General features: G+C 47.9%; 2 protein-coding genes across 8 annotated transcripts in view; both read right to left on the bottom strand.

Annotated features, from left to right (window-relative positions):
- Positions 1 to 5,014, bottom strand: part of CDCA4 (cell division cycle associated 4) — an 11,058-nt gene extending 6,044 nt beyond the window's left edge. Inside the window, exons 1-2 of one of the 5 annotated variants that reach the window (XM_082219692.1) lie at positions 4,869 to 4,960; positions 3,002 to 3,045 (exon numbers count right to left, since the gene is read on the bottom strand). The gene's annotated coding sequence lies outside the window, so the exon portion shown is untranslated. Of the gene's footprint in view, positions 1 to 2,932; positions 2,958 to 3,001; positions 3,771 to 3,886; positions 3,911 to 4,868 lie in introns of those variants that run through there. The other 4 variants (XM_082219691.1, XM_082219695.1, XM_082219693.1 and 1 more) reach the window with 4 other exon arrangements.
- A 16,729-nt stretch (positions 5,015 to 21,743) lies between these two features.
- On the bottom strand, positions 21,744 to 53,679 carry GPR132 (G protein-coupled receptor 132). Of its 3 annotated transcripts, XM_082219202.1 has the most exons (3): positions 53,189 to 53,679; positions 24,377 to 24,616; positions 21,744 to 23,276 (listed from the first exon to the last, which is right to left on the bottom strand). In XM_082219202.1, exon 3 carries the CDS (start codon positions 23,257 to 23,259, stop codon positions 22,258 to 22,260), a length of 1,002 nt encoding a protein of 333 aa, XP_082075328.1. In that variant the 5' UTR covers positions 23,260 to 23,276; positions 24,377 to 24,616; positions 53,189 to 53,679; the 3' UTR covers positions 21,744 to 22,257. The 3 variants fall into 3 exon arrangements, with proteins under 3 accessions (XP_082075328.1, XP_082075327.1, XP_082075326.1); XM_082219201.1 differs by lacking the exon at positions 24,377 to 24,616 and having other exon boundaries at positions 53,189 to 53,674; XM_082219200.1 differs by lacking the exons at positions 24,377 to 24,616; positions 53,189 to 53,679 and adding an exon at positions 48,195 to 48,277.
- Between the last annotated feature and the right edge of the window lie 17,205 nt (positions 53,680 to 70,884).

Here is a 70,884-nt window from a genome sequence, read left to right as displayed (position 1 = left end):
TCCAAGCATTCCACATATATTACAGTGTTGCAATCTTTGCAAACACCCAGCAGGATAGATCAGTATTATTCCCACATTGTAGATGGGTGGTGGTGAAGGAAAAAGCATTGGTGGCGGCCCACGCTTGTCTAGGGGCACCTATTGTTATTAATTAGGGATGTGATTTCAAAATACTTGATTTGAATACAGACATGGACTTCAATGGTAGGTGACCTTATAATTAGAAACTGTCAATTCCACTCATGTTTGTCTCACATAGCAACAGTAGGAGCTAGCAGCTAGTATCATTGTCAACAAGGCTGGTACTTATTGTCCAATACCCTCAACTCCAGCTGTGGTATCCCAGGGTAAAGGAATTCACTTCTACTGCTAATTTTAGTAATATTTTCAATTTTTTAATGTTCTTGTTAGAACATATGAATGTGAAGCATTAATAGATTACATGTTAAAAATACAGTCTTTAATACAGTACTTTCAGTCCTGAATCTACTGTCATCAATTTCATTGGGTGACCCCCCTGCCCACTCACCAATATTGCTGAGACTGGAAATATGTTGTAAAAAGGTAAAGGACCCCTGACAGTTAAGTCCAGTCATGAATGACTCTGGGGTTGCGGCGCTTATCTCACTTTACTGGCCGAGGGAGCCGATGTTTGTCCGCAGAGAGTTTTTCCGGGTCATGTGGCCAGCATGAATAAGCCGCTTCTGGCGAAACCAGAGCAGCGCACGGAAACGCCATTGACCTTCCCGCCGGAGCAGTACCTATTTATCTACTTGCACTTTTTTGGCGTGCTTTCAAACTGCTAGGTTGGCAGGAGCTGGGACCGAACAATGGGAGCTCACTCTGTCAGAGATTTGAACCGCAGACCTTCTGATCTGTAAGTCCTAGGCTCTGTGGTTTAGACCACAGTGCCACCTGCGTCCCTTGGAAAAATGTTGGATATTCGACAATTGCTAATTACCGTACTTTCTCCCTTAATGGGGAATGAAAATCTACCAGCTAGATGTAGCCAGCTAATCCCTTTAGCTACTGCTCATGTATAGTTCATGGATCTCTGAAACATGGGGTATGTTTTATTGTGCTTCAAAGCTTATTATTTGCTTCTTTACATGCCAAGATACCTGTCCCTTTACTCAACTGCATTTCTCTACCTTATTAATATTTATTGATGCTATTCTACAATTTCCCTTTTCCTCCAAAAAATATATAGTTGCTGTGCATTGAATCCAAGTCACCCACATAATACGAGCAGACAACATGATTACCAAAGTAGAAAAATCCACAGTACTGTACTTTGAGATTGCATTAACATTCCAAATGTGCCCTGCATAGGATACCAAGTGCTTCATTCAAGAGCTAACTATAGGAGAGGTTTTAATTTAAAATGGCTCAGGTGATGTCACCATATTTAAATGTAGCTGTGAAAGATATTTGAGAGGACTTATCTGTGATCTGCTGAATGATATTTGATAAAATGCAATATGGGCTGTGGGGGCCTGGACAGCTAAGTTCTCTAGGACTTAATCACCATATACCTGTAAAAGCTAGAGACTAGTTTCTTTCAAGTTACTGCAGTAAGGAAAAATAGGTGGTCCTTTACGGACTGCAGTAAGTTGGATGGACAGGGTGGGATGCTGGTGTGAGACAGAGATAAAAATCAGGAAACAATGTTTCTGTGTACAGGATGGTAATGAAAACTCTGTCCAATGTATGAGATGAGAAGGATTGGAGGATGACACAAGAGGCTAAGAAATTACTCGATTATGTAGGATGTGAGGATAACACAGTTACCAAAGTGACGTGGCAAGGGCTGGTCCAGCTGGAAAACTATTTTAAGGTTTTTTAAAATGAAGTTAAGCACAAGCCATGCCCAGGGCTGCCAAGATCAAGTTTCTGGGTGCTAGGGCAACTGAATGCCTAGAACTTTTTCTAGCCCTGAGTGAACTTCTAATACAATGTGATAAGCAAGACACAAAAAAGGGAGGCTTGTTGAAGCGTCTTGCAAAATTAAGTACAGGGACAATGTTTGGAAAGGCTAACGTGTGGAGCTTTTTAGTTTAGAAAAAGACAACTAAGAGCAACAGATGAAATCATGCACTGTGTGGTGAAACCAAATAGAATCCTTCCCTTAATAAACCAAGGTTTTACTTAATAAAAGTTGATGTGCAGTAGATGTAGGAGAGACAAAAAGTACTTCATGCAACATGGTTTTATTAAACATGGGTGATGCTCATTGGTTTAGGATGGCTATAGAAGGGGCTTAGACAAACTCATGGTGAATACTTATCAATAGTTGGTTAGGTTAGGACACAATATTAACCAATAGTTTACAGATAAGAGAACAAACCTAGCCTCCTCCAGGCTCGCATATACCTCCTCATTCTGATTTGGAGTTTAGAAACTTTACATTTAATTTTGGATTAACCACAGCTTGCTATTTTATTTGATCTCTGACAAACTGTGGCCAATCTTAACTATGGTTAGTGGAAACGTGCCGACTTCAGGCCACAGCTTATTCAGCTAACTTGTTTTAATTAAACATAGTTAAAGTTAACCATTGTCAGGGTTCAGACTATACACTACTGTGGTTAATATAGAATAGAAGCAGAACAACCCAATTCTCTCCTCACTGGTGCCCCAGAGGAGAGGTGCAGCTAGGTTTGTGCTTTTGATGTTAAAAACCATGTTTTGGCAATGTATCCAAAAGTAGCCAGCATGCCACTGAATACCACTAACTTGGAATGGAAACAGTGTATTTTTGCCTTTGTTCTGTGCTTGTGGGATTAATGGAAGCATCCAACTGCCCACAGTACTAAGATGGACTGATCTGATCCGGTAGGTATCTCCCTATAAACTGGGTTCTTTTGGCTAATCAAAGTCTGTGACTTCTAGCAGGCTTAAAAACTGAGAAGTCCCACATATCAAATCTTACCTCAGTCGCCTTAGGTCTGAACCTTCTAGCAGGCTTAAAAACTGAGAAGTCCCATATATCAAATCTTACCTCAGTCGCTTTAAGCAACCAACAATTCAGCTTCAGGCTCTTATCTGCATTATTGAAATAATAATGTCCTATGTTATAAGGCTATAAAAACAACTGAAAGAGATCTATGCAAATAGAACAGAATTATTAACTGAAGTTAGATAATTGAAAACTTCTGCCTTGGACAATTGTAATAAACTAAAGTTGTACTCCTAAACACAATTACTAATAAGCAAATCCCCTTGGACTGACTTCAGAATAAGCATTCTTACAATTGTGTTGTAAACTGTTTCTGTAAAAGGGATAGTACAGTGCATTATATTCAAGATAGTTCAGAATATCAGGTAGACCAGAGAATCAAATATATGGTGTCACAGAAAGGACAAAAAGAACAGGATAACTGAAGAATTCATGGGGAAGGGAGAAACTGCTCCAAAAGATGGAAAGCCTCAGATGAAAACTATATATGGATAAATATGATGACGTAATTATGGGAAAAATTTTTTGGCAATTGGGAAGACAGCATGCAATGGCTATGAGGAAAAAGCCCAAGAGGATATAAGAATTTCAAGTCAATGGTAAGGATAAAAAGGCAGGAACACAGATAATATTACACTTTGCTTTGAGAGGCAATATTCAAGAAAGGGTGCAGGGCAAAAGTGGAGATGAAGGACAGCAGTCAAGGTATATAAAGGAGTCAGGCAGGTAGGTGATGTTAAATGCTGACACATCTTTATTCTAAATCATCAGACACACATCCTACATACAAGACCACCTAACCCTTCTCTTACCCAAAAAGAGAACCCACCCTGCCTGCCCCTCCCCTGTGCTGTCTTAAGAGACAGGAGAACCCAACTTTCCAAGGACTCCTGTTTGTACCCATACACCTCCGAAGCTTCGACCCACCTATTACTGATGGGCGGGCGAAGACGGCATGCCACAGGTACACATGTACGTGTGCACATGTCAAAGGAAAGGAACACGCTATAACGCTTGCGGGGTGCGGGGAAGTGGGGCTTGATGGGACCAGGAGACCAGGTTTTTCTCTCTTCCTTTTTTCCTAGTAGGGGAGGGGGAGAGCAAGAGAAACATTGTGTTGCGAGCTGCCCTGAGATCTATGGATGAAAGGGGGGAGATATATCTATATCTATATATGTGTGTGTGTGTGTGTACATGTATGTATGTATATGATGTTTCTCTTGCTCCCCCCTCCCCCACTAGAAAAAAAGGAAGAGAGAAAAAGAGGAGCAGCAGAGGTTTTCCAGCGGGGGCGGGCAGAAAAGAGAAAACGTGGGCAAGATGTAAGAAACATAAAGGGACCCGCGTGGGTGTGGAAACACCCGTGCATGTGCCTGGAAGCGAGGGATGAGCGCGTTTCAAAGGGGCTCGGGGCGCGAGTGGGGAAGTGGAACCGGAGCTGCAGCCGCCGCCACCCCCCCTCCCGACCCCACTCCTGATGCTCAGACGGGGATGATGTGGCGGCGGCGGGGGGGGGGCGAAGAAAAGGAGGCGAAGTAGGTAGAACCAGGTTCCGGCCGGGGAGCGAGGCTGCTGCTGGAGCGGGGCCAAAGCGGGTGGAAGAAGAGGATAGCAAAAGCTGCTGCTTCTTCGCGAGGAGAGAAGCCGGACGGGGCAGTAGCGCATGTGGGGCAAGACCCGACGGGGTTGCTGCTTCTGCGGGGCGCCAGGGAAAGCGGGCGGGATGATTCATCCTGTCCTCCTCCTCCTCCTCGGCCGCCATTTTGGAGCCGCGGCTCCGTGACCCTCCGCGGGTTCTTCCTCCTCGGCCGGCCCGGTCCCGCCGCTTCCTCCCCCCACCTCCTGTGAATCACCGACCCGGGGCCAGAGGCCCCCTCCGCGGCCCAGCCCGCCGCCCGGCTCTTCTTACCCGCCGGCCCGCGCCGCCTGCCCCTGACGAGCTCCCGCTCCCGCCTCGACGAGCTCCGCGCCTGAGAGGAAAGGGGCGGGGCCAACGGTCCCGGGAGCTCCTCCCCCTTCCCCCCTGCGCCATCTTATTGTCAAACCCCACAAAGAAACCGTCGCCTACGCCCCCTTCTTCCCTCTCCCGCCTTGCTATTGGCGCGGAGGAGGCACGTGGGAGGCCTTCGGCACCGCCCGTCGCAGGCTTCGGCCTTCCCATTGGGTCGTGAGGGAAGCGGGGGAGACGCTCTCCGCTGAGATCATTCGCGCTGGTGTGTGTGTGTGGGGGGGAGTGGAGATCGCTACGGGGATTAGTCCCGCCCACCCGCCAGCCGCCTTTCCTTCTCATTCTTGGGCCCTCGGCCGGGCATTGGTGCAGGGCGTTGCCATGGAACCCAGTCCCGCCCCTCGGCTGTAACTGGCTGGCCGGGAGGCAGGCGAAGTTTCAAACGCCTGCCAAAGGCTGGGCAGGATTCGGAGGGGAATCCCACGCGCGTTTACATGGGAGTAAGCCTCGCCGAACTTCGGGCTGCAACCCAACGCATTACTTCCGTGGACTCCCTCTTCGATTCCTTTTAAATGTTGACCCTGGTTTACTATGATATCCGGAACCTGCAAACTGTGGTTTAATTCAGATACCATGGGCTACCGTTTTTGGTCCACGTGCTAACCATAGTTGCTGTTAATGCAGAACGGTAACTCCGGGGAGGGGCCATGGGCGTAGCCAAGGGGCAGCTGCCCCCCCTCAAGTAAAAATACTTAACTGAGGTTCTGCCCCCCCCAACATGAAGCCAGCCCCCCCCCCCCACAAAAATCCTGGCTGCACCCATGGGGTTGGCTAGACAGGTTTTTGTTGCCCCAGGGGAATCTTCCAGAAGGGCACCATTGAGGCTCTCAGCTTTGTGTGTGTGTGTGTGTGTGCGCGCGCGCAAATGCACATAGGGGGTGCCAAAATTTATTTGACCAGGGTGAAATAAAGCCCCCCACCCCTGTTAACGCCATAGCAAGCTATGGTTAGCACTCAGTAGGAAACAGAGGAAGGCCTGGTATGCAGTGCTTCCCCCCCAAAAAAAAAATGTTTAGGGGTACTCTCATTTTGACTCATGAAAATCACCATTTTATAGTTCAAATCATGGAAAATAAATACAGTAAATGGACAAAAGTACAAAGATTCACAAAATGTTTAGGGGTATGTGTACCCCTGCGTGCCCCCTGAAGAAAAGCACTGCTTGTATGCCATGAGTTTTCTGCTACAAATCGTGTACAAATTATAATCATCTTCATCTTGCTCTCTTTTGGTTTTGACCATGCAACCTTTCAGCTTTAATTGCCCTGGTACAGAAAGAAGCAGTGGGGTTAAGTAATTGGGGCAGAATGAAGGGGTTTGTGTTCAGCGTTGTTGGTGACCTGTTAAAATGTCACTAAGTCATTTTGCCCGTCTGACTTTCTTTGTGCCACTCATCTGCCTATTTTCTGTTTCCTCTTCTCAGAGGTTGCTTTCAGAATCAGCTATCCATTACCTTGTGCTCTTGTCTGTGGGTGTTTACAAGAATCAAGGGTTAATCCTAGTGGTGCAGCAATAAAACTGCTAGTGTATTTGCAAAGCTAAGCAGGGTAGCAAAACCTGCATGTGAGGTTCTCAGATCTGCACATTGGTTTCATGCTAATTCCCCTGTGGAGTACCTGTATCTTCAATATAAAGGGATTCTGCAAAGTGTGAAAGCAAAAGAGAAGAAAATGGCTGCAATGTTTTAGGTCACCTCCAGACTGCCAGTATTTTGCTGGAGGTATTCAAGCGCATACCAGAACTTTAAAGGTAAAGGTACCCCTGACCGTTAGGTCCAGTCGCAGACGACTTGGGGTTGTGGCGCTCATCTCGAGCTGGCGTTTGTCTGCAGACATTTTCCGGGTCATGTGGCCAGCATGACTAAGCCACTTCTGGCAAAACCAGAGGAGCTCACGGAAACGCCGTTTACCTTCCCGCCGGAGTGGTACCTATTTATCTACTTGCACTTTGACGTGCTTTTGAACTGCTAGGTTGGCAGGAGCAGGGACCGAGCAACGGGAGCTCACCCTGTCACAGGGATTCGGACCACCGACCGATTGGCAAGCCCAAGAGGCATAGAATCATAGAATCATAGAATCATAGAATCATAGAATCATAGAATCATAGAGTTGGAAGAGACCACAAGGGCCATCGAGTCCAACCCCCTGCCAAGCAGGAAACACCATCAGAGCACTCCTGACATATGGTTGTCAAGCCTCTGCTTAAAGACCTCCAAAGTAGGAGACTCCACCACACTCCTTGGCAGCAAATTCCACTGTCGAACAGCTCTTACTGTCAGGAAGTTCTTCCTAATGTTTAGGTGGAATCTTCTTTCTTGTAGTTTGGATCCATTGCTCCGTGTCCGCTTCTCCGGAGCAGCAGAAAACAACCTTTCTCCCTCCTCTATGTGACATCCTTTTATATATTTGAACATGGCTATCATATCACCCCTTAACCTCCTCTTCTCCAGGCTAAACATGCCCAGCTCCCTTAGCCGTTCCTCATAAGGCATCGTTTCCAGGCCTTTGACCATTTTGGTTGCCCTCCTCTGGACACGTTCCAGTTTGTCAGTGTCCTTCTTGAATTGTGGTGCCCAGAACTGGACACAGTACTCCAGGTGTGGTCTGACCAGAGCAGAATACAGTGGCACTATTACTTCCCTTGATCTAGATGCTATACTCCTATTGATGCAGCCCAGAATTGCATTGGCTTTTTTAGCTGCCGCGTCACACTGTTGGCTCATGTCAAGTTTGTGGTCAACCAAGACTCCTAGATCCTTTTCACATGTACTGCTCTCAAGCCAGGTGTCACCCATCTTGTATTTGTGCCTCTCATTTTTTTTGCCCAAGTGCAATACTTTACATTTCTCCCTGTTAAAATTCATCTTGTTTGTTTTTGCCAGTTCTCTAATCTGTCAAGGTCGTTTTGAAGTGTGATCCTGTCCTCTGGGGTGTTAGCCACCCCTCCCAGTTTGGTGTCATCTGCAAATTTGATCAGGATGCCCTTGAGTCCATCATCCAAGTCGTTGATAAAGATGTTGAATAAGACCGGGCCCAAGACAGAACCCTGTGGCACCCCACTAGTCACTCTTCTCCAGGATGAAGAGGAACCATTGATGAGCACCCTTTGGGTTCGGTCAGTCAGCCAGTTACAAATCCACTGAGTGGTAGCATAGTCAAGACCGCATTTTACCAGCTTCTTTACAAGAATATAATGGGGCACCTTGTTTAGACCACAGCACCAGCCGCGTTCCCTCACCAGAAATTTAGGTTCATGCAATTAAACTGGGTTACTAGAATAAAGGCACCCTAGTGCCACAAGACACCCTAGTGCCATCCATTCTTAAGGAAATCAGCCCTGAGTGCTCACTGGAAGGACAGATCGTGAAGCTGAGGCTCCAATACTTTGGCCACCTCATGAGAAGAGAAGACTCCCTGGAAAAGACCCTGATGTTGGGAAAGATGGAGGGCACAAGGAGAAGGGGACGACAGAGGACAAGATGGTTGGACAGTGTTCTCGAAGCTACCAGCATGAGTTTGACCAAACTGTGGGACAGGAGTGCCTGGCGTGCTCTGGTCCATGGGGTCATGAAGAGTCGGACACGACTAAACGACTAAACAACAACATCAGTGCTACAAGTCCACTTTCAAAAGAAGCAAGACTTTTCGTGGTTAGGAAAGTGAGGGGGGAACGCAGTGAAAAGTGTGGGATGAATGAATCATTTAATGGGGAGAGTGGTAACATCCTGGAAGCAAATCAGGATATTATTGGCATCCATCTGTTTTGAGATACAGTGGTACCTTAGGTTAAGAACTTAATTCGTTCTGGAGGTCCGTTCTTAACCTGAAACTGTTCTTAACCTGAGGTACCACTTTAGCTAATGGGGCCTCCCGCTGCCGCCGCCACCCGATTTCTGTTCTCGTCCTGAAGCAAAGTTCTTAACCTGAGGTACTATTTCTGCGTTAGCGGAGTCTGTAACCTGAAGCGTCTGTAACCTGAGGTACCACTGTACTGCACTCTTGCCCTACTTGTGACTCCCAACAGCTGATATTCAAAGGCCTGCTACCTCTGATAGTCAGGAATACAAGAGAATGCTTCCCCCCCAAGCCCAGTTTCAGAGGTAGAAAGGCCGTCCAAGGTGCCAGAGAAGGCATTTCCAGGCACATGGGTGCCTATGACTGATGTGCTGCTTTCAAACCTCTGATTCAAAACTACTATTGAAGCTCTGGAAATGAGGCAGCAAATTATTGAGAGGTGAGCTCCATTCACAGACACTGGCGAGAACCAGTGGGGGTGTAGCGACTAGGGCAGAGCTTTCCAAACGCTTCATGTCACTGACACACTTTTTAGACACGTGTCATTTCACGACACAGTAATTCAGTCTTACTAGCAAACCAAAGGTTAAACTAACCCCTTTCCAGCCCCGGGAAGAGCGCGGGGAGCGTTTGCACGACACATCTACACGCTGCAGCCGACACACTTAACGTGTCACGACACACAGTTTGGAAAGCTCTGGATTAGGGTGTTGGACGAAGACCTAGGAGACTGGGTGGCCTTGGGCCAGTCACTGTCTCTCAGTCTAACCTACCTCAGAGGGGTGTTGTGAGGATAACATAGGGAGAGGGAGAGACATGTTCACCACCCTGAGCTGCGTGGAGGGAAAGGTGGGATGTAAATGTAATTAAAAACAACACCAATCCTGGCGAGCAGTGGGGCTGGCTACTCTTGCAAGGTTTTGCCATTTTGCTCAAGCTGTACAGCTTGGCAGCACCGCAAAACTGACCCCTGGGGTGGGGAGGGAGAGGGCAGCCCTACCTATTTGGGCCCAGGACGGTTCTGCAAATGTAACAGGCAACCTTTTGAGTAAGGCGCTTCTGGCAAACATCATATCCAGCTATTCCTGACGCCTTCCCTCTCTGCCGTTTTTTTTGTTTCCTCTCTCTTGCTCTCTAGCTCGCCTAGCCTGTTTTTGCACCTTTGCCAATCCGCTGTGTTGAGCTCTGCTAAAAGCCTCGGGTGCTCCTCACTGGTGCTGGCTGCCTGCCTGCCTTTCAGTGATCAGGAGAGGGGGAAGGGGAAGAAGGCAGGTTTGCTCCAGGCGACAAAGGAGAAAGGAGTGAAATGCAGCCAGAGAAGCAGTAGCAAAGCTGCAGTTTCCTGCAGAACAAGGATCTTTATAGGCAAGGGAAGCAAGGAGCTGGGGGGGGGGGGAGGCAGGGCTGGAGCCTGGAAAGAGAAAAGGAAGAAAGGAGAATTGTTGTAGAAGCAAAACACACACACACACAGAGGGATTTCTGAACAGCAGGGTTAGACAAAGGGCCCAACTACTAGGAGAGACACAACAGAGAGGACCTTGAGCTGCCTAAGTGCAAATAAAAAGTTTTTGGGCAAGCCAAGAATGGTGGGGGCTGCAAGTCTTATTTGCTCGGAGGCTCTGTGTCATTATCACTCGACCTAAGCCAAAAGGGTTGGAGACAAAACAAAGACAAACCAGACAAGAAATGCCTTCGTGCAAAATGGATAAATGATATTTGAAATATACTCAGAGTCGCAAAGAGATTTCATGCTCTTTATTCAGCTCATAGTGGTGAGGAGGAATGAATGAAAGTCCCCTCACAGTATCTGCTTTATATACATTATTTACACAATGGGCTGCACATGGTTGGCTAATTCTGGAATTCTACTGTAAGCCAATCAGGTTGTGGATTCACTTATATCTGGAGCATGATTGGGTGGTTCCTGCCAACCAATCATACTGCTGCATTGTTCTAGGACCAATCAGACTGCTGCATTCTGAATCCTATTGTTCTAGGACCAATCAGACTGCTGCAATTTGGATCCTATTGTTCTAGGACCAATCAGACTGCTGCAGTTTGGATCCTATTCAACTCGGTACATAACAATATTCATTGGTAATCATGACTTTTAGATCACATCCACACACCATGCATGCAAAACGCACGACTCTCCAACAGAATCCTGGGAACTGTGGTTTTAAGAGCATAAGGCAAGCCTGCTGGATGGGGGCAGTGGAGCATCTATCCCAGCATCCTCTCCTTCCAGTAACCAACCAGGTGCCTGTGGGAAGCCTGAATGGTTACCCCTCATACAGGTGACGCTTCCCAGTGCCTTTAACAAACTGCAGTTCCAAGGTTTCTTTGCATGAGTGTGGATTGCGGGGTGGGGTGGGGGTGGGGGGAGTCAGGTAAGCCGTGCACTCTAAAGGTCTGGTGAGGATGTAACCTTATTCACACAGACAATCAATTGCCTTGTGCGGTTTCCCCATTAAGGTGCAGGCTAGGGCACAGCCCTGCCAGTTATAATCCCTACACACAGTTTCAAACACCAGCGACGAGAGCACAGTGGTAATGTGAACATAGCCTGAATCAGAAAAATGGTCCCCTCTAGCTCAGTATTCCAGTAGTGATGTATGGAAGTGAGAGCTGGACCATCAAGAAGGCTGATCGCTGAAGAATTGATGCTTTTGAATTATGGTGTTGGAGGAGACTCTTGAGAGTCCCATGGACTGCATGAAGATCAAACCTCTCCATTCTGAAGGAAATCAGCCCTGAGTGCTCACTGGAAGGACAGATCCTGAAGCTGAGGCTCCAATACTTTGGCCACCTCATGAGAAGAAAGATGGAGGGCACAAGGAGAAGGGGACGATAGAGGACGAGATGGTTGGATAGTGTTCTCGAAGCTACCAGCATGAGTTTGAGCAAACTGCGGGAGGCAGTGGAAGACAGGAGTGCCTGGCGTGCTCTGGTCCATGGGGTCATGAAAAGTCGGACACGACTAAACGACTAAACAACAGTACTCAGTGCTGTTTAATAACAGCAGCTCTCAAGGGTTTCTGAAAGCCCTTCCACAAAGGGCTAGTGAACAATTTAAAGGAAGGTGGCGTGCTGTGAATCTTCCACACCCTCTAATTGCTTTCCCCCATCCATTTCTCTCTCTTCTGGAATAAAATATGTGTACACAGCCTTTTAGAACCAGCGCCTGAATTTGCTTGACTTCCTCTTCCCTCCTCAACCCTTTTTCCTTCTGTGTCCTGACTTCAAGATGGCAGGGACACTTCCTTGAGATTTGCCCATAGCTCTAGCGGGAGCTACAACCTTCTTTTCCTCTTGCACGTTTGCTAACGGAAACACGTAATGCTTCCGGCCTCCTCCTCCAGGCCACCAGATCTGTAGGAAACTTTTTGCAGATTTTGCAAGTGAGTCACCAGCTTGGAGCAGCTGCCTTTCAGCCCTGCTGAGGATTCTCTGCTCCCTGCTGCCACCACTGGTCAGAGGATGGAGCTGCAGGAGTTTCATGCTCTGACCAACCTTTCTGAGCTCCAGGAGTCAGGTGACTGATAAAAGAGCCAATCACAGCCCACTTCCTGCCATATGTACTGCCTAACAAGGAGACCTTCCTGGCTGGCTTTTCAGCATAGCCAGTCTAGCCCTGCATTCTTTGGTCTTTGCTTCCTCCCTCCAGCTGACATGTGTCTTCTCTCTTCCTCTCCTTTGGTCCCAAGAAACATTGTTTTTAGTTCTTTGTCTGGACCATGAACCTCACCCTTGCCTGCCTCCTTTGCTTGTGATAATAATAATAATAATAATAATAATAATAATAATAATAATAATAATAATAATAATAGTTGTGTATTGAGTCAAAGGATTTTATATCTGTATTATTATTGTCTGTATTTGCATTAGGGTAAAGTAACTGCCTTTTGGTTTCAGAGGGTACAGCTACTATTGGTTCATTTAAGCAGCTGTATTTGGATCCTCTGTCTTATTGGTTTCCTCCAAAAGGCAGGACTGTGATTGCCTGATATTGTTCCCTCCAAAATGTATCCTTTCTAGCTAGTCCCCTGTCCCTATAAATGTAGCTTTCCCCTCCTCAGGTCTCAGTCTTGTTGCTTTAATAAAGAAGTGCTACTAGAGAACTGTCTCCAGCATATTATGTCAAGAGAGCTGAAATCACAAACCCCACGTCACAACAACTGGCGACGAAGGTGGGATCCGGAATGCTGAGGAGCGGTTAACCGCAGCCCTGTCTCAGAGTCTGGATTGCATCTAAGAACAAGACTCACTGGCCAGCTGAGAAGACGACCCTGCCACAGGACAATGGAGAGTCCAAGGGTATTGGAGCCCTTTCAGCCATCAGAGCCCCACACGTGGGAAGACTATGTCGAACGCTTCGAGTTCTTCGCAGTGGCTCAAGGGATCACTGATGCCAGCAAAAGCAGGGCCACATTCCTGAGCTACTGTGGGCCTGAGACCTTCAAGCTGGCCAAGGCATTGCTTGCTCCAGCGAAGCTAAGTGAGACATCTCTCAAAGATATTCTTGCCTGCCTAACAAGCCACTTGGCGCCTACTGAGACCAAGATGGCCCGGCGGATGGAGTTTCATAAGAGGCAGCAGCGTGCTGGGGAGTCTGTATCTGCATTTCTAGCTGAACTGCGGAAGCTCGCTCAGCACTGCGACTTCCAAAATCTGGAAGAGACTCTCCTGGATCAGTTTATCGGTGGTCTGAGCAGCAAGAAAGCCAGAAGACGCATCGTGGCTAAAGAAGAGGTTACCCTTGCTTCAGCCTTGAAGGAGGCCACCGCCACGGAGAATTATGAAAGAGAGGAGCTTGATGCCAGTCGCAAGGCCCCTAAGCCACAGATAGAAGTTGCGCATGCCATGGACGAGCTGGAGGCTACTCTGAGCCAGAGCCCAGTCCGTGGGGTTGAGTCAGTACGTCAGGCCTGCACAGTGCACAAAGATCATCGAGGCAGGTGCCCAGGTTGTGGCGGAAACCATGAGCAGAAGAGTTGTCGTTTCCGGGGTGCTATGTGCCGGACGTGCGGGAAGACAGGTCACATCGCCAGGGTCTGTAGATCGGCGGCGTTGGGAGCGACAGGAGCACCTAGACTGGAGCATCGCAGACCGCCCACAGCAACCCATTTTCTAAAGGACTGCCACTACGTAACGGAGATCAACGGGAGGGTCGTGCAGTTCCCAGCGCAAGGCAAGGCACACGTCAAGGTGAAGATTGAGGGTCAGCAGTGCGACATGGAGGTGGACTCCGGATCTGGATTCACTATCGTGTCGGACCAGACCGCGAGGACATTCTTTCCCAGGGGTAAGTTGCCCCCTCTGGAGCCCTTCCCGGCAACCTTGCAGTCATACTCAGCGGGCCGCATCCACGTTATGGGAATGTGTGCCACGAGAGTTCAGTTCCGGGACAAACAGGCTGTACTCAAATTGGTGATTGCAAAGGGCAGTCGCCCCAGTCTCCTGGGCACTGACTGGTTCCCCGCCCTGGGACTGAGTATCTCAGGGCTTAATTCAATCCAAACCTGCCCTGAGATGAGCGAGGCATTATGCAAAGAATTTGCTGGTCTCTTTAATGGAAAACTGGGTTGTTATAAAGGGCCCCCAGTTGACTTCGAGTTGGACCCTGGGGTGGCCCCAATCCGACTCAAACCAAGGCGAGTGCCATTTGCATTGCAACCCAAGATCGAAGCAGAGCTGGATAAATTGGTCAAGCAGGGAGTTCTCTCACCCGTGGACTCTGCTAAGTGGGAGACTCCAATCGTCATGCCCCTTAAAGCAAATGGGGAAGTCAGGATCTGTGCAGATTACAAATGTACTATCAATAAGGCACTCAGGGGAAACTCATACCCCATTCCAGTCGTATCACATCTGTTGGCTAAACTGGCTGGGGGCAAGGTGTTCGCCAAAATTGACCTGGCACAAGCTTACCAACAGCTGCCAGTAACCCCACAATCAGCGGAAACACAGACTATTGTCACACATAAAGGGGCGTTCAGAGTTAACAGATTACAATTTGGAGTTTGTGTGGCCCCAGGGATTTTTCAAGGGCTCATGGAACGCCTGTTAAGAGGCCTGCCGGGGGTCTTGCCATTTTTTGATGACATTTTGATTGCTGGAAAAGACCCACAGGAACTGGTTGCGCGTGTCCGTGCAGTGTTGCTCAAGTTCAAGGAGGTGGGGTTGCAACTGAAAAAGGAAAAATGCAGTTTTGGGGTGCCAACGGTGGATTTCTTGGGGTTTAAAATTGATGCATCCGGCATCCACCCCACAGATGCTAAGATTAAGGCCATCATCGAGGCACCACAACCACAGAACAAGATGGAGTTGCAGTCATTCCTGGGACTTATTAACTTTTATCATTCGTTCTTACCCCAGAAAGCTTCGGTAGCTGAACCATTACATAGACTGTTGCAGAAAAAGAATGTGTGGCGATGGGGGCAGGGGCAGCAGAAGGCTTTTGACTCCTTGCGAGGAATGCTGAGTAGCAGGAGCGTCCTTGCTCATTATGATGAGTCAAAGCCGCTGGTCCTGGCATGTGATGCCTCTCAATACGGCCTGGGGGCGGTGCTGAGTCATAGGGAACCGGATGGGTCGGAAAAGCCCATCTCTTTCTATTCCCGTACGTTGTCGCCCACGGAGCGCAACTATGCTCAAATTGACAAAGAGGCGCTTGCAATTGTGGCAGGAATAAAAAAGTTCCATGATTATGTGTACAGTCGCCATTTCACCATTGAAACGGACCACAAACCACTGTTAGGGTTGTTCAACCCAAACAAACAAACGCCACAAATTCTCTCCCCCAGAATGTTGCGTTGGTCTATATTCCTGAACGGGTTCCAGTACACCTTGACCCATGTGCTGGGGAAACGGTTGTGCCACGCTGAGTCGATTGCCCCTTCCTGGCAGGAGCAATGAGGATCCTGCTCCAGCGGAGCACATAATGATGCTGGAAACACTTCCGGGGGCTCCTGTAACGGCTACTGATATAGCTGAGAAAACGAGGAAAGATGCTGTTCTCTCCCGTGTGCTCACTTGGGTGGGGAGGGGGTGGCCAGGTGGTCTGCATGAAGACAAATTCAGGCCTTATGCGACAAGGCAGCACGAGTTGTCCAAGCATAAGGGTTGTCTCCTGTGGGGAGATAGGGTGATCATCCCAGCACCACTGAGAAACAGGGTTCTTGAGACGCTTCACATGGGACACCCGGGAATGGTCAGGATGAAGTCGCTAGCCCGATGTTATGTGTGGTGGCCTGGAATGGACCAGAACATAGAACAATGGGTACGAACATGCAAGGCATGCCAAGAGGTGCGGCCTGAAGTGGCCAGAGCACCAGTCCACTGGTGGGAGCAGTCCAGATCTCCCTGGAGCCGGCTGCACTTAGATTTTGCTGGGCCATTCCAGGGGAAGGTCTTTTTGGTTATCGTCGATGCATATTCCAAATGGTTAGAAGTGGCGATGGTCCCTAGCATGGCATCAGCTGCCGTAATCAAGGTGTTGAGGCAGCTGTTTGCAACCCACGGGTTACCTGAGACCATTGTATCAGATAATGGGGCAGCTTTCATATCCCAAGAATTCAGGGCATTCTTGGCTGGTAACTTCGTAAGAGGGGTCACATCCGCGCCCTTTCCCCCATCCTCCAAAGGGCAGGCTGAGCGCATGGTAAGAACAGCCAAAGAATCCATTGCGCGCTTAATGGAGTGTAACTGGTCAGCTCGCATCGCACGAATGTTATTTTTGCAGCATGCGACGCCGTGTACTGTGACGGGAAAGTCGCCAGCTGAGCTGCTCTTGGGTAGAAGACTGGTAACGGTGCTGGATTATGTCCACCTGGATAAAATGCCAAACCGTAATTCAAGAGCAACCCCCCAGGCTGAGACTGACACAACAAGGTATCTCGCCCCTGAAGATCTGGTCTGGGTGAGGAACTATTCACGAGGTTTGCGGTGGGTGGCTGGTGTGGTCACCCGGGCTAGTGGACCTGTGTCCTATTATGTGACCTTGGAAAATGGGCAAGTTTGGAAGAGACATATAGATCAGCTGAGGCGCCGGGCGCTCAGCAGGGAGGAGTCAGATAATTCATCCCTGGCTAACGACGCAGAGCTGCAAGACCAGAGTGAAAATGCCCCAGAGGTGCAGTGACCAGGGGCTTCAGCAAATGAACCAGGGTCTGCTAGTCCTCATGATGACGAGGTACAGGTAGGGGACCCTGAGATGTCTGGGACTCCATCTGTTCCTGACGAAACCCCTATAGCAGCCCCTCTACCACAGGTAACACCCAATCCAGAACCGGCAACACCTGTTGTCAGGAGATCAAGTAGAAGTTGTAGGACCCCACAGTACCTGAGAGATTACGTCTGCTGTGCTCACTAGGGGGGGAGGGGTGTTCTGTATTGAGTCAAAGGATTTTATATCTGTATTATTATTGTCTGTATTTGCATTAGGGTAAAGTAACTGCCTTTTGGTTTCAGAGGGTACAGCTACTATTGGTTCATTTAAGCTGCTGTATTTGGATCCTCTGTCTTATTGGTTTCCTCCAAAAGGCAAGACTGTGATTGCCTGATATTGTTCCCTCCAAAATGTATCCTTTCTAGCTAGTCCCCTGTCCCTATGAATGTAGCTTTCTCCTCCTCAGTCTTCAGTCTTGTTTGCTTTAATAAAGAAGTGTTACTAGAGAACTGTCTCCAGCATATTATGTCAAGAGAGCTGAAATCACAAACCCCACGTCACAACAATAATAATAATATTTTATTATTTATACCCCGCCCATCTGGCTGGGCTTCCCCAGCCACTCTGGGCAGCTTCCAACAAAATATTAAAATACAGTAATGCATCAAACATTAAAAGCTTCCCTAAGCAGGGCTGCCTTCAGAGGTCTTCTAAAAGTCTGGTAGTTGTTGTTCTCTTTGATATCTGGTGGGAGGGAGTTCCACAGGGCGGGTGCCACTACCGATAAGGCCCTCTGCCTGGTTCCCTGTAACTTCGCTTCTCGCAGTGAGGAAACTGCCAGAAGGCCCTCAGCGCTGGACCTCAGTGTCCGGGCAGAGCGATGGGGGTGGAGACGCTCCCTCAGGTATACTGGGCCGAGGCTGTTTAGGGCTTTAAAGGTCAGCACCAACACTTTGAATTGTGCTTGGAAACGTACTGGGAGCCAATGTAGGTCTTTCAAGACCGGTGTTATGTGGTCTCGGTGGCCGCTCCCAGTCACCAGTCTAGCTGCCGCATTCTGGATTAGTTGTAGTTTCCAGGTCACCTTCAAAGGTAGCCCCACATAGAGCATATTGCAGTAGTCCAAGCGGGAGATAACCAGAGCATGCACCTTTCTGGTGAGGCAAACAAAATGCATGTCGTTTCCCACAGCAGATGTAGAAGAAGAGGAGAAGACTTTTGGATTTGAGATCCCGCTTTATCACTACCCGAAGGAGTCTCAAAGTGGCTAACATTCTCCTTTTCCCTTCCTCCCCCACAACAAACACTCTGTGAGGTGAGTGGGGCTGAGAAACTTCAGAGAAGTGTGACTGGCAGCTGCATGTGGAGGAGCGGAGACGCGAACCTGGTTCCCCAGATTATGAGTCCACTGCTCTTAACCACTACACCACACTGGCTCTCTAATGTGGATGCTGGTAGCTCTTGGTTTTTCAAAGGCTGCTTCACCAAGCATGCCTTGCTGCAACCTGAGATTTCTGGTTGGTGTTTTAAAAACAGGAACCTAATTCTGTCTGCAAAGCAGCTCTTCCAGATTGTTGCAACGAGCAGACTGGGTCTCTTTTCCATCACACCCAACAAAATATGATTTATGATGTATTTGTGATGTTCTGCTATGTTCTGACATGTTCTTATTATGTATTGTTTGCAAACGACTCCAGGACTTATTTGCATGAAAAGTGGCATAGAAATAAAATAAATCACATAATCATCCCCCCCTTCCCTTTCTTACTTTAACATCCAGCCTGCTTTGTGACAGTTGCAGCTGGGCCTCATATTATATATCTAGTGTCATTCTTTTGATTCCCCACTCCCGCCAGACACTTGTTGGAACCTGCCATTTTTGCCTGTGTAAATCCTTGCCTGCCTCTGCGGTGCAGCACTTAGCGTGTTGCTAACTAAAACAAATCCCCGCGACGGGGTGAGTTCCCGTTGCTCGGTCCCTGCTCCTGCCAACCTAAGTTCGAAAGCACGTCAAAGTGCAAGTAGATAAATAGGTACCGCTCCAGCGGGAAGGTAAACGGCGTTTCCGTGTGCTGCTCTGGTTCGCCAGAAGCGGCGTAGTCATGCTGGCCACATGACCCGGAAGCTGTACGCCGGCTCCCTTGGCCAATAAAGCGAGATGAGCGCCACAACCCAGTGTTGGTCACCACTGGACCTAATGGTCAGGGGTCCCTTTACCTTTGCCTTTATACTAAGGTGAGTGGTTAAACTGTTGATTTTTTTCTCCCTTCAGCTGCTGAAATAGCCTAGCCTTTTCTGCCCTCTAGTGATCGTAACCACACACTGCACCTCAGACAAGTAAATGAATTAGAAACTTCCATTCTTTCCCTAATACAAACCGAGTCCAGAACTAGCAGCCAGGTGACTGGAATTGTGACTTGACGGCTGCCGGTCTCAGGGGCCACGTGAAGGCTGCCAACAATGCCATTGCCCACACTGGGAAACTTTGCACAGATAATGCCTGCTCTGTCTATGGTCAGTGGTTTTTACTGGGTTGTTTTTGTTTTCATTATGTATTTTGTGTTTTTAGATTGCGTTGTAACCGTCCTGAGAACTGCGGGTATAGGACGGTATACAAATGTAATTAATTATCACCACTACCATGATTATCATCGTGGGCTGGCCGAGTCGGGACAATTTAGATGGTGGGTTTGCCAAGGACTGTCTGTGCAAAGAGAGTTGTGGCCCCTGCTTCCCTCTCCAGCCCCCCATCTCCCTCTCCACAGCCGTCGGGGTCTCCCTCTGATGCTTCCATGGTTCCCGTCCATGGCACCCACCCCAGCACCATAAGATGCTGGGAGCCACTCTGCCTTTCCACAGGGGAATGTTCTGCCAGTCCTGACAGCCTCTGGGGAGGCAGAGACACTTTCCCTTTCACCTAGGTAGAAAGGTAGAGGAGGAACCTGTGAGAAATTGCAGGAATGCTCACTTCACTAAGTTTGCCTGCCTAAATGTTATGAAAATGATGTGCAGATGGTATTTAACACCAGCTAAACTGGCTAAAGGGACACGGGTGGCGCTGTGGGTTAAACCACTGAGTCTAGGGCTTGCTGATCAGAAGGTCGGCGGTTTGAATCCCCGTGATGGGGTGAGCTCCCATTGCTTGGTCCCTGCTCCTGCCAACCTAGCAGTTTGAAAGCACGTCAAAGTGCAAGTAGATAAATAGGCACCACTCCTGCGGGAAGAAGAAGAAGAAGAAGAAGAAGAAGAAGAAGAAGAGTTTGGATTTGATATCCCGCCTTTCACTCCCTTTTAAGGAGTCTCAAAGCGGCTAACATTCTCCTTTCCCTTCCTCCCCCACAACAAACACTCTGTGAGGTGAGTGGGGCTGAGAGACTTCAAAGAAGTGTGACTAGCCCAAGGTCACCCAGCAGCTGCATGTGGAGGAGCGGAGACGCGAACTCGGTTCCCCAGATTACGAGACTACCGCTCTTAACCACTACACCACACTGGCTCTCCATTTACCAAAGGTAAATGGTATTTCCATGTGCTGCTCTGGTTCGCCAGAAGCGGCTTAGTCATGCTGGCCACATGACCTGGAAGCTGTACGCCGGCTCCCTCGGCCAATAAAGTGAGATGAGTGCTGCAACCCCAGAGTCAACCACGACTGGACCTAATGGTCAGGGGTCCCTTTACCTTTACCTTTAAACTGGCTAAAATGTACAAGACAAGAACTAATGAGTGCTGGAAATGTAAAGAAAGGGAAGGTATCTTCTACCACATGTAGTGGACTTGCAAAGAGGTAAACGCTTTCTGGGAAATGGTATATAATGAGTTAAAGAAAATGTTTAAAAATACTTTTGTTAAAAAAAAGCCTTTTTATTGGGTATAGTGGGTGAAGAGATACCAAGGAAAGATAAAAGACTGCATATGTATGCAACAACTGCAACAAGAATTCTTTTAGCCCCAAAATGGAAACAACAAGAAGTACCAACGAAAGAAGAGTGGCAGATGAAGATGATGGACTTTGCAGAACTGGCGAAGCTGACAGGAAAAATCCGAAACCAGCATGATTAAGTATTCCAAAAGGACTGGAGTAAATTTATATGATATCGGAAAGATTATTGTAAGCAATTAACATCACTAGCAGGGTTGTCTAAAGACTTGTAATGAGAAATTTTGAGCCATTTTGTAATGAGTATAATTAGAACTGGAAAATGTACAAAATGCACTGATATAAAGGTTAATTTTGAAAGCCATGAGGCGGGCGGGAGGGAAGGCGATAGGCTCTACAGAGCCTCTCTCTACAAACTTATTTATATATCTAAGTTTGCCTGCTCTATTCCTGTATATAGGATAGCAAAGAGGGGTAACAGTGTCAATCTTTGGCAGGTAGAGCAGCTGTGTTTAGGATTGATTATATGTATTGCCTGATACCTGCTATCTGCATATGTAACTGCAGCAATCTAAACATTAAAGTCTTTGGAAAGAATCCTCCTTGTTCTTTGGCAACTGGGAGCTAGAACAAGGATCTTGCCATGCAGACACGGACATCTTAAATGACGACACCATCAACACTTGCATGAAACAGTTGCTCTAGTGCAGTGGTGGCCAAACTTGGCCCTCCGGCTGTTTTGGGACTACAACTCCCATCACCCCTAGCTAACAGGACCAGTGGTCAGGGATGATGGGAATTGTACTCCTAAAACAGCTGGAGGGCCACGTTTGGCCATGCCTGCTCTAGTGTCACTGCCCCCCCAATTAACCCCCACATGCAGAGAGAGAGAGCCACATGCTTTCCGTGCAGCGTTTGTTGTGAACATTAGACGTGGAGCATGCAGTGATGAAGTGGGTCGTTTATTCAAGATACAAACTTGTGAGTTTTTGTACAAGGTCCAATAGCGCACAAAAAAAAAAAAGGATATCCCAAAGAGGTAATGCAATAGTTTCCTCTCTGCATTTAGAATTCTCTTGAACTGCTGTAATCCAACCCTTTCCTCTTGGTACAGGGGGCAATAAATAATAAACCATGCACAAGTGACGCCAGCTTCCTCACCAGCAGGGTCTCCCAGTGTTGTGGGGTCCTTCACTGGTGCATCAACAAGCATTCCCCAGATTCAGCAGCAAGTTACCACATCATGACATCATCCTGATATGCAAAACAGCCAGGATTTGCTGAAAGGGCTATTCATCGCGCACAATGCAAACGAGACCGCACTGTGCACTGGGCAGTGCTTATCCCCCAAAGTGGGCAAGTTGTGAGTCAGCCCAAGTGACACAAGGGGAAGATGAAGGCGTTGCCTCCCACCCACTTGCTTTTTAACACACAAGTCCTGCAGAGGAGGTGGTGCTACCTGTCCTCTTTATTTCCTGTCTCCTTCGGTGGCCTTTGGGAATCGTCGGCCTTGCTGCTGTCCGTCTTGGAGCCGCTGGACAGCTGAATCCCACACGCTGCGAAAGCCCGGCAAATTTCACGCCTGGCGTTCTCGCTAGCCAGCACGTAGATGAAGGGGTCCGCCACACTGTTGGCGGTGGAGAAGCAGAGGAACACTACAGAGATCGTGTAGACGCCTCTCTCGAAACTGCAGCTCTCCGCTGGGCGGAGAAAGTAGATTCCGGACCTGATGAGGAGCACCACATGGTAAGGGGCGAAGCAGACCAGGAATATGGCAATGATGGCAATTGCCAGGCGCTTCACTTTCGTTTTCTGGGGAGGGCTGAGGCTGCAGCTGCTCTTGATACACCGGAAGATCCGGTAGTTCATGAAAAGGAGCAGAGTGAATGGAACGAGGAAGCCCACAAAGAACCGTGCCACGTTGTAAAAGGCTATACGGCGGTTGAGCGGCGTTTCAAAGCAGATCTTGCTGTTCGTTTGCTGTATTTCTTCCTGGAAAAAAACGGGGCAATAGATCACAGCAACCGTGACAAAGAGGGAGGTGGTGACTATCGCAGCCGTCCTCTGGCGCCGTATCCCTCTACTTTCCAGCGCGTACACGACCGCCACGTAGCGGTCGATGGAGATGCAACACAGTAATAGAATGCTAATGTAGATGTTGCAGAAAAAGATGTATCCGGTCACCTGGCAAGATAGGTCCCCCAGCTTCCAATCACGGCCATTTTGCACGTACAGGATCCAAAGAGGGAGGGTGCACAGGTACATCAGTTCGCAAAGGGAGAGGCCGAAGAGGTAGACGGCAGCAATGGTTCCCTTGCGAATCTGAACGAGCGTCAAGAAGGCAGTTAAGCAGTTGGTTGGGATGCCTATGATAAAGACGATGCTGTATACCACAACCAGAAGATGCTGGCTGTCTTTGTATGGCATGGCCGTGGAATTGCATGTGGCGTCCTTCATCTGGGCCTTTGGAAGGTCTGGAAGCAAAACGGAGAAAGTTAGATGCGCTAAGGAATGGGAACAGGCCAATGCTGGCCTGCGATCTTTCTTCAAGCCCCCCTCGAAAGCCACCATTTATGCAAAACCCCTAATGAGAGGGGAAGGGCTCTCGCTCAGTGGTAGGACAGCTGCTTTGCATGCAGAAGGTACCAAGTTCAATTCCCAGCATTGCCTGGTAGGGCTGGGAGGGGCCCCTTGAGAAGATCTGCAAGGGATTGCCTTGCACGAATGCCCCTTTAAGAAGGCCCCAGTCCACCTCTATGGCAGCCAGGACTACACCTCAGTCAAGCCCATGTGTAGCAGTCAATGGGGGCAGGAAGGGAGGCTGCCTGGCAGCTTTAGAAGGATTTTGTTTTTATTTGAACCCTGCAAGTATGGAATATACCGTATTTTTCACCCTATAGGACGCACCTAGTTTTTTTGGGGGGAAACCAAGGGAATTTTTTTTATTTCCCCCCCAGGTTTGCGCAGCCATCCCCAAGCTAGAAGAGGGAGCCTCCAGATCAGGTCGGGGAATAACGGGGTGGCGGCGCTCTGCCTCCCCGCTATCCCCTGAGCTTGTGGGGCTGGCAGGGGGGGAGAAGCAAGCTTGCTTCTTCCCCCCGCCAGCCTCCAGATCAGGTCGGGGAATAGCGGGGTGGCGGCGCTGCGCCTCCCCGCTGTCCCCCGAGCTTTTGGGCTGCAGGCTGCTGCCCACAAGCCTTGCGAGCCCGCGGGACATCCCACTGCACTTGCAAGACTTGCGGATAGCTTCCTGAAGCCTGGAGAGCGAGAGGGGTCGGTGCGCACCGACCCCTCTCGCTCTCCAGGCTTCAGCGAAAGCCTGCATTCGCCCCATAGGATGCACACACATTCCCCCTTCATTTTTGGAGGGGAAAAAGTGCGTCCTATAGGGCGAAAAATACGGTAAATGCAATACCTAAACAGAGCATGCCTGGGGAATTTTCTAGCTCTCCACCTTTTAGTTTTGAAAATGACCCAAGAGGCTAAAATCACAGTCAGGTTTGCAAAATTCTTGCAGAGTGTCAAGCCAAGGGTGTGTCTCAAATTTAATATGCACAATATGCACTGCACTCACCCAAAACATACTGTTCCTATCTTGTGTCCAGCTTAATGGTGGCTGCGTATAGTGCTGATTGGCCAGCACCTGTGATGTCACCAAGAATCTCTGTGTCTATTTGTTTCTCTCCTCTCAACCCAATTTCCTAGAGCAGGGGTTCCTCAACACCCCTCAGCCTGAGCACTGAGGTTCTTGGCAGACCACTGAATGATTTTTCTGCCTGTTGTAGCTATTCCAAAGTGCTGTGCTAGATGCTGTCTGATAAATGGAATGCAAATTGTTGTACAATAAAAAAAGATAAAAGAAGCAATGAAATGTGGTTAAAGATCATAATGCAACAGAATTGCCGTCTCCCATCTTCAACTGCAAATCCCACGATAATTTGCAGACCATCTGAATGAAGTTCATGGACCATGGTTAGGGAAACCCTGTTGTAGTTTCTTGCCCTATAAAAACGATTTCAATAAAGCAACAGATAATTGGATAAACCGATTCTAAGCGAAACTAAATACATAAACTAGTGGTTTTCAACCAGTGTGCCCTGAATGATGGTCAGGGATGCTGTGGGCAACACTGGTCTCTGTTCCTCTTTCTTTCCCTCCCTCCTCTGACGCCCTCTCGCATCTCTGCCTCCCAAAGTCTTGCACAGCTGTTTGTTGCAGCAGCCCTGGCTACAAGCTCTGCAGGTGAATGGTGCCTTTGTGGCTGGTCAGGGGGTGCTGGCCAGTGGCGTAGGAAGGGGAGTGCGGTGGGTGTGGACTGCCCTGGGTGTCATCACTGAGGGGGGTGACAAAATGGCAAAATATGTGCTTTTAAAATATGTCTTACAGGAAAAGGCAAGGGGTGAAAAGGTGAGAAATGGCTTAGTTATGTATAATGGGATAAGAATCCATGACTAAGCCATTTCTCACCCTCTCACCCCTTGCCTTTTCCTGTAAGACCTATTACAGTCGTTAAGAGTCGTCAACAGGCTCATCTCAGCTATCTGCCAATCTCCCATTCCCACCACCCTTCTGAGTAATACCCCTCCCCACCTTCTCACTATATAGAAGGGTCTGGCAACTTCTGTTTCAGTGTATCTGAAGAAGTGTGCATGCACACGAAAGCTCATACCAAGAACTAACTTAGTTGGTCTTTAAGGTGCTACTGGAAGGAATTTTTTATTTTGACTATGGCAGACCAACACGGCTACCTATCTGTAACATCAGCAACAAGTGAAGAGAGAACGAGAGGAGACTGAGGCATGAGCTGTCTGCCACCGTGGTTCTGATGCTGGCTTACCCCACAAATGAAAGCTGCGCTTGATCTTTCATAGAAACACAGGAAGCTGTCTTCTGCTGTGTCAGACCACTGGCCCATCTAGTTCAAAATTATTTGCATTGACTGGCTGTGGCTCTCCATGGTTTCAGGCAGGGGGCAAATTCCAGCCCTGTCTGGGGTTTCAACCTGGGACTCCATGCAAGCAGCTGCTCTGCCACTGAGATATATGGCCCTTCTCTTTTCCTGTTTCCCAATACAGCTTTGCATTGCTTCTTTTCTTATTCTGGTTGCAGTGGATTTGCAAACCCTCCCTGGCCAACCCGTCTGCATTTGCTTGTATATATGGTTTTTCAGAATAATATTTTGCAGTCACATAGCCAACATACAACATAGAAACCAGATTCCAAAGAACCTCCTGGACTTCCCTCCTCCCCTTTCTGGGTCCTATTGCTAATCATTTCCTCCTGCATCTTTTATAATAATCCAAATCTTTTTACCTTTCCATTGTGTCAAAAATTCACCATTAAGCAACAAGTGTTATTCCAATCCCACTAACAATTTTAACTGTTTACAATAGTTTTTAAGATAAGTTACAAATTTTCCCCATTCCTTATTAAAATTTTGGTCTTCCTGATTTCTGATTCTTCCGGTCATTTTAGCCATTTCGGCATAATCCATCAACTTGATCTGCCATTCTTCTCTGGTAAAGGTAAAGGGACCCCTGACCATTAGGTCCAGTCGTGCCCGACTTTGGGGTTGCGGCGCTCATCTCGCTTTACTGGCCAAGGGAGCCGGTGTACAGCTTCCGGGTCATGTGGCCAGCATGACTAAGCCGCTTCTGGTGAACCAGAGCAGCACAGAGAAACGCCGTTTACCTTCCCGCTGGAGTGGCACCTATTTATCTGCTTGCATTTGATGTGCTTTCGAACTGCTAGGTTGGCAGGAGCAGGGACCGAGCAACGGGCGCTCACCCCGTCGCGGGGATTCGAACCGCCGACCTTCTGATCGGCAAGTCCTAGGCTCTGTGGTTTAACCCACAGCGCCACCCGCGTCCCAGGGATTCTTCTCTGATAGGGACTTTTATTTTCTTCCTTGGCGAGCTTCATGATCTGCTTCAAAGCCATGACCTCCCTCCTCTCTGGACTTTTTGCCTGGCTCTTGCTCCACTTCTGGAAGCCCCCTGGAGCTCAATAGCGAGAGCGTCTGCATGGCGCAAGAGCCCTTTCACCATCGCCTCTTGCAACGCTAACACAGAAACCAACTGCAAGCCTTGCCGTAGCGAGAAAGTTGTAAATGGCTGGGGCCTCAGTTAACGTAAACAGCCCTATCCCTCCCAGGGAGGCCCCCACCCTTTCTCAGTTCCTTCTGCCTTTTACATTTCCTGTGCCACTATGTGTAAGAAATTATGCAAGTGGCACCAGCTAGAAAGAAAGAAAGAGAGAGAGAGAGGGGGAAAGAGAGAGAGAGAGAGAGAGAAAATACCCCCTGTGGCACCTTAAAGGCCAAACCCAACATGTTTCGATAGATTAAGGATGGACAGATTTGCCCATTTTGGTTCCCTGTTTTTCATCCCCCCCCCTGGCTTAAATTCAAGTTCTTTACCTTTCTGCAGAAATTTGAATAATAAAAATAAAAATAAGCCTCATGAAAATTTGTCAGCATTTGGTTTGAATTTATTCTAATACTCAGATTTTTGCATGCAGTTTTGACTAATATACTTTTGTGCAAGAAATTCTTATTCTTATTTAAATTTGTATGTTGCCCTACACCCACAGGTCTCAGGGCGGCTACAACACAAAACCACAATATAAAAATACGAAATGCATAATAGAAATAACTAACAAAAACAACCCAATGAACCCCCTTTCCCCAACACATTTTAAAAGGGCATTGGCCGCCAATCAGCCAAAGAGGAATGTTTTTGTATGTTATTTTCACTTGTGTATGACTTTCTGCACATTACTTTGCAGGAGAACTGCACCACAATGTTTGAAGGTGTTCACATTTAACGGTGAACCTACCCAATTCACACTTCCCAAAATGATGCACCCCCCCAAAAAAAATGATGCCTCCTGTCAAAATTTGTGGTTCTCTGAATTTTGCAATGCAGTTCTCCAGAAATGCACATGCTGGTGAAAATAACATACAAAATTGTACTATCTTAGGGGAATCTGTTTTGCAAAAACGTGTGTATTAGGCAAGATCATGCAAAAGGAAAATAAAAAATTAGGATATTAGGAAGAATTTGCACTAAAATGAAGGGGAATTTTCACAAGGACTGATGTGGAAATGTGGAGAAGTAAGTTTAGGATTAGACGAACCATCTCTACCCACGCTTCAGTTCCATGCAGCTAGGTGACAACATTCTTCACACATGCATAGATAACTAGAGAACTTGCTCCACGACAGCCACCAATTTGGATGGTTTTAAAAGAGGATTGGACAAATTAGAATTTGCACTGGGCTAGTGGTTTTGATACTTTCTAGCTTCAGGGAAAGTTTTTGTAGCCTGTTTCATTTCTGCACTGACTTGTCTCACAAGGAGCCCTTCTGCTTGGCACGCCTGCCACTGAACCCTCGCATGAGGCAAAGGATCATGGGGAATGTTGTAGAGGGCTTATTCACTGGCCAGACTTAACTGTTGCCCTACAGTAGGGCTGGGGAACCTTTTTCCTGCTGAGGGTGACATATCTTCTGGGGATAATCTGCCAGGGGTTACAGGGAAGTGGTGGAAGAAGCAGATCCAAAGAAGGACCCCCCTTTGCCACCACCAGGAAATTAGACCAAGGGCCATGTGAGGGCTGAAATTTGCCTACTCCTTGTCCTCCATGTTAAGTATAATTGTTTAACTGAGACCAAAATGGAGAATTCTTGAATGTGCATTGCTGACTTTGGAGATTTTCCACAGCAGCATACTAAGAGCTTTCTGAGCTCTGATTAAGTTAACGATTAACTGAGAATGTTCTCTGCTCTATCACATGAGTGTTTAACCTTAGATCACATAATCAAGGTATTCAATTGCAAATCACCATCTTGAAGGCTGGTGGCTGTTTTCTTTGTTCCCAGGCTCCGTGAGTGAAGGATGTGCAAATTACTCACTCCAAGGAGCTTACAGTCTTGGGCTGAAATGCAGGCTAATGGAGCCTGTGTGTGTGTGTGTGTGTGTGTGTGTGTGTGTGTGTGTGTGTGAGAGAGAGAGAGAGAGAGAGAGAGAGAGAGAGAGAGAGAGCTATGTTTGTCAGCTCTGCTTATAAGTTATTTTATTTCTAAGAACAGGCATGTGTCTCATGGAACTATCTGGATGTATCTTTGATTGTTTTATACCTGTTTTGGAAGAAAGTTCTGCAAGTAAAGTTTTGAACAATACTTAACACATTAATGCACTACTTAATACATTGTCTGGACAATGTTTTATTCCAAGAAGAGGAGTCAGTTTTTATGCATCCGTTTGCTTCAACCTGAACAATATTAATATCTGCAGTGCTCCAGGAATGTACTGCCTTTCAGTTAAGCCACTCTGGGCAATCTGATGATCTAGATTTCGAAACTCTGTTCAAGGAGTTTCTTCTGAAGGAAGGGCCATGATCCAGTGCTAGAACATTTGCCTTGCATGCAGAAGGTCTCAAGTTCTGTCTCTGGTATCTCCAGGTATGGCTGGGAATGTCTCCTGCCTGAAACCCCGGGGAGCTGCTGCCAGCCAGTGTAGACAATATTGGGCTAGATGGACAAATGGTCTGACTCGGGGTAGGGCAGCTTCCTATGTTCCTAAGGTTTTCAAGCATCCCTCAATGAAAACCTTAAGAGGTATCTCAGGGATCTCTGGAAAATCTTTATCAGGGGTCAGCAAACTTTTTCAGCAGGGGGCCGGGCCCACTGTCCCTCAGAACTTGTGGGGGGCCAGACTATATTTTGAAAAAATAATAATGAACGAATTCCTATGCCCCACAAATTACCCTGAGATGCATTTTAAATAAAAGGAAACATTCTACTCATGTAAAAGCACACTGATTCCTGGACCGTCTGCGGGCCGGATTTAGAAGGCAATTGGGCCGGATCTGGGTCCCAGGCCGTAGTTTGCCTACCCATGATCTTTATCATCAAGTTGTCCTGTGCAGCCTGGTTGAAAGGCAGTCCATTCCTGGAAGACAAGGTGTGAGCAAACACCAGCCCTTGGCCTGATTTCAGGTGGCCCTTGACAAAAAAAAAAAAAAAAAAGTGGGTGGCAGAGTAAGAGTTAATCATTAACTCTGCAAGTTGCTCAGAGTCCTTTAGAAAAACTCTTGTGGAAAAACCCCAAGGAAACCCAAACCCTGGTTATGTGCAGGCACTCCTGGAATCTCTTGCCACTCGGAGACGAGGGTGTTTGCAACAGCATCCATTGTGCTCTTTGCGATATTGTGGGCTCCTTTTGGCTGGACCAGAATCAGAAAGGTGGCATATAAATAAAGTTAGAAGTAAATAAAAGTAAGATCAATGCACCTGGACACCGAATGCACATCTACTGCTCTTCCCAGCCCCGGCGGGGAAAACCAACGGTTGCTGTGAGTCTTTAAGTTGTGGTTATTCTATATGAAGAATAGTCAGATCCATTGTCAGATAAAACATCTGCCTATCAGGCTGCGGTCAGGTTGCTAACACACCTTGCTTCAGAAGCCAGTGCAGGACAGGATATTGACAGGGTTGGGCAGGCTTTTAGGGGGCGGGTAGTATAGTCAAACAGCAAAGCCTGCTGAAACAACAGGGGTATTAAAATGGGGGGGGGGGAGACTCGTGTACTCATATCTATGGGCCCTCTTTGTGATGCTTTTGTTGTTTATGTATTTAGTTTTGCTTAGGATCATCAAATAGCCAGCACGTGTAGACACAAAGTCAGAAAAGCTAAAGCACAGAATGAACTCAGGCTTGCTAGAGAGGTTAAAAGCAACAAAAAAGGCTTCTATGGGTATGTTCGTAGCAAAAGGAAGAACAAAGAAACAGTGGGGTCACTCAGAGGAGAAGATGGTGAAATGCAAACAGGGGACACAGAAAGGGCTGAACTCCTCAATGCCTTCTTTGCCTTAGTCTTCTCCGATAAGGAAAACAATGCCTGACCTAAAGAATTTGGAGCAAATGATTCAGCAAAGGAAACACAGCCCAGAATAACTAAGGAGATAGTACAAGAATACTTGGCCAGTTTAGATGTATTCAAGTCTCCAGGGCCAGATGAACTGCATCCAAGAGTATTAAAAGAACTGGCAGATGTGATCTCAGAACCACTGGCAGTCATCTTTGAGAATTCCTGGAGAACAGGCGAAGTCCCGGCAGACTGGAGGAGGGCAAATGTTGTCCCTATTTTCAAAAAGGGGGAAAGAGAGGACCCAAATAATTACCGCCCAGTCAGTCTGACATCAATAGCAGGGAAGATTCTGGAGCAGATCATTAAGCAAACAGTCTGTGAGCACCTAGAAAGGAATGCTGTGATCACCAATAGCATGGATTTCTGAAAAATAAGTCATGTCAGACTAACCTGATCTTGTTTTTTGACAGAATTACAAGCCTGGTAGATGAAGGGAACGCAGTGGATGTAGCCTACCTTGATTTCAGCAAGGCATTTGACAAGGTGCCCCATGATATTCTTGTAAAGAAACTGATAAAATGCGGTCTTGACTATGCTACCACTCAGTGGATTTGTAACTGGCTGACTGACCGAACCCAAAGGGTGCTCATCAATGGTTCCTCTTCATCCTGGAGAAGAGTGACTAGTGGGGTGCCACAGGGTTCTGTCTTGGGCCCGGTCTTATTCAACATCTTTATCAACGACTTGGATGATGGACTCAAGGGCATCCTGATCAAATTTGCAGATGACACCAAACTGGGAGGGGTGGCTAACACCCCAGAGGACAGGATCACACTTCAAAACGACCTTGACAGATTAGAGAACTGGGCCAAAACAAACAAGATGAATTTTAACAGGGAGAAATGTAAAGTATTGCACTTGGGCAAAAAAAATGAGAGGCACAAATACAAGATGGGTGACACCTGGCTTGAGAGCAGTACATGTGAAAAGGATCTAGGAGTCTTGGTTGACCACAAACTTGACATGAGCCAACAGTGTGACGCGGCAGCTAAAAAAGCCAATGCAATTCTGGGCTGCATCAATAGGAGTATAGCATCTAGATCAAGGTAAGTAATAGTGCCACTGTATTCTGCTCTGGTCAGACCTCACCTGGAGTACTGTGTCCAGTTCTGGGCACCACAGTTCAAGAAGGACACTGACAAACTGGAACGTGTCCAGAGGAGGGCAACCAAAATGGTCAAAGGCCTGGAAACGATGCCTTATGAGGAACGGTTAAGGGAGCTGGGCATGTTTAGCCTGGAGAAGAGGAGGTTAAGGGGTGATATGATAGCCATGTTCAAATATATAAAAGGATGTCACATAGAGGAGGGAGAAAGGTTGTTTTCTGCTGCTCCAGAGAAGCGGACACGGAGCAATGGATCCAAACTACAAGAAAGAAGATTCCACCTAAACATTAGGAAGAACTTCCTGACAGTAAGAGCTGTTTGACAGTGGAATTTGCTGCCAAGGAGTGTGGTGGAGTCTCCTACTTTGGAGGTCTTTAAGCAGAGGCTTGACAACCATATGTCAGGAGTGCTCTGATGGTGTTTCCTGCTTGGCAGGGGGTTGGACTCGATGGCCCTTGTGGTCTCTTCCAACTCTATGATTCTATGATTCTATCTTTGAAATGGCTGGGTTTTGCAACTATGGGTTCTTCCAGCTGCCCTATTTATTGGGTGTTCATCCTGATTTGCTTGAACAAAGCCTACGGGAAGGATAGCTTATGGTCTGTCTTTATCGTGTGTTTCATAGAATAATAGACTCAGAGTTGGACTTTGTCAAAAGCCTTAATGAAATGAAGATACACTATGTCCACAACATTCCCCTGATCTACCAAGCTTGTAACTCCATCAAAAAAAGAAATGAGATTCACCTGGCATGTAATCACAGCATCCCTTTCTAAGCACTCACAGACTGACTGTTGAATTATTTGTTCTAGGACCTTTCCTGATATTGATGTCAAGCTCACCAGTTGGTATTTACCCAGGTCTTCTTTTCTCCCCTTTTTGAAGATAGGGACAACATTTGCCTGCCTCCAGTCTGGAGGGACTTCACCTGTTCTCCAAGAATTCTCAAAGAACATAGACAAAGGCTCTGAGATTACCCCTGCAAGCGCCTTTAGTTCCCTTGGGTGCTGCTCATCAAGCCCTGGATATTTGAATTCATTTAAAGTGGATGGGTGTTCCCTTACCACCTCTTTTCCTATCTTGGGCTGCAACTCCCTCCTTCCATCATTTATTCTGTTACTACCAGGTTGGGCGGGTGGCACTGTGGTCTAAACCAGTGTTTCCCAACCTTTTTTGGGCAAAGGCACACTTGTCTCATGAAAAAATTCTCGAGGCACACCACGTTACAGCCCCGTGACGTCAGCGCGCAGCGTCACGCCGGGAGGGACGCACGAAGGAGGGGGGGGAGGGCGAGCGGAGGCAGCGGCGAGCCCCATTCCTCCCCATCCGCCCCTTTCCGTGCAAGGAGCGCGAACAGGTGTGAGAAGGGGGTCAAACCTGCGGGCCGGCGCCAGGGAACCTCCAAGCTTTGGGGGTGGGGGGGGAGGAGGCAGCAAAGCGAGGCAGGAAGGAGAGCGCGGCTTGGCTGGGTGAGCTTTGGCAGGGGCAGGGAATGAGAGCCACGAGGCGGGCGCTGCGGACGGAGGCGCTGCCCGCCGAGCTCGCAGGCAGCCAGGCAGGCAGATGGCGAGAGCCCCGCGCTGGGTGGCCTCTCCTCGCCGCCGCCGCCCCGCCTCTCGCCGCCCGACTCGCCCGCCTCCCTCCGGGGACGGCGCCCCAATCAAAAATTTGACTTAAAAAAAAAAATCTTTCGGATTTTTTAATTTTTCCCATGGCACACCAGGCAACATCTCGCGTCACACTAGTGTGCTGCGGAACAGTGGTTGAAAAACACTGGTCTAAACCACAGAGCCTAGGGCTTGCCGATTAGAAGGTTGGCGGTCTGAATCCCCGTGATGGGGTGAGCTCCCATTGCTTGGTCCCTGCTCCTGCCCACCTAGCAGTTCGAAAACACATCAAAGTGCAAGTAGATAAATAGGTACCGCTCCGGCGGGAAGGTAAACGGTGTTTTTGTGCACTGCTGTGGTTTGCCAGAAGCAGCTTAGTCATGCTGGCCACATGACCGGGAAGCTGTACGCCGGCTCCCTTGGCCAATAAAGCAAGATGAGCGCTGCAACCCTAGAGTCGGTCACGACTGGACCTAATGGTCAGGGGTCCCTTTACCTTTACCTTTTTACCAGCTTGGGCACTGCTTTCCTTTTGGGTAAAGACAGAGGCAAAATAGGTGTTGAGTAGTTCTGCTTTCTCGTTGTCACCTACCGCTTGCCTCTTCCTCCTCTTGTTTCGGACATATCCGATGAAACCTTTATTATTATCATTGCTAGCCTTTCTTGCAAGCCCAAGCTCATTCTGAGCTTTAGCCAGCCCGACCTGCACCCTGCAACCACTGGCTACTCGTGTATACTCCTCCTTTGTGATTTCCCCTTTCTTCCATTTCTTATATTTATTTGATTTGCTTGCAGGGAGGTTATACATCAATGAGCACTTGTCCTGATTTGCTTATGTGGGGCTGTTTATGAGCATTCCTCCTGATCTGTCTGCAGATTCTACAATGTTGCCTATTTGATGAGCATTTATCCTGATTTGTTTACAAAGTGGTTAAATGGAGCTGTGTCAAAGCAAGGTGTATTCCACACTTTCATGTGCATTTTCCCACCACTTTCCTTTTCACAAGACTTTTATAGACTTCTATCTTGTCCCCTCTTACTTTCCTTTTCCCTGGACTAAAAAGTCACATGGTCCCAACAGTTCCACCCAGTGTCTGCAAGATGACTGGGTTCCTCTCTTCAGTGTTAAGGAAGCAGCTCCTACGTTTTGTTTAGTTTTAAAAAGAGGATCTGAGAACAGGCATCTCGTTCTATGAAAGCGGATGTGGAAATGGTAGAAACATCTGTTCGGAGCCCACTCAAAAATGCCCCAAAGCTCCCCTTTGGGAGAGTTCTTAACTGCATAATACAGTCATACCTCGGGTTGAAGTAGCTTCGGAATGAATATTTTCGGGTTGCGCTCCGCGGCGACATGGAAGTAACGGAATGTGTTACTTCCGGGTTTCGCCGCTCACGCAGATGCTCAAAATGACGTCACATGCAGTCGCAGAAGCGGCGAAACACGACCCGCGCAGACGTGCAGTTGCATCTTACATTTACTTTAGGATGCGAACGGGGCTCTGGAACGGATCCCGTTCGTATCCAGAGGTACCTCTGTGTTGTTATAGATGGGGGGCAGTGCTAAACCCTAGAAATTAATAAGTGGGATATGAAGGGATAAATACAAGCTGCAGAGCAATTCCTGAGCTAGCCTATGCAAAACGACCTGGCCAAGTTAGGGACATTAAGAAACAATACAGGGCCATTGACAAAGCGTGTTCTCATAGAAGAGAGAGCACGTGTTGCGGATGGGGCCAAACAAAGCCCCCAGTTAGTGACCAGCCCATTGAGGGCAATGGGATGGAGCAGATTGGTTAAAGCTGTTACTGGGGCAAAATTGATGTTGCCAATTTAGGGGTGGGTTTAGTCCCCTTATATAAGCAGGGTCCACAGCTTTCTCTTTCTCTTTTGCTGTGGACATCGGATCTGCACCGAGTTTTCAGCGAGAGTCTGGTTGTATAATCTGTTGCTTTCCCCTTCCCTCTTGTGCTCTTTTCTTTTCCTTTCCCCCCTTTCTACTATCGCTCTCCCCTTTTATTATACCTGTTTGTTTCATACCCCCTTTTTATTTTAATTGTTGGCAAGGGTTGTTAGCTCTTGCTTCCCTCAGGAGGGGGGGGGACGAGGCTCCTGGCCTCGGGTGGCTCACGGCCCGGTTCTCGGCCGAGCCGGGGGACCCGGGCCAGGTGGGCAACAGCCTTTTTCCTCCCTTCGCCTCCTTGCAGCTCGGGGCCTGTGTTAAGCCACACACCCCATCTGCAAGCGGCCTTTGTAGGCCTCTGTCAAAGCTCAGATCGCTGCCCCCCCATCTTCCATTGGGCCTTTGGGGGCCCCGGAGGAGGCCCAGATCTCCGGGCGCGGTGTGCGCGCGGGGCCGCTGCGGCGGGTGGGCCGCGCCGCGCCGGGCAGCACCTGCCCGTCGCGGGTGGGCCTGCGGGCGCCGCGGTTCCGCCGCGGCCTAGTCGGCCCGGCCGGGGCCTGCCCTTCCTCCGCCCGCCAGCCCCCCCATTTTCTACCGGGCCTTTCATTTCTACCGGGCCTTCAGGCCCTTGGGAGGCCCGGATCCCTGGGTGCAGCGCGGGGCCGTTGCGACCGGCGGGCCGCGCTGCGCCGGGCGTCTTGGCCCGCTGTGTGGGGGCCTGCGGGCGCCGCGGTTCCGCCGCGGCCTAGTCGGCCCGGCCGGGGCCTGCCCTTCCCCGCCCGCCAGCCCCCCCATTTTCTACCGGGCCTTTCAGGCCCTTGGGAGGCCCGGATCCCTGGGTGCGGCGCGGGGCTGTTGCGACCGGCAGGCCGCGCTGCGCCGGGCGTCTTGGCCCATTGTACGGGGGCTTGCGGGCGCCGCGGCTTCGCCGCGGCCTAGTCGGCCCAGCTGCGGCCTGTCCTTCCTGTGCTCGCCTGCCCCCCAACTATCGGGCCTTCCCGGGCCCCGGTGGAGGCCTCGATCCGCGGGCGCAGTGCGCGGGCGGGCCTCCGCGTCCGGTGGGCCACCCCGCGCAGGGAATCGCTGGCCTTGTGCGTGGGCCTGCGGTCCGCAACTGCTGCGGCCTAGTCGGCCCGGCCGGGGCCGTCTCCTTCCTCCCCTGCACTGCCTGGGGCCTCTGAGGGTCCTGAGGGAGGCAGCCTGGGCCTTGGGGCGACTCACCTCGTCCCAGGGTGGGGTTTTCCTGGCTGCCTTCATCATTCTTCAGGCATTTCGGCGAGCGCCATTTTGCCCCCTCTCTGGAAGTGAGACATCTAGTGGTCAGGCCCTGTAGTTGCAGGGCCTGCCAGGAATTGAGTGGCGGCCTCTGGTGGCCGCAAGACGTATTGCAGGGCAATTTCTCATATAGGTGGCGGCCTCTAGTGGACGTTGGTATATTGCGGGGGCCGAATTGCCTTCTGATACCTTGTGCCTTCCAATTCAGTTTCAGTGCTGCCACGCCAGTGAGAATTGGTGCAGGTGGGGTTGTCCGCTGCTGCTGGGTATCTAATTTATTTCTATATTTATTGTTTTAACATCAACTTCTCAGTAATCCCGGTTAGTAATTTTGTTCTATTTGGTGATTTTAATTTCTAATTCATTTTAATTTAAGTTTAATTTTCTCTTTCACCAGTAGTAGGAATGGCCCCAAAGAAGGCGACAAAGAAGTCTGGTCCGGCCTGCGCTGGAAAGCGGCCTATTAAAGGCCCGTCTCAGGCCTTACGTTCCCCTGAACCTGGCCAGTCGGTGAGACGCCTTCAATCCATGGTCTCCAGTTTGGCTGGCGACCCGGTGGCTCTGGCAAGGATGGAGGCGGAGCTGGATGGTCTGATGCATCGCCACTCGACCCCGTCAACTTCTTCTGCCATGTTGGCTCCCCCTGTGGATCCTTCGTTTCCACCGTCTTCATCCAGTGAAGAAGAGGGAGAGCCACTGTCGGCCGGTGGCCCCTTGCCCGACGCGCCTCAGGCTCGGTCTTCGGTGCCGCCTGTGCCGCAGGTTGCCGGGCCACGGGGTCGGGTTTCTACCCGGGCGGGGGCGGGGAAGAGGGCACCTGCACGGGGTCTTGTCGTGCGGGGGTCACCTTTGCAGCCCGCGGGGGCGGGCACCTCGATCCCTGGTCATTCACAGGTTGTGTCTTTCCAGTCACTCCCAGCTACTTCGCAGCAGGGCGACGCATCAGAATCGTCGGTCGAGGATAGCCTCCCTCTCCCTCCGAAGACGTCCTCAGGTGGTCATCGCCGCCATAAGAGAAGTTCAAGGAGGCGTGCCAAGAAGAGGCGTAGGGACACCTCGTCCTCTTCGTCAGGTGAGTCATCCCAGAGTTCGAGTAGTGATGAGGAAGCGCACCTTAAGTTATACTGGGGTTTTGGGGAAGCCTCGGGGCTTCCAAAATGGGTTTGGGAGCGGAGGGCGAACTCCCATAGGGCCAGATATGGGGCAGTGTTAGACTGCCTTGAAGGGGTCCTGGTGCCGGATGTAAAAGTCTCTACCAACTCGGCCAGGGACATTATTCCGGGGGCTCACCTGTCCGCCAAATTACGCTCAAGGATCTTGGACGGCCGCTACGTTGATATCTTTAGCTTAGCTCCCCCGTTGGAAGGTCAGGAGCCTCTGGATAAGGGCCTGCCTGCTCCAAAGAAGCGGTCAATCATAGCTAAGGCCGACAGGACCTTCGAGCGTTGGCTAGATAGTTTTCAGGTTTTTGCTGGAGTTGTGGCCGCAGCCTACCCCAGGAGATCATTGCATCTTTGGGTGTATCTGTCCATTGTCCGTTCCGCCTTCACAATGGCTGGAGAAACTGCTGCGCTAGCTTACGACCAGAATTTTAGGCGTAGGGCGGCTAAGATCCCTACGGCCCGCTGGGATCGGAAGGACTTGGATGTCTGGACCACTTATGTGGCCCCCCGAATAGAGAAGAAGGCCCCTGACTCCCAGAAGTTTAAGGCTGCCCCTACCAGGTTGGGAAAAAAGTTTTTTTGCTGGGATTTCAATAAGGGTGCTTGCACACGGCAGTCTTGTAAATACGCACATGCGTGCGATAAGTGTTCAGGGAACCATTCCGGGTCCGCGTGCCAGACTGGCCGCCGCCCCTTTCGAAAAGGGGGGGGCTCTCAACAGCCCCCAAAAACCGCAGCCCAAGCCCCTGCCGGGGGAGCAGGGAAGTAGCTTGATTTCCTCTTTAGCTTACACCCCGGTAAGGCTACAGCCGCTGCTTTCTTTGTTGGAGTTGTACCCCGATGCCAAGGCGGCGTCTTATTTGCGCGAAGGTTTTTCTTTAGGTTTTAGAATCCCGGTGGTCTCTACCCCGGTTGCCAGAAACCCAGCCAACCAGAAATCGATTAGGGATATGCCAGAGGTGGCACGAAGAAAAATTGGCAAGGAACTAGCTTTACGTCGCATGGCCGGTCCATTTGCGGTCCCTCCATTTCCCAATTTGCATATTTCACCTTTGGGCATAGTTCCCAAAAAAGCCCCGGGGGAATTTCGCCTAATACATAATCTTTCACATCCCAGAGGCACATCAGTAAATGATGTGATTCCCCCGGAGCTTTGTTCAGTGAGGTATGCTTCTTTGGATCACGCAATCAAGATGATCCGAAAATTTGGGCCAGGCGCCTTACTGGCAAAATGCGACATTGAATCAGCATTTCGGCTGCTTCCTATTCATCCCGATGATTTTTGGTTGCTGGGTTTTCAGTTCGAAGGGAGTTTTTACTTCGATAAGGCTATGCCCATGGGCTGCTCAGTTGCCTGTGCGGCCTTTGAGAGTTTTAGTTCGTTTTTGGAATGGGCTTTACGTGAAAAAACCGGTTTAAGCGGTGTCACGCATTATCTTGATGATTTTTTGGTCGCCTCTGCAGGCAATACGGGGGATTGTGTGGTCTTATTGCAAGCCTTCGCTTCCTTAACGAAAGAGCTGGGCGTCCCGTTAGCGGCTGAGAAGACCGAGGGTCCTTCTACCAAGCTGACTTACCTGGGTATCTTGTTAGATACCGTGGCTCAAACATCTAGCCTGCCTCCTGAAAAAATAACCAATTTAAGAATGGTCATCGAAGAGATGATTCCTTTAAAGAAGGTCTCCCTGCGGCAACTTCAGTCTTTGCTGGGCCACCTGAACTTTGCTTGCAGGGTGGTCGCTCCCGGGCGACCTTTCTGTTCACGCTTGGCCAGACTCACCTCGGGCCTGCAGGCCCCGCATCACAGGGTCCGCCTTCCTGCTCAGGTACGGGATGACCTTGCTATTTGGTTGGAATTCTTGGAGGAATTCAACGGGGTGTCCTTGTGGCAGGACACTTTGAACCTCCACAACGACTTCCAAGTGCATTCGGATGCTGCGGGGTCCTTAGGGTTTGGCTTGTACTGGGATGGCAGGTGGTGCGCTGAGCGCTGGCCTCCTGCATGGAGGGGGCAGGCTATAACCAGGGACTTAACCTTTCTTGAGTTTTTCCCCATTGTAGTGGCAGTGCACTTGTGGGTCGAACAATTTAGGGATCACCGTGTTTGTTTCTGGACTGATAACCAGGCGGTGGTGAATGTACTGGCCAAGCAGTCTTCACGATCCCCTCGGGTATCTGCCCTTCTTCGGGCCTTCGTCTTGCATTGCTTGCGTTTTAACATTGTTTTTTCTGCCCGTTTTGTCCCAGGAATTTCTAACGAAATTGCTGATGCTCTGTCCCGTTTTCAGATGGAGCGTTTCAGGTCCCTGGTGCCAGTGGCTCGAGACCGTCCGGAAATTTTCCCGGATCATCTCTGGAACCTTGGCAGAACTTAGTCTTACAGGGAGTAGCTGCATCTGTGGCACCTTCTACCTTGAGGTCCTATAAAAAGGCCTGGGCGGACTTCTTGTTATTTAGTGGGCAGCCTGCTGGGGAGGTTACCACCCCCCACTCCACCTCTCAGGTGCTCCGGTATCTGGCACATCTATTCCAGATGCGTCGTGCAGCTAGGACCCTTCGCCTGCATTCTGCAGCAATTTCCTTTTTTAGTAAAGCATATTTTAATAAAGATCCGTGTAAGAAGTTTGTAGTGCGTAGGGCCCTGGAGGGATGGGGGCGACTCACTCCTTCCAGGCCCGTCTCCAGGCGACCCATTACATTTGAATTGCTGGCGCAGATGCGGTCTAAGCTGCGGAGCATCTGTTGGTCGAAATTTGAGGTTCGGCTATTTTCAGCAGCCTTTTCGTTAACTTTCTTTGGGGCCCTGAGGGTTGGCGAAGTGGTCCTCGAGCCCAAGCAGGACGGAGGTTCCAGGGGTTTGTTGATGCAGGATGTGAGTGTGTCTTCAAGGGACCTGCAGGTTCACGTCAGGAATTCCAAGACGGATCAACTAGGTAGGGGCGCTGTCATTACACTTCCTGCGACGGGCGAAGGTGGCCCTTGCCCGGTGAAGGACCTTAAGAAGTATTTGGCCCTGCGCCCTGGTGGCGAAGGGCCCCTGTTCATACACGAAAATGGCCGCCCGCTGGTGAGACACCAGTTTGCGGGAGTGTTGCGAAAAGCTGTGGAGGCTTGCGGCCTCCCGGCTTCTGAGTTTGCCCCTCACTCGTTTAGGATTGGGGCGGCTACAACTGCCGCTCACTGGGGTTTGTCAGTTAAGAGGATAAAGGACCTGGGTCGGTGGCGTTCGGATGCATTCAGAACCTACGTGAGGAAATAATGTGTTGTTGTACTTACATATGTGTGTTTTACCCTAGGTCGGGCTGCTATCCGTATTTGGATAGTAGGGCACAGTATTGTGCACTGGGCTGCGGACAGAGCTCGCCAGTCCGGACTGGGTGACGGCCTGGGATTCCCGCGCCACGTTCAGGTGTCCTGGATTTCCAGAAGGGGGATGCTGTGGAGGGAATTGTTACCTCTCATAAGAAGGCGTGTCTTCCAATGTGGCCCTCCTTCAGCGATCGTGGTGCAGCTCGGGGAGAACGATATGGTTTCCTCTTCCTGCTACGAGCTGCGTGCCACCATATTACAGGACCTTGGGGAATTGGCGGCACGGGTGCCGTCAACTAAGCTAATTTGGTCACAGCTGTTGCAACGCCGCATCTGGCGGGGTAGTCCTTGCCCAGTCGCCACGGAACGTGTAAGGAAGCGGATTAATTCCGCAGCAAGCAGGCTGGTGGTGAATCTGGGTGGGGCTGTAATTCCTCACCCTCTGATTTCATTCAAGGCGACTGAGTTTTACAGGGATGATGGGGTTCATCTCTCGCCATTGGGGAATGATGTGTGGCTGGATGATCTAGTGTCCAGGCTGAGGGTGTGGTTTAATTTGTGAGTGGTTGGCGGCGAGCGTAAGGGCTCGAATGGCGGTTAGGCATTGGTTAAAATTGGTTGGTGGAGGGGTATGGATTGGCTGTGCCTGCCCCTCCAATGCTGCTGAGACGGGTATTCCGTTAAAGGAATTCTGAAGCTTACCATCCCCCTCGTCCAAACCCTGACGGCAGGGTGCGGGCCGTGTAAGCTTCAAGGAACATGCGCGGAGCAGTGAGAGTCTGTGACGCAGCTCCATCTGACTCTGACCATGTTTCCTCCGGGACTGGCTAAGGAGTCAGTGCTGTCCCCCAAGGCGGGGGGGGACGTAGTCATAACCAATGCCTAAGCAACCACTCTCAATCTGTATATAAAATAAAGTTGTGGCCAAAAATTATGCCAAAAACCAAACAAAAATTATGTGTGATGTCTGAGTTATTGGGGAAGGGGCTTTGTGGGACCTCAGCACGCAAAGCGTGTTCTCATAGAAGAGAGAGCACGTGTTGCGGATGGGGCCAAACAAAGCCCCCAGTTAGTGACCAGCCCATTGAGGGCAATGGGATGGAGCAGATTGGTTAAAGCTGTTACTGGGGCAAAATTGATGTTGCCAATTTAGGGGTGGGTTTAGTCCCCTTATATAAGCAGGGTCCACAGCTTTCTCTTTCTCTTTTGCTGTGGACATCGGATCTCCCGCCCGCCCTCCCTTGTTTGGGCTTGCGCTTTGACCTTGCTTTGCCTGTCATGGGGTCGTTCGCCTTGGTGCGGGGGCCCAGTAGGAATTTGTCCAATTGGCTGATTAGTGCGTGCCTTTTGGGTTTTGCCTACTGCTTAGCAAATCGTCACAACTTGTAAGGTTGGCGGTTAGGCATTGGTTAAAATTGGTTGGTGGAGGGGTATGGATTGGCTGTGCCTGCCCCTCCAATGCTGCTGAGACGGGTATTCCGTTAAAGGAATTCTGAAGCTTACCATCCCCCTCGTCCAAACCCTGACGGCAGGGTGCGGGCCGTGTAAGCTTCAAGGAACATGCGCGGAGCAGTGAGAGTCTGTGACGCAGCTCCATCTGACTCTGACCATGTTTCCTCCGGGACTGGCTAAGGAGTCAGTGCTGTCCCCCAAGGCGGGGGGGGACGTAGTCATAACCAATGCCTAAGCAACCACTCTCAATCTGTATATAAAATAAAGTTGTGGCCAAAAATTATGCCAAAAACCAAACAAAAATTATGTGTGATGTCTGAGTTATTGGGGAAGGGGCTTTGTGGGACCTCAGCACGCAATGCAAGAAAACTGTCCTTCCCTTCGCCCTGAGCTGTGAACAGAGACTGGGGCTTTGGGAGGTTGGCAGGGTTAACTGGGTGAGAGGTGAAAAGGGAGTTTCATCTTGCGCAGGCTGGCTGAAGGCTGGCTGGGAGAGATCCATTGGACTCTAGAGCTGCTTTGCTGTGAGAGACAAGCCCCTCCTGAAATGACCATGCTGTAAGATCTGGATTGAAGTGTAAATAGGTGAATAAGCCATATTTCTTAAAACTACGACAGTTTCTGCCATGTCTCAATTCTACAAATGAACACAGTCCCTGAGTGGATGCCTGGCACCCCATGAGCTGTTGTTGCAGCTTGGCAGAGGGTGTGGGTGACACGCAACTTCTGTAACAATATTATCTCCTAACGCCTTAGGGGCAGCGATTCCCAAATCACTGGGAGGGATCGTAGCGCAATGGTGAGGCATCTCCTTTCCATGCAGAAGGTCCTAGCCAGGTCCAATTCCAGGAATCTCCCACAATGCCCTTAATGTAACGTTTCCCGGGGCATTGTGGGAAACAAAGATGTAGGCCTCCCGGTTGGAGTTTGGAACCTGACGTTTTAATTTCCCACAATATTCTGGAGAAATATAGGCACTGTGGGAAATTTAAACAGTGGCCGGCACGGACTAGGTTGCTGCTGCCTGTTGCCTCTCTGGGTGCCAGCTTGGCTCAAACTTAAAGTCAGTCCTGTTGTTGTAGGGGAAAGTGAAAAGAACGGAGGTGTTTAGATACTGAACCAAGCAGGAAATCACACCAGGCCATGCATGTGTCTGCGTGGTAAAGTGGGTTGCCAGTGTGGGAGAAGCAGGGTGGGAGAGCAGAGAAAAACAGAGTGTGTGAAGAAATAACAACAGCAACCAAATTTCCTGTTGAGTTTACTGTTAGGCTACTGGGTTATGAACTGATCCAGTTTTTAGTTGTTTACCGCCTCATCTTCCAACCTTTGTCAACCTGTGCCCTCCTGATGCCAACTCCCACCATCGCTGGCTGGGGCTGATGGGAATTTGCAGCCTGGAACATCTGGAAAGTGCCAGGTGGGCAAAGGAAAGGCTATAGTAATAGTATATTTTGTGAGCTGCTCTATGAATCATAGAATCATAGAATCATAGAGTTGGAAGAGACCACAAGGGCCATCGAGTCCAACCCCCTGCCAAGCAGGAAACACCATCAGAGCACTCCTGACATATGATGGTCGAGCCTCTGCTTAAAGACCTCCAAAGTAGGAGACTCCACCACACTCCTTGGCAGCAAATTCCACTGTCGAACAGCTCTTACTGTCAGGAAGTTCTTCCGAATGTTTAGGTGGATGGTGTGATCCGGATGGTGTGGTGTTTAAGGCTTCTGTTGACACCCAGATTTAATTTTTGGTGATGCATTATTTTTATTTTTGCATTTTGTTGTTAGACCTTATTAAGGTTAGAGTTCAATTTTGTGGAATATTTTTGGATGAGAGGCTTTCACTAACTTACCGGTTATTTCACAGAATAATTGAATCATAGATTTGTAGAAGGGACCCCTCTTTCTTTTAAATAAAAATAAACATGAAGCAAAAAGAAAGCAGCTTGTTGTATTCTGTAAATTATGAATTGTGGGGAAATTCCGCCCCCCCCCCCCCGAGTTGTGATCCGCCTTGAGCGTAGTTTACTATAGAATGGTATAGACACAGGATGATGACAATGGGGAATTAATTTGATCTTTGTTGCCTATGAGAATTACAGGGGAAACTAACATGACAAAAGAACCTTAATAGCATACATTCCAGGGTTATTAGATAACAACTTGTTCTCATTTGCTTGCTACCATCTCTGCCCAATTCCTTTTTTTAAAAATGAGGTTTTATTAAAACTTTTGCATAGTACAATAAAAAAACCTAATCTAAACAAAGAAGAAAGGAAGAAAAGAGAGATAAAGAAAAAGAGATAGAAAAATGTGAAGCCCTTTCTCACTGACATACAGTCATACCTTGTTTTTCAAACGCCTTGGTACTCGTACTTAAGTGTTTCGGTTTTTGAACGTTCTTTCAAAGCTGTATGTCCGACACAGCTTCTGATTGAGTGCAGGAAGCTCCTGCAGCCAATCGGAAGCTGCGCCTTGGTTTTCGAACAGTCCCGGGAGTCCAGTGGACTCCTGGAATGGATTAAGTTTGACAACCAAGGTACCACTGTATCTTAACTTTTGTCCCATGCAGAAAAAGGTGTGTCCTCCCAGCTCTCGCCTGGGAGCATCTCTTTCTTCCCCAGCTTCTCACCCTGGGAGAGCTCCCCTTCCCTGCCTCTCACACAGGGAGAAAAAAGGACCAGAGAGGAATAAAGAATTTTAAAAGGACCGGGGGTGGGCGGGGGGAAAGAATAAAACTATCCAACTATCTGTCTGTCAGCTGTATCTACAAGATTTCTTGAAAATATTTGAAATGATCACTCCAAGGTAATACCCAGTTATTCTTCCTTCTGCTGTCTCTGCCCAGTTCCTGAGCAAAACGGATACAGTGGTACCTCGGGTTAAGTACTTAATTTGTTCTGGAGGTATGTACTTAACCTGAAACTGTTCTTAACCTGAAGCACCACTTTAGCTAATGGGGCCTCCTGCTGCCGCAGCATGATTTCTGTTCTCATCCTGAAGCAAAGTTCTTAACCTGAAGCACTATTTCTGGGTTAGTGGAGTCTGTAACCTGAAGCGTATGTAACCTGAAGCGTATGTAACCCGAGGTACCACTGTAGATACCTGAATGTCTTCTAGACCTCTACAAGGGCCTGTGGTATTCTGCACTCTGTTGGGCATGGGTGGCCCTGGAGACACCAAACCACAAGGCAGCTAGCAAAACTCTTTCTTTCCCCTTCACAGAGCTCAGCAACCACAAATTGGTTGCAAAGAAATGGTGTTTTCAGCTTGGTTCCACAGGCTAGTGAGGCGAAGGGAGAGTCTTCCTCATGGGTTCCATCCCACGTCAAACCCCTGTCATGTCTGGTTTCTGTAACATTTAAAGGGTACCTGAGAATGTTAGTTGCTAGAGGACTCATTTGCCTACCATCTCGAGGGGAAAGTAATACTTTGCAACAGTATGTAATATAACAGGATCTGGGGGTTGATGCCAATGCTTAATCCTCTGCAGGGTACACCCATAGGTTAATGAACACGGCAAAGATAGCCTTTTTGTCCCAATGGGTCTACTCTGAGTAGGACTTGACAGCTGTGATCTGTGGAACCGGCACTTTTGCAAGCACCGTATAATCTCTGTCCTGCACTTGCAAGAGACCATCAGTGCTTTAGTGTGGCAACACTTGTTCTCTGAAACTCCCTGCCTTTTGATATTAGGCTGGTGCCTTTTTGCTGTGCTTTTCTTGATGACTGCTAAAAAGTTTAAGTGATCCTACCCAGAAATGTAATGTTATTAGGAGTGCACTCTTCCCACCTTGGGTCAAATCTATGCTTCCAGGTGTCACAAGAAAGCTGTAGAGACAGTGCAGGATAGTGCACACCCCAGAAATGATCTCTTTCAGCTTCTGCCTTCTGGAAGAAGGTAAGGTAAAGGTAAAGGGACCCCTGACCATTAGGTCCAGTCATGACCAACTCTGGGGTTGCGGCGCTCATCTCACTTTATTGGCCGAGGGAGCCGGCATACAGCTGGTCATGTGACCAGCATGACTAAGCCGCTTCTGGCAAACCAGAGCAGCGCACAGAAACGCCGTTTACCTTCCTGCCGGAGTGGTACCTATTTATCTACTTGCACTTTGATGTGCTTTCAAACTGCTAGGTTGGCAGGAGCAGGGACTGAACAACGGGAGCTCACCCCGTCGCGGGGATTCAAACCGCCGACCTTCTGATCGGCAAGCCCTAGGCTCTGTGGTTTAACCCACAGCGCCACCCTAACCGCCTGAGAAACAGTTTCTATCCAAATGCGAGTTTACCTTAAACGCAGTGTAAGTTATTCTCTGTGGGAGTATATTGTATTTAATTATGGGGTGTCAGAGTTTTTAGGGGGCTAACCTGGCTGGGATAGCTGGGGTAGCAGGCTTGTTGGTTTTTGAATGTCTGATGTAGATTTTTTCAATTTTGTTGTTCTGTATGGGACAATGACAATAAAAATTATCGCATCTGTCAGAGCTGCTTCCAGATCCCAGCTCACATAGGACTACGCTAGCCAGCGTTCACTTTATAAAAGTCTTTATTGAGTTACAGGTTTCATTTCCGAACTGCAGCGTGCAGCTCTACGTCTTCTACGCTAGACCGACGAAGTCCCGTCTGAGTCTCCGCCTCTTGCACACCAGCTTAATACCCTAGCCTTGCTCCACCTCCTGCGCCTTTCCTTCCGTCTCTGGGTCCTTCTGCCCCCCGGGGTCTCCTCCTTCCTACTCTCTTCTGACGCTGACCCCCCGGACCCTTCCGCCTCCTTGCGGCGGGCTTTGGGACCTGGCTCACTCTCCGGGCTGCTTACTGCGCCAGCTTCCGCTGCATTTGAACTTGGCGTGCGCGCCCAACTTTCTACCTTCCTCTTGACCGTTTCCTCGCTCCCTGATGTGGGCGTGACTACTCCTGACTCATGCCCTCCCTCCTGCTGAAAGCCTCCGGACCCCGATGTCTGGTCCCCTTTCTCCCCGCTGCTCCCAGCTGGGCACGTGGGTCCCGATCTCCAGCTGCTGCTCTCTGATCCCTCTCTGGACCCTTCTTCCTGGGGTGTCCCCCTGCTTTCCCCCCTTGCTCTGACCGCTGGCGCTCCTTTCTGTGAATCCTCTGACTCACTGGAAAGGCTCGGGGATCTCGGGTCGTCATCATCACTCATCCTTCCTTCGTATTCCTCCCCCTCGCTCTCTGTTTCCTCCCTTTCCTGCGTCTCTGCTCCTGAACCCCTGACAGCATCGTAGAGTGTTTTTTTTTATTTGCCGATTATTTGTCTATACCCCGATGCATTTTATTACGTCTATCTGTTTCCAAGTTTAATTTTACTGGTGTTGTCTATTGAATATTTGATACTGTTCCACAAGGGCTAGCCCAGTCGCTAGAGAAGGAGAATGTTAATCTCAAGGTCCTGGGATCTGAGCCCCATATGTCCAGCATTGCAGGAGGCTGGACTAGATGATATCTGCAGTCCCTTCCAAGTCTATGATTCTATGCACACTGCTTAGAGGGGGGGCAGTGGGGCTGATTAAGCAATACATTTCACAATATACAACACATAGCTAAACTATGGAACTCACTGCCACAGGAAGCAGTGATAGCCGCCAACACGGATGGCTTTCACAGAGGAGTGAGCTAGCAAAGGCTACTAACCATAATGGCTATGCTCTCTCTCCATGGTCAGAGGCAGCAATACTTATGAATTCTAGTTGCTGGAAACCACAGGACGGAAGAGAGCTCTTGTGTTCCGGTCCTGCTTGCGGGTTAATAATAATAATAATAATAATAATAATAATAATAATAATAATATATTACTTACTCCCCACCCATCTGGCTGGGTTTCCCCAGCCACTCTGGGCATCTTTCAACACACATAAAAACAGAATAAAACATCAAACATCAAAAACTTCCCTAAACAGGGCTGCCTTCAGATGCCTTATAAAAGTCAGAGACAGTGGTACTTCGGGTTAAGTACTTAATTCATTCCGGAGGTCCGTTCTTAACTTGAAACTGTTCTTAACCTGAAGCAGCACTTTAGCTAATGGGGCCTCCCGTTGCCGCCGCGATTTCTGTTCTCATCCTGAAACAAAGTTCTTAACACAAGGTAATATTTCTGGGTTAGCGGAGTCTGAAACCTGCAAGTGTATGTAACCCGAGGCACCACTGTAGTTGTTTATTTCCTTGACATCTGATGGGAGGGTGTTCCACAGGGAGGGTGTTCCACCACCAAGAAGGCCCTTTGCCTGGTTCCCTGTAACCGTTCCTGTTTACACCATTTGCGAAGCCAGCTGTTCACTTCCACTATTGTTCCCTCTCTCCCTGGGCCACGTCGTTCAACTGGGAGGACAGATGAGATGACAATTCCCACATGAACCAAGAGGAAGGGGTATTTGTCAGTGGGTTTTATGATTCCTTGCAGTCGTTCAGTTACATCTCGGATCTTAGCCCCGGGGAGACAGCACACCTCCCGAGACATCTTGTCAGGCCCGCAGATCACTGCTTCTGTTCCCCTCAGTAGGGAATCCCCTATCACCACTACACGCCTCCTCTTAGGTTTGGACGGGGTTCTTCCTAAACTGTCCGTTCCAAGGTCGCCTGCACATTCCCTGAGGACTGACTTTGCTGCTCGTCTTCATATACCTGATCGACTGTAATGAGGGAGAGATCCTCAAATGGAGTCTGTTCTTTGTCTTCCATGCTAGGGGAGAGGACCTCAAAGCGATTGTGTATTTCTAAACAATCAGAGCGAACCCTGGGCCTCCTACTTCTTTGAGTCACGTTTCTCCATATATCTGGCTCCTGTATTGGTGAACTGTCCTCCTTCTCAGGGGAGTCCCCTGTCTCCTCCTTGGTGGAGACGGTGTTCTCTGTTGCTTCCAAGAAGAGCTCCAGCTCTCTAATTCTTTGGAGCATAGCTACACGTTCCTCCAGTTGCTGGACTTTGTCTTCTAAGAGAGCAATCAACATACAATTGCTGCAGGTAAAGCTGCCTGCAACCTTTGGCAAGATGGCAAACATTGCGCAGGAACCGCAGGTGACTAGGAATCTTTTTCTAGGAATCTTTGGATGAAGCCATGCCTGTGTAAATATGCACTTTTAAAAAAATATATAAATAAAGGCAATTCTTTCTCTCTGTGTTTATGTGTATATTGTGGATGTCCCTGGATCTAAATCATCCAAAGGAAGTACAAATTAGCTCACGCCCAAATTAAAATGAAAACACAAAGCTTACAGCAACCATGGACTGGGAAAGGAAGCAGCAGCGAGTCAACTTTTAGAGCAGAGAAATAGGCAACCGTCCAACAAGGAAGGGATGTGCAAAGTTTGTCCCTGACCTCTAGGGTAAGGCCCCTCCACAAATGAGAAGTGGGACGCAGAAGCAATAATCATGGTGCCGGGCTTTTATCATCCACAGCCCTTAGCGAAGTCACAGGGAAGAAAGGCAAGGCAAATGGTGAATCTGGGAGGAGGCTGGAAGAATGAAAAAGCCTTCTGCCAACTCTCAATTTCATATTTTCTTTAAAAGCTAATGGAGTGGGTGGAATGTACAAAATAACCCCGGTTGTGAAATAAAGATGAGGCAACGAAAGAGGATCCCTGGGTTGTTGTGCTCCAGAGAAGACACAGCCATCTGAATTTTGAATTTTATTGTTATTCATGTTTTTATATTGTATTTTATGCTGCTTTTACAATTAAGTGTTTTAAATTTGTTGTTAGCCGCCCTGAGCCCGGTTTTTGAACTGGGAAGGGTGGGGTATAAATAAAAATTTATTATTTATTGTTATTTATTATTGTTATTACTCTTAATTCAGAGCTGGAATTAGACAGGGTCAGCCCACCACTAAGCTCACATCCACAAGATACACTCTTATACCACTCCAAACAGTCATCACCATCATTTTATTTGTATCTTTCCATCGTTAAAACCACGCTCCAGGCCATTTTCCACATTAAAAGATTCACATAATTGCAAACGGAAGGAAAGTGGTCAAGAACGATACATAAAACGCTTTGAAAATACACAGCCAAAACTGAACAGTTTCCATCATAGTAAGATCTAAAAATGAAGGTACAAAGAAATAATATCATGAACAGCAACAAAAAAAACCCTAATAACCCCCCCCAACAACCCCCTTCCCAGCTTCCCCCAAATAATGCTGGGAGCTGTCATTTGTTAAGGGTGCTTTGAGTTGCAAAGGGACCCCTCACAGAGCTACAACTCCCAGCACCCTTAACAAACTATAGTTCACAGGATTCTTCTGGGGGTGGGGGAAAATGACTCTTAAAGTGATGTAAGTGTGCTTTAAATGCAGTGGCGTAGCGTGGGGGATGCAGGGGGGCCGGCCGCACTGGGCGCAACATCTGGGGGTTAGGGTTAGGGGGCGCAAATCCACGGGTTAGGGGTGCAAATTACTTGCCTTGCCCCGGGTGCTGACAACCCATGCTACACCACTGTTTAAATGTATGCTGTGGATGTGACCATAGACTCTTTACCTCCCTGCACCCTCATGAAAAAAAGGGGTGGGTGGGAAACCCAGTTAGCAGATAGACCTGGCTGTCTGATGTCACTGGTCAAAAGGGGAGCAATTTACATACAAACATTACATTAAAAAAACCCAGCAACAAGCAGATATCCAAAGTACAGAGATGGCTATAAGATCTCGTGCCTGAAAACATGTGAGCATACAGATTTAGTTATTTGCCTACAGGAATTCCCTGCCTTTCCTCCAAGCTGCTAGAGGCAGCACACATGTATTTGTCTCTTACATTTTACCCTCTTCTACAACTACCATGTCAGGTAGGGCAGGCTGAGAGATAATGACTAGCCTCAGCTGACCTAGTAAGTTTCGTAGCTTGGTGCCTTTTGAATAAATCTGAATACTGGGAATTTGAAGCTAGACTTCCCTGGTCTGATATGCAAACCAAGGTACTTACACTGGGTTTCTGAAGCTGCTGAATCTAGCCCAACACAGTCTTCGCTGACTGGTAAGCAGATGTGGGTGATGTGGGTTAAATCACAGAGCCTAGGACTTGCCGATCAGAAGGTCGGCAGTTCAAATCCCTTCGACGGGGTGAGCTCCCATTGCTCGGTCCCTGCTCCTGCCAACCTAGCAGTTCAAAAGCACGTCAAAGTGCAAGTAGATAAATAGGTACCGCTCTGGCAGGAAGGTAAACGGCGTTTCCGTGCGCTGCTCTGGTTCGCCAGAAGCGGCTTAGTCATGCTGGCCACATGACCCGGAAGCTGTACGCCGGCTCCCTCGGCCAGTAAAGCGAGATGAGCGCCGCAAGCCCAGAGTCAGCCACGACTGGACCTAATGGTCAGGGGTCCCTTTACCTTTACCATCCCAGCAGATCTTTATCTTTAACATCCCAGCAGAGACCGACACTTAAAATGTTTAAATAGGGATCAAACTTGGGATCTTGTGCATGTAAAGAAATAGACATCGATGTCACTGTTTTTGTAAGGGATTCAATCACATGCCAACAAATTAAGGTTAAACAAGTCTAAGTTGGTTGGGAAGTCTTGCAGAAGAAGCCCGCTTCCCCAAAGTATCGGACTTCTTGCAATAAAGAAAGTGACACGAAAATGCACTGGAAAGTGTGGGGTCTCACTTTCTTCCACACAGCTTCATCTAACCTTCCTCAAAACAAAATCAGGACAAACGATCAACAAACACATTGCCTGGAAGTTCCTGCTGAGCTACAGCTCCTCAGCCAAATGCACAAATCCAGCCATCACAATCTCACTCTCCCAATCCGGATTTTGCAGCCACTACAATTCATACTGAATAAATGTTCTAACCACACAGCTATTTGATCATGACAAAGAACCCTGAGAGATAGGCTAGGAAGAGAGATAAAAACCGGCCCAAGGTCACCCAGCAAGTTTTGGGACAGAGTGAGGATGTGAACCTGGGTCTGACAGATCTTTTTCCTGAGAATTCCAACCGCTACATTACACCAGCTCTTGGTTCCAGACAGGCAGTGGCTTTCTGTGAGAGCCACAGACACATTATTTCCTGTGATAAACACCCTGACCTTTTGCATCGCACCCATGAAGCTTCGGGGTGATTATATATTTGTATTCAAAAATGTATACCCAGGGCTTGTTTCAGGTGGAACTCACCAGAACTCAGTTCTGGCACTTCTCAGGTTGGGCGCCATTGCCACGATAAGAGAACAAGAGAACAAATTCATGGTGAGTTCACCTCTTTTCCTAGGAAACAGCACTATATATACCCTTTCTCTTCCCTTCACCCCCCCAAAAAAAGCTGGCATGCAAAACCAATGTGAAATGGAATTACAACAAAAACATTCCCAGTCTCAAACGACACATGTGCTCTGCCATGAACTGTCACAAAAACCTCCCTGTTAGCGTGATCACGAGGATGCATGTGGTAATGTTGAGCAACGGTGCTTCTTTATTACCTATGTACTATCTATGTGTGCATATAATTGCCTGTCTTCAGCCTACAGCTGCTTTCTCTACGAGGGAGTAAGTCTCACTGGACTCAGTAAGGCAGGCTTCTGAGTAAAGCTGGAAAGGGTGGTGCTGTGTTTCGCCACATGGGCAACCCCAGTCGAGCACCGAATGGGGCATCCCTGTCAAAAAATGCCAGGGTCAGAAAACACTAGCGATGGCTTACCTTTGGGATCAGCAGCTCCCGGTTCTTCTCAAATGCCTTGGAGCTGTCTTTTCACGAAGGAGTATAAGAAGAAGCTGAGGTCCTCCGGCTACTGCTGGCATCGACTTGTCTCTCCCCCCCCCCTACATGCATGAAACCGGGGCCAGGAAGTAACAGTCAGTTGTGGTGTTAGCTCATGCTCCAAACAAAGGGAGGGGTGGGGGGAAAACAGAAGAAGAAAAAGAAAAGAACCCTACACAACTAACTCAATTGTTTCAACACTGCCCACTTAATAGGAGTGAGAAATAATAATTAAAAAAAACAGCGGCATTTCCCAGGATCTAACCGCATGCTGCAATTGTTAGTATAATCACTAGCAGAGAGGACGGTGCTTTTTTTTTAGTTTGGAGAAAAGGCGAGTTTGAGGCAACATGATAAACTCTATACAGTGGTACCTCAGGTTACATACGCTTCAGGTTACACACGCTTCAGGTTACAGACTCCGCTAACCCAGAAATATCACCTCAGGTTAAGAACTTTGCTTCAGGATGAGAACAGAAATTGTGCTCTGGAGGCGTGGCGGCAGCAGAAGGCCCCATTAACTAAAGTGGTGCTTCAGCTTAAGAACAGTTTCAGGTTAAGAATGGACCTCCGGAACGAATTAAGTACTTAACCCAAGGTACCACTGTAAAATGATGCATTGAGAAAGGGGATGGAGAAAGTACCGCCCCCTCTCTCCTAAAACAAGGCCTTGTGGACATTCAATCAGAGCTATCTTTCTAGAAAAAGAGGTGCTGGAACTCGCCACGAAGGCCTCCCTTGTTCTCTTAGAATGCCAATGGCACCCACCTGAGAGTTGCCAGGGTTTAGGGCTCTAAAGGTCAGCACCAACACCTTGAATTGTGCTCAGAAACATACTGCGAGCCAATGTAGGTCCTTCAAGACCAGTGTTATATGGTCTTGGCAGCCACTCCCAGTCACCAGTCTAGCTGCCGCACAACCCTGGAGATTAAGAGTCTCATACATTGCCAATTGAGCTATCCCACAGGGATATGTTTGGACCTATGTAATATTGCAGGAATTTTTTCCTCGTGGCACCATATAAAATGTCATAGGGTGGCGAACCCAAAACAAACATTTTCTGCCAATGCTACTGCTATCCTTCCTTCTATGCAACATGATGCACTGCCCATCAATTCAAGTCACCCTGTAATGGCACACATTTTTGCCTAGTCTTTCCTTGACCGATAAGATTGGCCCGTCATTTGTTTTTAGAATACTGTTTTACTGTTTTCATGTTGTGTTTTTGTATTCCACTCCGAGGTTTCTAAATATCAAGTGGGCTAGAAATGCTTTTTAAAGAAGCAAGTAAATTTTGCAGTGCATTTGTGTAGAGTGCCAAGCTACAGTAGATGCACCAAAAGGTTGCATCAGTACATCTTTTGCCCTGATAGGCATCACTTTCACACAAACTTACATCAAAGCACACTGGCCGGTTTAATGCTCATTTGCCGTGTTTCCAAAGGTCCTTTCGGAGCTCTTTGCAATAATCCATTTTCGTTTGTAACCAGCCCTGGTTAATTTGGTGCCATTGGCAAACTTGGCCACCTACCCAAAAGTTGCAATAATAGCAAACAAATAAAATAACTTACATATTGCTGCCCTTTCACGACACCAAAAATCTGCTGCCTGAGGCAGCAGTTTCACTCCAGATGTTCACTCCAGCGGTTTCACTCCAGATGTTGTGGACTACAACTCCCATCAGCGCCAGCATACATGGGATGGTGGGAAGTCTTAGCCAAGACATATGGAGGGCTGGCTCCCCCTGACTGAGGATGTGAAGGCCTGGGGGAAAACTGGGAAGAAAGACAGGGAGCTTTCTCCCAAATTTCCCAAAACTGTTAAGTTGTGGGTGGACATATCAGACGACACAGTGATTCTTCAAAAAGCTCTTGTTTATTCACAGGCCAGAACTGAACTGAACTGAAGGGTTCAGCCAGCCTGCTTATATAGAGCTCCACTAGAACGCAACAGTAACCATTTTCTGTAACTATCCAATCACTGAACGTCACTTTCAATCCCTTATTTGCATATGTGGACCTGAGTGAAAACTCTCTACAGTATCCTCCCTGCTGGCCCAGGGTGAGAACTTCAGTACATAACAAAAACCCTCTCCCAATTTTTCACAAAGAAATAGGGAAAAACACACATGGGGGAATGGGGAGCTGCCCCACTTTCCCACCCCAGACAATCATGTCTCTCTGCTCCTCATCTGGTGGTAGGGCTGCCCCATGGCAACTGGCTCCTCACCTCAACTCCAGATCATTTAGGGCAGGCATATCCAAAGTCCGTTTCGGGGTCCTAATCCGGCCTGCTGGTTGATTTAATTAATCCGGCCCCTGTGGCAGTATATGTCCTGGGGTAAAACTCTAAAAAAAGCTGAACAACTTCAATCCTAAAAAAAAGCTGAACAACTTTGCTCGGCCCTCATGCATGTTCATGTCATCAAATCTGGCCCTCTTTAAAAAAAGTTTGGGCCATTTCTCAACTATATTTATATTTATGGCTATGTATAGTGAATACTTATCTACTTTTAAATTTGTTTACCTATGATCCTTCTCTTTTACTTCTTTATTTTTTCTTTGTTCTTTTTTTCTGATATCTTATCTTTCATTTCACTCCTTTATTGTGAAGAGGTATAAATAACTGTAAATATGAAGAGGCAAAGTATTCTCTAATTTTTTCCCTCGGTTATATGTATCTTCTTTTTCCTTTGTATTTTCTTTTGTTGTAAATATGTATGTTTTCTAATTTGTACTTAATAAAAATTAATTTTTTTTTTTTTTGGAAAAAAGGGGGGGGGGAAGAAAAAAGTTTGGGCACCCCTGATTTAGGGTCATTCTTTTGCTCTTTAGAAGAGAAGAGGAGCAGATCCACCTTGCCAGATAGGAAAGGAAAGGAAAAGGAGAAGTGGCTGCTCACCCAAAGGTCTGATGAAATTAAGTTCAAACAAGGGAGGAGAGCAGCTGGGGAAAATAAGGAGTAGAGAAGGAGGAGAAGCGAGCAACTAAATCACAAAACAACACGGTAGTTAATACAGAGAGGCCTCAAACGATACATTTGGAGAGTCACTTTTTTAGGCCAGGCTGAAGGGAAGTGGGAAGCTGATGCCTCATTTCAAAGATCCTGACCAATGAGAAAATAAGGAATATTTGCATAACTGAGAGCACAGAATTTCAGCTCCTTTGCCTGCCACTCCATTGGCCTGGGCATGCAAATTCCTTTAATGGCAATCATCATCAGAGCAAATTCTCATTATCTGCTTCAAATTTGAGAGGCAGCAACAGGCCTGGATCTCTAAAGACGATGAAACAATTCCTACAAATTCTAAAAATGGTAAAAACCATTCCTACAGGTGTACATTGCTTCGGGTTTCTTCTTTATTGCTGATTTCACCTTTGGAATGTTTTGAAGAGTCATGGTTTTTTAATACTGTTTTTACTGATAATTGTATCGTTTTATTCTCTTTGTAAATTGCTCTGAGGTTGTCCCCCCACCCCCACAATCAAGTGGTGTATGAATTTTATGAAATAAATAATAAATGTATAATAAAATCTTCCCACTAAGAGATCAGGATAAATGCTCATTAAATAGCCAATGTCATCAACACTCTCTGCAAACACATCAGGCTGAATTCTCATTAACAGGCTGTCTGGAAGTGACCGCCAACTGCAGAATGGAGCTAATAATATCAGTATAACTTGGTTACCGTATTTTTTGCTCTATAGGACGCACCAGACCATAGGACACACCGGACCATAGGAGGGGGAGAACAGGAAAAAAAAATTCTCCCCCTCTCTGCTCAGCGCCCCTTCAGCGAAGCGGCAGGAGAATCGGAGCCCCTTCCATTTCTCCTCCCGCTTCGCTGAAGGGGCGCTGCACAGCTCTCCCTCTCTGCTGAAGCCGGGAGAGTCTTGCTCTCCTGGCTTCAGCAAAAGGAACCCGAAGCCTCCGGAGTGCATCGCGAGGTTCCGCTGCGCTCCAAAGGCTTCAGGCGGCTATCCCTGAAGCCTCCAGAGCGAGAGGGGTTGGTGTGCACTGACCCCTCTCACTCTCCAGGCTTCAGCGAAAGCAACGCGAAGCCTCCGGAGCTATCGTTGAAGCCAAGGAGCCTGCATTCGCTCCATAGGACGCACACACATTTCCCCTTTATTTTTGGAGGGGGGAAAGTGCGTCCCATAGAGCGAAAAATACGGTATTCTAGGGGACCGCTGTTGGCAACTTTCAAATGTGTTCATTACCATAGAAACCTCTACACTAACCCTGCAAGGAAGACCAGAGGCATCTTCAGTGTCATCATATATGCCAGTCTTGATCTCAGTTCTCTAAGTCCCAGTTCTCCCTGTAGCCAAAATTGGTACTCTCGGTGTACGTCAGGTTTGTGGAAGCAAAGTTTGTTCTTGGCATGCTTACAGGAAAGAAAAAAAATAGTTCAATGAGGACTGTGCACGCTTGGTGGACATGGCATGCTCACTGATGTGTAAGTGTGTGAAATCGGAAACCGGGAATGGAATGGAGTATCCTGCATAGGAGCACCCCACGCTGCAACATTTTGTTGCAGATTCTATTTCTTATTTCCATTTTGCAGTGAGGCAGAGAGGGGGGAGGGTTCAGGTCCGGAGGAAGTGGTGAGTGGCTTGGCCAAGTCCACCTAATGAGTTCATAATGAAGAAGGCCGATTCAAACTGGGCATTCTCTTGCTCAAACCCTTAGCTGAAAGGATGTTACAAGCCGGCGGTGCATGAGATGTTAAAGGACATTTCACGACCGGGTGAGTCATCTGGATTTCTCACCAGAAAATAAGCTTCTCAAAGTTGCAAGAGTCTCAGGATTTCCCCATCATGGTAATCTTGTAAGGGTTTCAGATGTCTCCTATCATAGATGAATATGCCGAGTCAAAAGGAAGTCTCATTTGGGGCTAAACTAGAGGTGACGTTTGCCACGTAGCTCGGGGTTACACAGATTTTGTGTGTGTGTAACAGCTACAGCGGTGCATGTGTGTGTGGAGGAAGACTGATCTGGACCACGGTGTGGAAGTGGCATCTTTAACCACTTGCTGATGCATTGCTCAGTGACACCTACTTCCAAGTAAGTGTATTGTTGTTGTTTAGTCGTTTATTGTTGTTGTTTAGCTCTGGTCAGACCTCACCTGGAGTACTGTGTCCAGTTCTGGGCACCACAATTCAAGAAGGACACTGACAAACTGGAACGTGTCCAGAGGAGGGCAACCAAAATGGTCAAAGGCCTGGAAACGATGCCTTATGAAGAACGGCTAAGGGAGCTGGGCATGTTTAGCCTGGAGAAGAGGAGGTTAAGGGGTGATATGATAGCCATGTTCAAATATATAAAAGGATGTCACATAGAGGAGGGAGAAAGGTTGTTTTCTGCTGCTCCAGAGAAGCGGACACGGAGCAATGGATCCAAACTACAAGAAAGAAGATTCCACCTAAACATTAGGAAGAACTTCCTGACAGTAAGAGCTGTTTGACAGTGGAATTTGCTGCCAAGGAGTGTGGTGGAGTCTCCTACTTTGGAGGTCTTTAAGCAGAGGCTTGACAACCATATGTCAGGAGTGCTCTGATGGTGTTTCCTGCTTGGCAGGGGGTTGGACTCGATGACCCTTGTGGTCTCTTCCAACTCTATGATTCTATGATTCGTTTAGTCGTGTCCGACTCTTTGTGACCCCATGGGCCAGGCACTCCTATCTTCCACTGCCTCCTGCAGTTTGGTCAAACTCATGCTGGTAGCTTCGAGAACACTGTCCAACCATCTCGTCCTCTGTCGTCCCCTTCTCCTTGTGCCCTCCATCTTTCCCAACATCAGAGTCTTTTCCAGGGAGTCTTCTCTTCTCATGAGGCAGCCAAAGTATTGGAGCCTCAGCTTCACGATCTGTCCTTCCAGTGAGCACTCGGGGCTGATTTCCTTCAGAATGGATAGTTTGATCTTGCAGTCCATGGGACTCTCAAGAGTCTCCTCCAATACGATAATTCAAAAGCAAAGTAAGTGTAAATACGAGGGCAACCGTAGATATTGACAAGCTGGAACGTGTGCAGAGGAGGGAAAGCAAGACGATCAAGAATCTGGAAAACCAAGCCTGATGAGGAAACGGTTGAAGGAGCTGGGTATGTTTAGCCTGGAAAAGAGGAGACTGAGAGGAGATATGAAATCCATCTTTCAAATATCTCAAGGGCTGTCACATGGGAGGTGGAGCAAGCTTGTTTTCTCCTGCTCTGGAGGGTAGGACTCAAACCAATGACTTCAAATGACAAGAAAGGAGATTCTGACTAAACATAGGGAAAACCTTTCTGACAGTGAGAGTAGTTTGACAGTGGAACAGTCTCCCTCAGGAGCTTGTGGAGGTTTCATTGGAGGTTTTTAAGCAGAGGTGGGATGGCTATCTGTCATGGATGCTTTAGCTGAGATTCCTTGCATTGTAGGAGGTTGGACTAGATGACCCCTTCCCAACTCTATGATTCTAGATTATCTGCCTTTTTGCGTTAGAGAATCAGCTACTTCTCACTGCGAGGCTACGTTTCCCATCTGCCCCTTGCCAGCAATGGGGGAAAGCTATTGTGCTCAGGTTCTATTTGTGATTTCCCCAAAGGCTTCTGGTCGGATACTACTACAACAACAACAAATAAATAAATAATTTATGCCCCACACATCTGGCTGTGTTTCCCCAGCCACTCTGGGCAGCTCCCAACAGAATATTAAAAACACAATAAAACATTAACTTGTAGCCCATTATCTTCCTGAAACCTGTGTGTTTTACATTAAAACCTGCAGGTTTTAATGTTTAAATTAAACATTAAAAACTTCCCTAAATGGGGCTGCCTTCAGATGTTTTTAATGTCTGATGCTTTATTGATTCTTATTATTAATATTTTGTTGGGAGCCACCCAGAATGGATGGGGAAACCCAGCCAGATGGGCAGGGTATAAATAATAAATTATTATCATTACCATCATTATTATTATTATGGCTTAAGAAACGCTACCTCATCCCCAGCCCATCCTCAGGTTTCAGCCTCAGAAGAAAAAAGCACCCTTGCTCAACTATAACGAAACTGGCCGCAGTTCCACCTTCAGTACTGAGCAACAACTGTCAGCTTTTGGAGGAGGAAGTTTTCTTGCTAGAGATCATGAAGCCCAGGCAAGGCTGAGCCATAAAACCTACCCCTGTTAAAAGAAATGAGGACTGTAAGTTTTGCTGATGCAGATGAAAAGGGACACATCAAATCAGTATTATCAAATACTACCTGTAGTTATAATCAGCTATATTTTTGGACTTGTGCTTCCTTGAAGGAGTCGTTGCAGGAGCATTCTCTCCCAGGATGCCCCACTCCTGAAAGACCTGCAGAGGCTGCCAATATTTTGAGAGACGGTATGTCTCATACCAAGAGACGCGGGTGGTGCTGTGGGTTAAACCATAGAGCCTAGGACTTGCCAATCAGAAGGTTGGTGGTTCAAATCCCCATGACGGGGTGAGCTTCTGTTGCTCGGTCCCTGCTCCTGCCAACCTAGCAGTTCAAAAGCACGTCAAAGTGCAAGTAGATAAATAGGTACCGCTCTGGCGGGAAGGTAAACAGCATTTTCGTGCGCTGCTCTGGTTCGCCAGAAGCGGCTTGAGCAAGATGAGCACCGCAACCCCAGAGTCAGTCACAACTGGACCTAATGGTCAGGGGTCCCTTTACCTTTACCTTTTATGTCTTATACCACATATGAAAAAAACAATCTTTTTATATGCAACAACAGCTGCCAGGGTAGTAATTGCCACTAAATGGAAATCTTAGGACACACCAAAAAAGGAAGAGTGGATTTGTAAATTAAGTCAGTGTATAGAATTGGCAAAATTAACTTCAATTATAAGATATCAATCAAATCAAAAGTTAAGATTTGTTAAGAGTGGAAGTATTTCGAAGATTTTATGTCAAAATATTGTCCTAAAAATGACATGCTAATAGGCTTAGAATAAAAAATATAAGCAATAACAAAACCAATAAAGAAAGAAGGAAAAGGAAATGCAAGGAAAAAAGGTAGAAAGAAATATAAAGAAGTCGAATTGCTGTGGAGGGAAGTAGAGGGTGGATGGTGGCTTTTATAATTAAGTTTATAATTAAGTAGCTGTTGTAATTTAGATATTATATTTTATGTGAGGGAATCATTGGGAATGTTGGTTATTATGTACATATGTTAAGTTTCAGTAGAGATCTTTGGGGGATGGGGGAAAGTATTTTGAGAGAGGGATTCAAGCTGACACCAGAACTTCAGGTTAAATTAAAGGTCTTTCTCACCTGAGCACAACCAATCTACTTTGTCTTTTTAAAAATAAAAAGGCAGCCTTTTTGCAGTTTGGGAAATGCATTGAAAAGTCTGCGATGAGCAAATAATTACTGGGAAGATGTGTAAACCCTCCGCAACCAGATCGGGGGTGGGGTGGGGGTGCAGAATAAATGCTCATTGTTGTACAGTGGTACCTCGGGCTACATACACTACAGGTTACATACACTTCAGGTTACAGACTCCACTAACCCAGAAATAGTATCTCAGGTTAAGAACTTTACTTCAGGATGAGAACAGAAATCGCGCTGTGGCGGCACGGCGGCAGCAGGAGGCCCCATTAGCTAAAGTGGTGCTTCAGGTTAAGAACAGTTTCAGGTTAAGAATGGACCTCCGGAACGAGTTAAGTACTTAACCTGAGGTACCACTGTATAACCATCTTGCAAACAAAACTGAGTGAATGCTCAATACTAGAAATACCAGATAGAACAGGGGCCAGATAGAACTTTTTTGGACCAAAGGTCACATTTTGAATTTTGGGAGCGTTCTGGGGGCTCCAGTCACAAAATAGCTGCCACGGGGCATAACACAAATTTAGAACAACCGTGCTGAAGCTTTCCCCCGTAGCCGTATTTCCATATGAGAAAAGGGTTGACCTGTTGAATTTCTGCCTCAAAAATAAGACGGGAGCAGGAAGAGGGCATTAAAGAGAAGGCAGAAACAGAAGCTCTTTAGCACCCCAGGGTTTCCTGGGAATTCTTCATTGGTCACAACTCACGACTTTCCTCATTGGCTAAAAACACAGATAGGCAGAAGCAGCTAGTCTTGCTCATTTTACAGAAATTGCTTAGAAGGGTACCTGTACATTTCACTTTATGACTTTGTAAGAAGGCTAGAGACTTACTTTTCTTTTAAATGCAAGTTCAGAGCCAGGAGGCCTGCACTATGGGGCAATAAAGGCGTTTAGTAGACTGTGGTGCCCACAGATGTTGGCGACCCCCTGGGACGGAACATAACTACCAGATAAGCTTTGGGGGCTTCTAGACTGTTGCTGTTTTCAGGTGGGATTCAGTCCTGTGCCAGCAAATTCAGGTTGTGCAGTTAGGGTTGGCTGAGAGACCTTGCACAACCCACCTAGCATCCCCCAAAGATTGGACTTTTTGCAAGAAGGAAAGTGGTGGGGAAAGGCACCGCAGTGTGTGGGAATGTCCTCTGATATCCCAGCAAAAAAGACACCCTGGTGCCGGAATTTGTGGGGAATTTTTTGGGTGCTCGTGCACCCAGGGCCCCATAGAGTTGGCACCTATTTCTGGAAGCACAAACAGAATGCCCAGAGCCAGCCTGATTGAAGAAGTGCTCATTTTGCTCCCCAGCACAAAGACGCCTCTCACTTTCTGCACTAAAACTGTGCCCACCCTGCTCCTTAAAAGCCAAGGGGGGGATCATGTCAATTGCTGGACCAATGTCTTTGCTCCCTTACCCTGCTGACTGTGCCTCTTAACTCTTTCCTTGCCTTCTGATTTGAGCGTTAAGGGTTTTGGCAGAAACCATATCTGAGCCAGAATTAGAGCACACCTTCACTGAAGGTACTAAGCAGAGGCTACGCAGTCATTTATCTGGGATACTGTGGCTCACCGACCCACAACAGGTGGGTCAGGGCCTGATACCAAGTAGTAAGTAGCTTGATCTAAGGTGTGCCACAGCAGCAGTGACACTAGGTAACGGTAAAGGGACCCCTGACCATTAGGTCCTGTTGTGACCGACTTTGGGGTTGCGGCGCTCATCTCGCTTTACTGGCCGAGGGAGCCGATGTACAGCTTCAGGGTCATGTGGCCAGCATGACTAAGCCGCTTCTGGCGAACCGTTTCACGGAAACGTGGTGGAGTGGTACCTATTTATCTACTTGCACTTTGACGTGCTTTCGAACTGCTAGGTTGGCAGGAGCAGGGACCAAGCAACGGGAGCTCACCCCGCTGCGGGGATTCGAACCGCCGACCTTCTGATTGGCAAGTCCTAGGCTCTGTGGTTTAACCCACAGCGCCACCTGCGTCCCTTGTAGCAGGGACACTACCACCACACAAATAGAGGGTAAACATTTAGCAATGGGTCTCCAAGTTCATGTTTGATTTAAGGGTTGTCCCTGGATTTGCAAAGGTTCAAGAGACTACTGCTGTATTCGTTCATCCTGCCCTGAAAATCCTGCATGGAACTGCTGCAGGCTAAATGACGTCTAATTCTTCTTCCCAACTGCAATCAAGTTTTGGAAGGTGTTCCTAAAAGCTTGCAAAAACCTCTTGGAGCTGGGGTGAATTGGGGCCAAGGAAATTGGTGTGTGCATCATGGAAAATGAAGTACGTCCCCTTTTTCAAAGCGCTTTTAACTCTCTTATAAATGATAGACTGCCTCCAGGCATTGTTATAGATTCTGGAGACTTTCTAATGGACCCCCCCCCCAAATAAAAAATAAAAATAAAATGCCAGGAAGTGGTCTGCTGAAAGCTGATAAAGTAGTTGGTGGCAATTGCTTACAAATGGTCTGGTCTGTTCCTTTTGCAGGCACAGCATGGCTGTCTAGAACAGGAAAAGGAAACAGACGAGGCGGAGGAGAGGGTGAGAGCCGCAACACAGATTGCAAGGCTCGGCAATGGAGGCAGTCAGGCATTTTTGTTTTGGGAAACCGAGTCCGTTTGGAAGAGGGATCGCTGCTCTGCTTTTGTGCCTGATCAAACAGGTTGCGCTGGCTTTTCTATGATCTCACAAGCCTTACACACCTGTTTGTCCAGAGCTGAAAGGGAGCCAAATGAAAGATGTACGCAGTAGGGAAGCCTCTGCCCAATCACATGGAGCAATCGGAAGAATAATTCTGCATCTCTAGCCAGCGCTGTAAGGAGATAATGCCAAATTGTGTCTGGCTGCCGAATCTGGAGGGGGTGGCTGCTCAGGGCAGGTGTGGAGTTGCACCCCCGATATTACACTGAGCTTCAAAAGGCATTTGAAACATCTCCACAGCACTATGGGAGATCAAGGATCAAGCTAAGAAAAGTGGCCTGGGGAGGGGGAGGGGGAAAGAAACACTTGTGACACACTGTGAGTTGGAGGTGGTTTTTCTTAACTTGATTTTTCAAGAAGGAAAGAAAAAGAATTTCACAAGACTAAAAAGGAAATAAAAATATACTACTACTACTACTACTACTACTACTACTACTACTACTACTACTATATTATTTATATGCCACCCATCTGACTGGGTTACCCCAGTCCTATTAAAGCAATAGGAACAGGGATAGGATAACCTTTAAGAAGGAAGCTTTTAATTAAAGGCACAGTTGCCCCTGAAGCCTCGATATTGGAGTGAGCCTTTGAGAGGAGAAGAAAGAAGCTTGAGGAACTACCATCCAGCTCCGAAAGTGGCCCTTTCCTCCTTGCAACTATCTGAAGGGGAGAAAACAGCTTTTTGTAAACAAACCAGTTGTCTTCCTGTAACTTGTTTTTGAAAACCGATGCTTCTTGTTATAATCGTATATAAACCCACTTTGTGAGGTCTTCCTGAAAAGCAGTGTATAAATACCACAAATAAATAAATAGTCTCACTGGACAGTTGGATGTTACAATTGTATTTTATGTTTTAAAAATCACTGCAAATCAGGTTGGGTTTTTCTGTTTTTGTTTTTAAGAAAAAGGCGAGAGGACAAAACCGATTGGGAGTGACATTGTTCAAATTCTCCAAAGAAAGTGGCCGATGAAAGGATGTCATTTCCATACTATTGTGGAAGCAACTACGGCCAATCTGTTTTTTGTTTTTGTTTTTGGTAAGCCTCTGTTTGCTTCAAAAATTGGGGCACGGAAGACAAATGAAAAATTGGCTCTGAACCCTTCAGACTTCTCGCGTAGCTAAGCCAAACCCCTTATCACTTTGTGGGATGTGGGTGAGCTCCTGCTAGATTAAGTGGAAATCAATGCCGATAATGCAGTTTGCATTTTCCGTTTCATAAGGGTGGAGCTGTGATTTGTGTGATGTTCACAATACGGGTTCGAAGGAAGTGTTTTTCTCAGAAATATTGTTTCCGCATCAAAAACAAGTCTCTTGGTTTCCCTATTGCCCTGAAACATCTTTTTAGATAGCATCTTTCAATCGTGGGCCATAACTTGGCTTTGTCAAAGGAACTTCTGAAGCAGGTCACACCAACTTTCTTCATAGCTGACTGCTACAGTAATGACAGGCCACAGTTGCCCTATACATTTGAAACGCTTTTATGCCACTTGAACAGTTATGAGTTCCCCCAAAGGATCCTGGGAACTGTAGTTTGTTAAGGTCGCTGAGAGTTGATAGGAGACCCCTCTTCCCCTCAGAGCTACAGTTTCTGTAGCAGTGTAACAATCAGTCCCTCTTCACAGGAAACTCCGGGAACTGTAGCTCTGTGAGGGGAATAGGTGTCTCCTAAGAGCTCCTAGCGGGATGCTGGTGGCGCTGTGGGTTAAACCACAGAGCCTAGGGCTTGCCGATCAGAAGGTCGGTGGTTCGAATCCCCGCGACGGGGTGAGCTCCTGTTGCTCGGTCCCTGCTCCTGCCAACCTAGCAGTTCAAAAGCATGTCAAAGTGCAAGTAGATAAATAGGTACCGCTCCGGCAGGAAGGTAAACGACGTTTCCGTGCGCTGCTCTGGTTCGCCAGAAGCGGCTTAGTCATGCTGGCCTCATGACCTGGAAGCTGTATGCCGCCTCCCTCAGCCAATAAAGCGAGATGAGCACCACAACCCCAGAGTCGGTCATGACTGGACCTAATGGTCAGGGGTCCCTTTACGTTTTAAGAGCTCCTAGCACACTTAGCAAACTACTGTTCCTAGCCCTTTCTCCTTCCATGTCTTCCTCTCCATGTGCCCAGTTTTGGTGTCCCATTCAGAAGGAAACCTTGGCAGATGTGGACAACTAGGAAATAAAAGACCAGGGCAGCTTCCTTGAGCTTTTTGTTGTTTAGTCATTTAGTCGTGTCCTCCTCTTCGTGACCCCATGGACCAGAGCACGCCAGGCACTCCTGTCTTCCACTGCCTCCCACAGTTTGGTCAAATTCATATTAGTAGCTTCGAGAACACTGTCCAACCATCTCGTCCTCCATCGTCCCCTTCTCCTTGTGCCCTCCATCTTTCCCAGCATCAGGGTCTTTTCCAGGGAGTCTTTACTTCTCATGAGGTGGCCAAAGTATTGGAGCCTCAGCTTAAGGATCTGTCCTTCCAGTGAGCGCTCAGGGCTGATTTCCTTCAGAATGGATAGGTTGGATCTTCTTGCAGTCCATGGGACTCTCAAGAGTCTCCTCCAGCACCAGAATTCCAAAGCATCAATTCTTTGGCGATCAGCCTTCTTTATGGTCCAGCTCTCACTTCCATACCTCACTACTGGGAAAACCATAGCTTTAACTATACGGACCATTGTCCGCAAGGTGATGTTTCTGCTTTCTAAGATGCCATCTAGGTTTGTCATTGCTTTTCTCCCAAGAAGCAGGCGTCTTTTAATTTTGTGACTGCTGTCACCATCTGCAGTGATCCTGGAGCCCAATAATGTAAAATCTCTCACTGCCTCCATTTCTTGAGCTTAGGCATTTAATTTTGCTTGAGGTTGTGTATGTATGTATGTGTGTGTAAGCTGGAGAATTTTCCTGGGAACGTGAAAGGCCTTTGCAGGTGCCATGGCACTTGTGGACATCATGTTGATCGACCTGGGGGGAATAAGGCAATGTCTTGCATTCTACACACTAAGCCCCAAGCTTAATCCTCAAGCATTGCCAGCTGGAAGGATCTCAGATGGAAGGGCCTGGGAAGGCCGTGTTATACATAGGAAGAACCTCTCATCTTTGGGTCTTTTCATGGGAGCAGAAGGGAGATTCAAGCCCCCATTGGCCCTCCTTTATATTCACTCAGTGTTGAAGCAATGATTCTTCAACATCAACTTCGTTGGACTGGTCATGTTGTGCGGATGCCTGATGATCGTCTTCCAAAGCAACTACTCTATTACGAACTTAAAAATGGAAAGCATCATGCTGGTGGTCAACAAAAGAGGTTTAAAGACTGTCTCAAGGCAAATTTAACAAAATGTAGTACAGTGGTGCCCCGCAAGACGAATGCCTCGCAAGACGAAAAACTCACTAGACGAAAGGGTTTTCCATTTTTGCGTTGCTTCGCTAGACAAATTTCCCTATGGGCTTGCTTCGCAAGACGAAAACGTCTTGCGCTTTTTTTAAAAAGCCACTTGAAGAGGCGCAGTTGCGATGGACCGTGCTTCGCAAGATGAAAAACATCGCAAGACGAAAAGACTCGCGGAATGAATTCTTTTCGTCTTGCGAGGCACCACTGTATAAACACCAACAATTGGGAAACACTGGCCTGCGAGTGCTCCAGTTGGAGAACAGCCTTTACCAAAGGTGTCATGGGCTTTGAAGACACTCAAACTCAGGATGCAAGGGAGAAATGTGCTAAGAGGAAGGCACACTTGGCAAATCCACACCGTGATCAGCTCCTGCTCAGAAACCAATGTGGAAGGACGTATAGATCAAGAATTGGCCTCCACAGTCACTCATTTTTAAAACCGTGTTTATGGAAGACAGTCTTACTCGGCTACAAGTGATCACCAAAGAAGAAGAAGAAGATATTCACTCAGTGCTTTCATGACATCACAAGCAGTCCTCATCCAATGGCAACAGTTGGGGAGGCATCATGGAATTGCAGAGTTGGAAGGGACCACGAAGGTCATCTAGGCCAATGGGGCTTGAACCCAAAAAAGTTTCTTGCCCAATCTTCATCTGCCCTGCTAAAAACCACCAAATGAGGACTGACTGAATTTTAGAGGGGATGGGCGACAGAAAAAAGGGAGTAAAACCAGGCAGGGGGAGGAATAGCAGACCCTCCAAGTGTCCCTATTTTCCAGGGACGTCCCTGTTTTAGAAAAGCCATCTCGGTTTCTGATTTGATCCCAGAATGTCCCACTTTTCCTTAGGAGAAATGTTGGAGGGTAGGGAGTTATCTGACCCCTGAGCCATCTGAAGGCAATCCTGTATAGGGAAGTTTGTTTTAAAAAAGTTTAATACTTTTTTTATATATGTTGGAAGCTGCCCAGAGTGGCTGGGGCAACCTAGTAAAATGTGTGGGCTTATAGTAAAATTATCATTATGGAATGGGACGTCCCTATTTTCACTGGAGAAATGTTGGAGGGTATGGAATAGAATGCCTAGAATTTTGCAGAAGGAGAATGTCCCATGCTGCAACACTCTGCTGCAGTTTCAACTTCTGATGCAGGGGTTTCCTGAAACTTTTAACCGCTACACTAGGGGGCAAGGGGAACCTGTGCCCCCCCCCTGGAATTGCTGGACACTGACAGCTGTCACCCCTGACCATTAACCATGCCAGCTAAGACTGATGGGAATTGTAGTCTAGCAACAGCTGGCAAGGCACAGGTTTCCTCCACCAGCTGCCCTGCAATTAACCAACTTTTTGGGGAGTAAGCAACATGAATCCAACAGTGACACAGAAGGGCAGCCCCGTCATGCAGCCCCATGGAGCGTGAGTCAGGCTTTTAATGTTTCCCTTTCAAAAATGAATTAGGAGTCACCTGCAGCTGGAATGTAGAGCGACTCCGTTCGGTTGGGTTCATCTGCTCCTTGTACGTGACACCCTTGGCTGGTTTTGCTGAAAACCTTATTTTCATAATGAATGTTAGCACGGATGACCTCGACTCGTTCTTGTTCTTACTTGACAGGAATTATCTCATGCAGACAAACCACAGGTGATGCTCAGAAGGATGTGGTAATTGGCTGATTAAAAGTAGAAAAGAGGTGCGGGTGGAGGGTGCCGGGGGTGGGGCGGGAGATCCCTTTCGAACCTTATGCAATTGGAGAAATACTATTTTCCAGGTCACTTGCTTGTGCCCCTGTTGAACTTGCTCAGCGGCATGAAAGCTTATCAAAGCATCTCTGAAAGGGGCAGATCCTGACACGCTGAAGCCAGAGCTGCAGACCCAAAAAATCTCGACTGTTTTTTGTTGCCTTATTTCTGTAGTTTCTATTGTATCAAGGGATCAATGCAATTCCTGAAAAGGCCCCAGATTCAGTCTGCATCATCTCCGGGTAGGGCTTGAGAGACCCTGCCTGAAGCCCCAAAGAGCAGCAATAATAAGGTTTACTCCCTCTGTCTTAATAGCAGAACTTGTGGACACCCAAGGAAGCTGAGTGTTGGAAGATAGAGGACTGATAAAATAAAGTACAGTGGTACCTCAGGTTACATACGCTTCAGGTTACATATGCTTCAGGCTACAGACTCCGCTAATCCAGAAATAGTACCTCGGGTTAAGAACTTTGCTTCAGGATGAGAACAGAAATTGTGTTCCGGCGGCGTGGCGGCAGCAGGAGGCCCCATTAGCTAAAGTGGTGCTTCAGGTTAAGAACAGTTTCAGGTTAAGAACAGACCTCCGGAACGAATTAAGTACTTAACCCGAGGTACCACTGTATCTCGAAACATAATGAAACATTAAACATTTTTTTTTTAAAAAAAACTTCACTGTACAGGGCTGCCTTCAGATGTCTTCTAAAGGTTGTATAGTGTCAGGCGTCAGAGGAGCCAACCCCCACGGCAGGTCACCAGGAACGGATAAGACAAGGAAAAGTTCTTACCGACTGCTTTTTATTCCATATTCACAGAGACAGCCTTGGAAATAATGGCGCTACTTTGAGTGAATCTCCAGCCCCTCCCTCTCTCTCATTACGCACCATTGCTATGGGTGCTGAGATGTGCCCTCTGCCTCTGAGCTCTCTGCTCTCCGGAGCACGATTTCTGTTCTCATCCTGAAGCAAATTTCTTAACCTGAGGTAATATTTCTGGGTTAGCCGAGTCTGTAACCTGAAGCGTATGTAATCTGAGGTACCACTGTATGTTGGAAGCCACCCAGAGGAGTTGGGGCAACCCAGTCGGGTGGGTGGGGTATAAATAATAAAATGGAGATGATGGAATAGGACGTCCCTATTTTCATCAGAGGAATGTTGGAAGGTTTGCCAATGACCTCCTGTAGCCTTAGCTCCTCGCTCCTTCAATGTACATATCATTTGGGACGTTGTGATGCTATGATAACGGAAGTGGAAATCTGACAGCAAGCCAATGTGGAGCAGGGGATGATGTGTGGTGCTTAAGTGAGAAAGCCACAAAATACATAGGGTTATCTCAAAGGGTTTTTGTGACTAAGGCTGAAATGGGGGAAGCTCTGATGTGTTCTGCTCTGAGTACTTTGTAGAAAGCAGCTTTGATTTTCTCTTGAGAAAAATGTTGTGGAGCAACGTGGCACCATGTCGACTTTGGGTAAAATGTGAAAGGACGGGAGGAACTTCATTATCGTAAGACGAATTC

This window comes from Podarcis vaucheri (assembly GCF_965113315.1).
Source record: "Podarcis vaucheri genome assembly, chromosome: 1".
Taxonomy (NCBI): domain Eukaryota; kingdom Metazoa; phylum Chordata; class Lepidosauria; order Squamata; family Lacertidae; genus Podarcis; species Podarcis vaucheri.
Note: the sequence above shows the minus strand (reverse complement) of the source record. Positions and strands in the feature narration are given on the sequence as shown.

Coding starts and splice junctions, on each gene's coding strand:
- GPR132 (XM_082219200.1), bottom strand. CDS start 48,219: ATGGAGAGAGAGCATAGCCATTATG. Junction 23,277..48,194: donor GAGAGAGCATAGCCATTATG/GTTAGTAGCCTT, acceptor TTTTGCTTCCAG/ACCTTCCAAAGGCCCAGATG.